At 46.3% G+C, this 72,089-nt stretch overlaps 2 long non-coding RNA genes and 1 pseudogene across 2 annotated transcripts; all 3 read right to left on the reverse strand.

Annotated features, from left to right (window-relative positions):
• Window positions 1-14,145: 14,145 nt before the first annotated feature.
• Window positions 14,146-24,613, reverse strand: LOC121837549. The gene is made up of 3 exons (XR_006078187.1): window positions 24,498-24,613; window positions 17,876-18,019; window positions 14,146-14,311 (listed from the first exon to the last, which is right to left on the reverse strand). It is a non-coding gene; the product is annotated as an uncharacterized LOC121837549 (long non-coding RNA).
• Window positions 24,614-58,046: 33,433 nt separating this feature from the next.
• On the reverse strand, window positions 58,047-58,259 carry LOC120837185. Its single transcript, XR_005714820.1, has 2 exons — window positions 58,219-58,259; window positions 58,047-58,122 (listed from the first exon to the last, which is right to left on the reverse strand). It is a non-coding gene; the product is annotated as an uncharacterized LOC120837185 (long non-coding RNA).
• A 1,919-nt stretch (window positions 58,260-60,178) lies between these two features.
• Window positions 60,179-72,089, reverse strand: part of LOC120837184 — an 18,520-nt pseudogene continuing 6,609 nt past the window's right edge.

Raw genomic sequence — 72,089 nt, forward strand, 5'->3', positions numbered from 1 at the left:
CAGCAAAAGAATATGAATTTCTTGATAGAGGTCTACTTTGGTTGTAATCATGATTGACATTTCTCACAGCAATGTAACAGATTGTTTTTTTTTTTCAATGATGTTAGTTGCGAGTGCGCCAGTGGCAACTTCTTGACCCTGTCTATTTTTTGGCGCTTGTCAATGATCATGAACCACCTGACCTGAATTGCCACATGAACGAATTTCATGAGTGCTGCCGTGTTTTGAGGTCAGTTATCTGTAAACTCTTCTGGTGCTGAAAAACTATTGCGCGGGAGGAATATACAGAAATAGAAGCACGCACACTCCACGACGCGAAGTCGCATTCCATTTGGATCGCATTCAGTTATGGCTGGCCCTAGGGGGTCGCTGGCACACCACAGCTCAGAATATGTGTAGCGAGGATTGCGCTGCAGAACCCAGGGGTCCTGATTTCCGTCCCCACCCCTGCTCAGACACACCAGTGAGCTTGCTAGCCAACCGGCATACGGAAACAACTAGGAGTCCCGGTTCCCACCGTCCCATTTGTCATACATGTTGCACACCACTTGCTTGGTTTGTTTTAAGATTTCTTGGTTGCCAAACTTCATAAAAATCTTACATGTCAAACAAAGGGGCGAGCTCACAGAGTGTGCCTGCAATAAACCGCACTGATGATGCCCAAAGATGCGCATGATAAAGATGCCATCTTAATTTTGCAGGGAGCTAGAAAACCTAGGGTGAATTTAAACCAAGAAAACACAAAATGGCTAAAAAGGAAATGCTCTAGGTTTGGCACATCCTGGCCAATGTTATGCTAACATTCTAAAGTCAAAGCTAAACAGAACAATTTTACATATATTTTAATTGGTTACGTTCCACCCAGCAAATTATTATGGTTGAACTATATTCAGCTATGCAGTGAAATGGTGTCCTTTGGCTCTCTAGCTTTAGCTTCATTGCCACGGAACATTGTCCCCAAGTATATCACTTTCTAGCTCTTTTTGACTGCACCCCTCCTATTCCTCTCCTGCTTTGCTGTTCTACTTGTTCTATCCCCATTCTGCCTGCCAGTCGTGGAGATAAACGCCCATGGCGACAGGGTGCCTGATGTCTCTTTCATATATTTTTTTAACTTGCTTAAAATAGAGGAATAGGCATTAATATGTCTTTAGATGAGTTGATATGTTTCAAAAGTAGGGGTTGAGCGCTTACTCTGCCGCGGGTGCATGCTCGGTGTTTTTTGGTAGTTTTATGGCGTTGTGCGTTACTAGAATAAGTTGGGCTTTAGTATAGTTACCGCATATGTGTACAGTAATTCACGCAGTTGTTAATGGCCGTTAGTACCTGACTCAAACCTGTGCAGGGTTTCTATGAGCTGAAAATTGGTATTGTTGAGAAATTTGGCAATTGGAAAAGTCTCAAGATTTCCAGCCTAATCAGTATCGATCAGGGAATTTCAGCCTTCCTTTCTCTGAATGTAAGCAAAAGACACGTGTGGTGTGACACATGCACCTTCCTCCTACTCAGCAACTCGGCCGGCCTGCCAACGTAAATCTTTGCTGGAAACTAGAGTCTTGGTAGAATCCAGAGATGCAACTTCATCTCGAAATGTATTTACAAGGCAAACTTCTATACTTTCAACGAACTGCTGCTGCTTATGGCAGATTTGTGGAATGGCTTCATAGTGCGAGAGTTTGTCTCTATAGCTACCCTAGTTGCTCCTGAATAAACTTCTAGGGGATCGTTTCCGGGCTGTGAACATCATGACAGTTGAGGTAGTTTCTGCTGGAAAAGGGAGGGGGGCAGAGAGGGTATCCCTCAGCTTGACAGTCCATAGAAGCTTTGTCAGCCAGGATTTTGAATGTTGCGAGGACAATGACAGCTGTGTTAGCTCATATATTTTTTGCCAGAAGTTGTACGACTAACTGCCAGGATTGCAACATCCAACAGCATGACATGCCAGCTCCTGTGGTGTCATTTAATTTTGTCGCTTAGAGACCACTTTTGGTACATGGGTTATATAGAACACTAAACGAACCAGTTGGAGGCGCATTCCAGGCACCATAACGTAGCCTCTGCTGCTGAGATGTTCTTATTGCAGGTATAATTTCCGATTCTGCTTTTTTTTTTTGTTTTTCAGTGGGAGCTCATGGAGGTGGCACGGTGCATGGAAGGACAGAGTGGCTGACAGTGAGCTGCCCAAGCAAGCTGCTGGCTCTTGTGACCGTCTCTGAAAGCCTCTGGATGGGCTAAATTGCAGACGTGCCTGGACATTTATAAATGGTAAACACAATCTAGACTACCTTTGAATTATGCCTTGGTCTAACGGATGTAGCTTGGATGTCGTGTTTGGCTGCTAGAATGGAACTGGATAGTGTTAAGCGGCACATGTCACCAAGTAAGCACACGCTGGGACGCTTATCCACAAACTCGGCTTCCCAGTCCACGAGCCACCAAAGACCCAGCCAAAGAGATCCCGAGTCATCCATGATTTCATGTTTCATACATATATGATGGTTTTACTGCAACAGCTCATAATATTTGGCATTCTAAACTTTCCCATCACTAAGAATACATTTTTGTGGTGCCATCCGTGTTGGTTTTCAAAAGCTCTGATATCTGGGCCTTGTTCTGTTAGTTTCCATGCGAACTGTGAATCGCTTGCCAGGGATGCTTTTGCCACTGCAGGCCAATTTCCTTGGCAAGGCATTTAACTATTTCTGGTTTCATACTTGGCTTCAATTGATTGTTGAGCCATTGACTTTCTCTTTCGACGCTGGCACTGCCACCACAATAGTCCCATCACATACACTGGCACTACTGCTCGTTACAAAAGGTACAGCCGTTTGCATCTATCTATCCATCCCTTAGATGGTCTTTTCTCCTATGCCATGGTGGCCCTTAAGTTAATGTAGCTATCCACTTGCAATGAAGTTCTTCACATCAAGGTAAAAGGAATCTTTCACATTCTTTTAGAAGATTCTTCACTTCAAGAGTAAAAGGAGTTTTTCACATGCCTTAAGAAGATTGGTCCCAATATAGGAATGTTGCTTGCCCCGACGTCTCTAAACCACCTCTGTAGTGGTTTCTCGATGTCTTAACATGCCGTGCGTCAGAATGTGTTTTGTCGCGCTTTTATGTCACACCGTTTCTTGAGTAGTTTACAAAGATCTTGTGGGCTCCAGTGACACAAAACTTTTTGTCTCCTTCTCCACATGCCTTATTATTTCAAGTTTTGTTGCAAATGTCAACTTTGCCCTCTAGACATTCACAGTCATAACAACTCTCACAGAATTCAGTGGTTATTGTACTCTTTTTACTGGTTTCCTTTTTGAGCAAAATGTGCGAGTGCCAAAAGCACAAGCTCGGAGGAAGGGATCAAGAAGAAAGAAGATGGAACCCGCGCACGGTGTGGTTGTGGTGGAACGCGAAGCAAGGCATGGGCGCTATGGCCGGTGGAACGGCAAGCAAGGCTTCGTGGGTTTGGGTGGTCAAACCTTGAGCAAGGCTTCGTCAAGACTGTTGGTGGGCCCCGAGCAAGTCTTAGACAATGTGCCTGTGCTTGTGAGTGAGCACTGTGTGGTGCTGTAAGCACCCAAGCCACCACCGACATCTTGGGACCATGATTGGACTCTCCTCCTCTTCCAAATGTATGGCATCATTGATTTGGCTTCTGTTCCTTTTGTTATGCTTTCAAAGCTTTTGTGTTTTTCCTTCTGCGGTTATGAAGAGTGGAATGCTTGCAAGATATGTTCTATTCCTTTATTTATTCCTTTTTTTTTACGACTGTGTGTGCGTCCTGTGCACCTTTTCTTTACTTTTGAATTTCTTTACTATTAAATAGTGTTCCGTAACGCCAGGCTCGACTCACTCTCAATTCCTACCGCCTCTCAGGAAGTCCATCGCCTAGGTGTGGCCTTAGCACCTGGACAGTGGTCCAATTCAAATTACAAGTTTGTTTTTATGGGATCTTTTCCAACCGAACCTGTGACTAACTTGTGACAGGTTCAAGTCCTGTAGTGGATGCCAGTTTGTCACAGGTTCGGTTGGAAAAGATGCCATAAACAAACCAACTTGTAATCTGAATTGGACCGCTGTCCAGGTACTAGGGCCACACCTAGGTGATGGACTTCCTTAGAGGCGGTAGGAATTGAGAGTGACTTGTACCTGGCATTTCGAAACACTATATATGAGTAATGAAATTCAAAATTAAAGAAAAGGTGCACAGGACGTACAAACGGTCGTAAAAAAATGAAAATAATAAAGGAAAAGAACATATCTTGCAAGCCTTCTGCTCTTCGTAACAGGGGCAAGAAAATCACAAAAGCTTCGAAAGCGTAACAAGGAGGGAACAGAAGCCAAATCAAAGACGCTATACATTTCGTATGAGGAAAGTCGAATCATGGTCCCAAGATGTCGGTGGTGGTCCCAGTCCCTTGCGGCACCAGTCGGAGTCGAGAACTTGTGGTGGCTTGGGTGCTTATAGTGCCGAACAGCGCTCGCTCACAAGCACATGCACATCGTCGAAGTTTGCTCAGGGCCCACCAACCATCTTGACAAAGCCTTGTTCGGGGTTCGACCTCCCACACCACTGAAGCCTTGCTTGTTGTTCCAACCACTGAAGCCTAGCTCTATGCAGCTTCCGCCTTCCTTCTTTTTTTCTTTTTCTTCTCTTCCGAGCTCGTGTTTTCGGCACTTGTGCATCTTACTCAAAACGGAATCACACGAAGAAAAAAATCGTTCAATTCTGTGACAGCAACATGTAGACCTATTTGTTGGTTGATTCTAATGTCAAATATCCATGATTGTCCACATTGGATATCATTTGCCTGCGGTGTGTTCTGCAGCCACAAACATCTGCCATGCCACCGCTACGCATTAGTGTTCAGTGGAGAAACCTGCTACGTGGCTTCAGAGCGTGCAGTCATTAATTTCAACACTAGGGAATATGACAGTGCTGTCTCATGCAAATGGACACCTCCGTTCCTACCCAAAAGCATCCATAATGTGAGCTGTGCATAATAACAGGACAAAATGCAGGTATTTACCCGGTTGGTCCCCGAAAACGGTTTTTATATAGCAGAGTATCCATATTATTGAGACATGACTGTTTCCCCACCCTGCCCAAGTCCTACTAGAGCGACAAAGAGAAACACCTGACACTGATATGCCTCAAGACTGGATAATACGCCAAAAAACACAGACGAAATGAAGGAAGATCTGGGCAGGACACGTCTTAACTTTTAACTGAATAGTTTACTTTGGTAAAAAAAATATATCTACTGATAGGGAGTAACACATGCTGTGTGAACACTGTAAACCTGATTCGCATGGTGTGACTTTACTTGGGAGTTTGCTGTTGTGACGTCACTCATGCAGCGAAATATAGGCATGGGGGAAGCTGCAGTGCCTGACATCACAGGTGTAAATTTGCAAGCGAAATTGCGCCATGTGAAGTGGGCTGATGCGTCGTCCGAACGCACTCCCCCAGAAACGAGCGTCATTGGCTCTGCAGACCGTGGAATTCTTTGTCATGTATTAGTAATGAGGGTGGGCTCACATGAGTTGTTATTCTAGGATTTCATCAAGAAGGCATTGTGAATTTTCCTCTTTGCTTTTGTCTTGTAGCAGCCCATGACACTAGTCTTTTTCTAAGTTGGATTTGCACTCACAAGGGACACAGTGAATTGCTAGGTGACCTTCTGGATAAAATACCAGGGTAACAACTCTTGTCTGAGGTGCACCCCTAGTGTCATTGTCTGACAGAATTTCACTCTCTGTGGAACTAGTGGCACTGGTTTCTGAGGAAGTGCATTTTGACCTTACAGTGTTTTGCCAGCAGGTGTCAGTTTTTATCTGTATAGATGCTTTTAGGGAGTCAGTTACTCGAGCTGCCACCAGTCGGCGCGCTTAACGGGCTGCCATAGCTGACCTTCATTTTGTCGCCGTTGCTTCGCATTGTGTACTGCACCGGTCACCACCAGAGCTTTGTTTTCGTGTTCTTTTACGTTCCGCGTTGAAGTCGAGTGTTTTCTTTAGGTCTTTTTGATATTTCAGGCTTTCATTTATTCATTTGATACCTAAGTTTCAATATAGATGTATTTTCTTATTTATAGAATGGAATCGGACAGTGAATGGATCACGATACAAGATCATGGCCTAGGCTTCAGAGAACATGTAAGTTCATCACATTCTTTTGTTTTTGTCGCTAATAAAGGGCAGTCAACACCATTGCGACATATGAAAATATCAACTGACGCAGTGAGGCTATCTCCAGATGCCCGTCGTTGGTTTGGCACGCAAAACCCCCAAATTTTTGGCAGTGAGGCTATCGCAGTCGTGCTTCTCGGTGCATGTGCGCGCTTTTAGACATTGTTTCCGTAGATAAAAGCCGGACCGCATGTAAGCGCTTTAGCAAGCAAGACGAGAGACAACGACGAGTCAGCAACGAAAGTTTCTCACTGCCACCCGTCGCGGCGCTCGGCTTTTTGATTTCTAGAAAACCGCATGAAAGCGATTTGGGGAGCAGCGAGACAAGCGACTCGCTTCGCTTTCGCTCGATCAGTCGCGCGACGAGGCAAACCGCACGCAAGTGACCAAAACGACGAGCGACGTTTTCTAGAAATCCAAAAACCGAGCGATGCAACGGGCGACAGCGAGAAATCTTCGTCGCTGACTCTCATCGTTGTCGCCGTTGCTCGTCTCGCCGCTCGCTTGAGCACTTACATGCGGTTCGGCTTTTACTTACAGAAACAATGTCTAAAGTTCGCACATGCAGCAAGAAGCACGACTGCGATAGCCTTACAGCGTCAGTTGAAATTTTTATGTGTCGCAATGGTGTTGACTGCCCTTATTAACGATAAAAACAAAATGTGATGAACTTAATGGTCTCTGGCCACAAGCCTAGGCCATAATCTTGTATCGTCGATCCATTCGCTGTCCGATTCTATTCCATAAATAAGAAAATACAAGAGCGATGTTCAAATGTCGGTATCAAATGATTAAATGAAAGCCCGAAATATCGAAAGGACCTAAAGCAAACACACGATTTCAACGCAGAACGTAAAAGAACTCGAGAACAAAGCTCCGGTGGTGGCCGGTGCAGCACACAACGCGGAGAACTGCGAGAAACTGAAGGTCGGCTGTGGCGGCAGGGTCACGTGACGTCAAGGTGGCGGCGGCGCACCCATGAAATGTTGCCTGAAAGGGTCTATATGTATTTCTGTTTTTTTATACGAACCATTCAGTTGAAGGTTATGCAGTGTTCTGTCCAGATCTTCCTTTGTTGTGTCTGTGTTTTTTTGGCATATTATTCAGTGATGAATAGCCAACTTGCCATCTTAAGCCCCAAGACCATGCAGCATGCATACCAAGATATCTTTTGGCAGGCTTGCAATAACTTGTGCTTTTTTCATGAGCCTCGAAAAATGGGAAGCCTGCCAAAGGTATCTTCGTGTGCATGCTGAATGTATTTAAGTCGTGTCGGGGTCGGTTGTTGTTCCTCTTGGTTGCTTTAGTGGGACTCTCATCCCATTTTACATTGAAAGTTTATAATACAATTTCACAAAAATATTGCTCACATTCATTGTATTTATTGATTCAATATAATCAAGTCAGACTGAATGTTTTTCTGATCTGATTTTCTTTTGTGTCGTTTTAATTTCTAGGGAATTTGGTTTTTTGTGGGTTTATAGCTTCAGGGCTGTCAGTGGAAGTTGAGACCACTTTATATTGCAACCTTAGAGGTAGCAAGGTGTAAAGTTGGGCGAGTTGATTGGTGGTCATATTGAATGGGTTAAAACAGCGCAAAAAAGATTGACGAGTAAAAGGAAAGACAGCGCTGTGTTTGTGATTAAACATGAGGAAGATGCAAAAAAAGGGGGGACGGACAACGAAGTTGTCCGTCTGTCCCCCCCTTTCTCTGTGTCTTCCTCATGTTTAGTTACTGTTACCAACATGCTCGTTTTGTACGTAACTGTGTCTGTGTTTCCTTTTACTGGTCCTTCGTCTTTTTAGAGGTAGGTAACATAAATACCAAAAAGTACTTCTATGCATTTAAAGAAAAGCAGATAGAAAACATTGTCTTTACAGTGAAGTTGTACTTATGGCTTGGTTTTACTATCAAGAGAATCAAGAATTCCCTTGCGGCAATTCAAAGTCTGCTTTCAAACGATCTGAGCAACCTTCCACAGTACTGTATGTTATATGTGGTGTTCACATTGAGGTGCTCTAACTGGCTTTTATTTTGCATTTACTGACAGTAGTATTCTACAAATGGAGGGAAATCATGTTTGTCACTGTCAAGTTCTGTAGTTCCTGCGTTATGTATTCTCCTGCAGTATGAAAGACCCAGTGGGAGCGCCTGGCCGAGGCAGTGACTGGTGTGCTCTGGGAGATCCCAACCTACCCAAGGGGGAACTCACTTAGTGTTCAGCTAAAGTGCAATGCACACTTATCAGTTTTTGGGTTCACGGTGGAGAGCAGTTCATTCACATTATGTCACAGCCACTAATTCTGAAATGGCTGTCCGAGAGAAACTGGCCCGAGTCAAGGCAATTATTTTCACTTCTAAAGTGCATGGTCCATGCCATCCTTCTGATTAATAAATCCGCTCATCAAGACATTTTATTTTTCAAATATGAGACTCGGGTGCAACATTAATATTTGTGCCTGTTTTCAAATTTTACACCAGAAACAACTGATAACAAAAACAATAATGAGCATGCTTACTTCGAGCCTCCATGATCATATCTGTGGGCGCAATGCCGATAAAGCACGCTCTTAGTCTAAACCTAAATCAAAAACTGTCCGCAAGTTCAGGACCAGTTCAGCCCCGAGTGAGCGTCCTTTCCTCGAGGCAGAACAGAATCTCGTGGAGCGCACATAGCGCCCCCGACCACGGTCATCTCGGCCACGCGCTTTTAGTACGTCTTTTATATTGAAGGAGACTGAAGATACCACCAAGACCTTTTGGGTGGCCTTTCTGCTGTTATAATTTAATTAGGAGCATGATTTATAGTTCATGTGAAACATATTTACTAAACATGCATCACTGGTTATCTTGTTCCTTCTCCAGGTGCTGCTATCCAGCTCTACGTCACAGCCATGAAGTGGCCATGGGGTGAACTGTGTACAACTGCTGTCATTAGTACTCGAATCGGCAGAGCCACCTACTAGCTCTGAAGCGCAGTTGCCAGGCACCAGATACTCGACCAGCAACCAACCTTTGTCGCTCTAGTGGGACACGAGAGCGACAAACAGAAACAAACGACAGCTACAAGCCTCCAACCCATTCAGCATGCCCGTGGTGGTACTTTTGGCAGGCGGCGTTTATTCGTTCGGTGCTCGTGAAATAAGCATGAGGGATTCTAAGCCTGCCAAAGATACCCTCGCGTGCATGATGCTTGTGTTTAAGCATAGCCTCCTTTATTCTACAAAGCCTGTCAAATCGGGAAAGACTCGGGTTTGATACTTGTCGTCATTTGTTTCTGCTTGTCGCTGTAGTGGAACTCTGGCATAAGCTAGCACCATGTACTGAACATGAAATAAAAAACCACTGTATCAAACTTGACTTGATTTTGCAGCTTCATTTGCATGCCAACTGCACAATAAATACAGCAGCTCGCGCATGTTTGCAACTTTCATTTTATTGTTTAAGTATTCTGAGAAAATTACTTTAGCAGCTCCATTAATCGTGGGTCACTAAATCCGGAACAAGGTAGCAACCAGTTTTTTTCTGCACACAGCACCAAAAACTGGAGATGTTTGACTATGTCATATACCACAAAAAACATCCTTTGAATGACAACATAGACTTCCTTGGGAGAAGTCTGTAAATTCCCCGTATAGCCAAGATTGAATGACCAGAGAACTCCCACCCTGGCCCACACTGCATTTACACCGTTTTGCCAAGCTTGACTGACCACTGAACTGCCAGTGTGGCCCAGGATGCATTTAGACCGTTTTGCCAAGCTTGGCTGACCACTGAACTGCCAGCCTGGCCCACGCTCGTTTTACACCGTTTAGCCAAGCTTGGCTGTACAAGGAACCCCCACTGAACTGCCGGGCCGGCTAGCCAGGCTGGGGCTAGCTTGCCCCTTGGAGCAAAACGGTGCTTGGGCCAGGGAAACTTTCCCCGGCTGCCCAAGCAGGCTCAAGCTTGAGCCGGTGAATTGTGCTGCTTGGGGAGTGTCCTCTCTTCTGCACTAAATTATTTACACCAGTGGCCTACACACAACTCTCGCATAGGAAAATCACTATTTGAAGCCCCGCGAAAGCGGCCATTCGTCCAACACTGCACAAAGCGCCGCTTGAAACTTCGAGAATGCAGGCATGATCGAGCAAAATCAGGAAAAGGAAATGGGAGCAATGGATATCCTAAAATGCAAACTGAAAGGCACAGGGTGTGCAGTTCACGTAAGATGTCTGTTTTTGTTACATTTACCACCACAAAACGAATTTGAAAGAGAATGAAAGGACTAGGTGAACGAAGCTTAATTTACTCACTAAAACAGGAAGAAAAGAATATTCCCCATTTCTAATTAATTAAATTTCAAGGAAGACTACAACGTAAAGGGCCCTACTGTGGTGCATAGGCCGTGTATGCAGCTGTTTTTTTTTTTTTTTTGTTTTTTTTTTTCTTTTTGCATAGGAACGGGCATAGGGACTTTCGGTGCTGATGTAGAGACGTGTAGGGTTTTTCAGGGACGTTTGTAGGGACTTCCGCAAAAAATAGTTGGGAACACTGTTCACAACGTTTTCCCATTCTGTTAGGGTTACCGTACCCATGTGCCCGTGTTGCCCGTGTTTTGTGAGCTGCTGCTACGTGCTTTCGCGACTGAACTCAAGCAAATGGCGACGCAACGAGCTCAGTACAACGCCCTCTTCAAAAGAAGTGCAATTATGATGGCCGTGGAAATCGGAAACTCTGCCGCGGCTCGACGGCTAGATGTGACAGAATCGACTATCCGTGGGTGGAGGCTCCAGCGTGAAGCGCTCTTCAAGTGTGAACCCGGCCGAAAAGGCTTCCGAGGACCACGTTGTGGTCGTCACACAGAACTCAAAAAAAAAGTGGCAAAGTTAGTAATTGAGCAGCGAAACCGCCTCTTGGGGGTCAGCGTCGAGCTGACACAATGGAAAGCCCGAGACATAGCTCGAGAGATGGGGATACCTCGGGAGAATTTCAAGGTTTCGTGTGGATGGGTGCAAAAGTTCATGCGAAGGAATGGATTCTTCCTCCGGCGAACAACATCAATAAGGCAGAAGCTACCATCGGATTACAAAGCGAAGCTACTAGAGTTTCAGCGCTACGTGATCGACCTACGCCGCTCGTCGCAAATGCCGTTGGGGTACATTGGCAATGCGGACCAGACTTCCGTTTTCTTGGACATGCCTATGTCAAGGACTGTTAGTGAAACAGGTGCCCCCCAAATTCGCATAAGGACTACAGGAAACGGGAAGACGCGGCTAACCGTGATGCTGGCCTGCTTGGCGGATGGGCACAAGTTGCCGCCATACATCATTTTCCGGCACAAAACTATTCCGAAGGAGCTGTTTCCCAGAAATGTGATTGTCCGCTGCCAAGAAAAAGGTTGGACGGACACTCGGCTTATGCTTGACTGGGTCAAGACAGTGTAGTGCCGACGGCCAGGTGCGCTCCTCCACCCCGCCTCCATCCTGGTTCTAGACTCATTTCGCGGTCACCTGACTCCCGAAGTGAAGAAGATGATGGGGGAAACTCGAACGCAGTTATTCCCGGAGGTATGACGTCCGTGTTGCAGCCGTTAGACGTCTGTCTGAATAAGCCTTTTAAGGAGAGGATGTGGCAGCTGTACGGAGACTGGATGCGTGAAGATCGGGCTTGGACGCCTTTGGGTAGGATAAAGCGACCGAGCGCCGCGAAGATTGCCGAGTGGGTGTTCGCCGCATGGTACAACCTCTCGCACGACATGGTGGTTCGCGCGTTTAAGAAGTGTTCTATATTGAATGACCTGGATGGCACGGAGGACGACTTCATCTGGGAGGAAGAAAGCAGCAAAGAGGGCTCGACCATGACGACGGCGATGAAAGCGACGGGGACACTTGATCACCGATGGCGAAAGCGACGATGAGTGAGCAAACTCATTTTATTTTTAAAAACTGGCAGGTGTTGGCCACTATACGTGCAACAAATAAAGGTACTTTTTTTCCCCTCCCTTTACTCGCGTTACATTCGTGTTCCCTTTTTTTTTCGCGCTGTGAAAAGTTACTTTTCGCGTTACAATCGTGGTCGCGTTACATTCGAGTAAATACGGTAGCTCGAACCAAGGAGCTTTCCTCGAAGATGCGCCTGGTGTCATTTGCTCACTAACTAGAGGGGGGGCCATCTGGAACGTGGCAACCGTTCCTATGAATTATGACCGGGGCACGGGGATGGCCTCGCCTTACCACAGTGACCCTTCCGTGGCTCCCCGGACCCCACGTGCAAGGAAACGGGACCTTGGTAGCATATTCTTGGAAAACACATTTGCCACTTGCTTTGGTTTTGCTGTCGCTTGCCTCACTTTCAGTAGTTTGCTTTGGTTTTTGTTGTCGCATGCTTCGCTTTGAGAGGTTCGCTAGGGTCTTTGCCCGCAGAATGAGCGCCTGGAACTGGGAACGGAGAAAGACGGACTTCTCAGCAACACCCTCCTAACTTACACTTCAGCAACCAGTGCGCCAATATCTGGCACCATACTATTTCTGAAACCTTTCTTGATTGATAGTCCTGAATTTTTTATTAAATTACTTTTCATCTTTACGAACATCTGAGCGGTTTGGTGGTCTGCCAGCAAAGTCACAGGTGTGAGCGAAATTGCTGGACGTCCGGAAGCTTTTCAACAAGCGACGTCCGGCAGCGATGAAACATCCATCGTCGACAGAACAATGAAGCAAAGAACATATACTTTTTGTGTCAGGCAGCCGCTTGCGCCACCTAGCCGCGCATGCTCAACTACGGTACTCAGCTCAGTTTCGGTTTCAAAAGGCCACTGAAATTGGTCCTTTGGCACAGGCTTGGCACAGATTACCCATATGTTGGCAAAATGTAGCAGGATATAACATGGTTAGCCCCTTGGCACAGTTTGGTGCAGCAATCACTTTACTGGCATTGTACATGCACATAAGACTGTTAACAAAGAGCTTATCAAAAACCAAATTTATTCTGTCGTTTGTAATATGCACAGACTTCCCAAAATCCCATAGTGTTTTTCTCGAATCAGCCGCATTTTTGGCGAGAAGTCCTCCTAAATTTAAACTCGGGGGCTGTCAGTTGACCTTAGCTTAGATGCCCCATAAAGTATTTTTTGCTTGCTTTTCAAGTTGAGAAATTCGACAATAATTGGCTTGTGAAAAACTTCTCATTTTCGCTTAATACGATGTGCTCGTTCTACATCACCAACTTTTATTTGCAAACAGTTTGAAAAAAAAAGCATTGCGCGATATGCCCTGCTGCAGACCTCTGACTCATTTCCTTCCTCAGGAATTCCTTTGATAAGTAGGTTGCTTCTTCTCATTCGATTTTTGAGAGCATCTACGGCACTGTACAAGCTATCTAATCTTTGCTGTTTTAAAGGTACTGCTTAAATTTTTTCCTTTATTTTTGAAACCACATCATTTGTGTGCTTGATTTGATTTTAAATTTCTGTCATTTTGCCTACCACACCTTCTAGTCTTGAAACCCGGTTTGTTAAGTGTCCGATCCTCAACGTCAGTTGGTTTAATTATCCGAGGTGTTTTTATTTTTATGCCTTGCATTGTCAGGGATAACAGTGTTTAGCTTCTGAAGTACTATTTGGTCAAGTTTGATATCATCAGGCCGAGGGTTGGCCTCAATGTCACCACAACCTGTAAGCAACTGTGCGATGCAAAGTATTACTGGCCAAATGTGAGATCTTGGGAGTACCTTGCACAAAAATGAGGCACTACTTTCCAACTTCCAGGGCTGCTTCCTTTTCCGCACCGCATTTTTCAGGCAGGATATAGCAACCCGCGCTCTATACATAGAAAAATCCACACCCATTGTTCACACAGTACACAAAGATAGCAATAAAAAGCTATAAAACAGTTGCAATGTAGAATTTGCAGTCGAAGAAAAAAAAATTAACAGCAACGAAGCTATGGATCACAACTCACCTAAACCGGAATGATGTTCAGAGGTAGAGTTCAACACTTGACCACAAATCCCGCTTGACTGGACGTGGGCAGGCCTCTTGGAAGGATCGATGATCCGGTGTCGCTAGTGTACCCGATGGTTTCCAATAGTGAAGCAGCACGTGGTAGTCTGCCTTGGTATCCAGGCGATGACACGGTCCTACAACAGAATGGCGTTCAGAGTTGGCGAGTTTGGCGCTCGACTGCAAATCTCCTTGGGTATTCCGCAAATTACATGTTAAGCGCTTGATTTAATTGGACAACAGCCCATATCTAGATAAACCCAATTTTCAGTGAAAGCGGGGTGGGGGCCCCCTCGGTACCTTACGGTAGTGTGTTGTACTGAAGATAGTTCCATTCTTCAATGCTCATATCGACCTTCAAATTCGAAAAAACTATATGTGCAACCTTACACGGGTTTATGTGAAGTGGATACAGTGAAGTGCCATCCAGTAGTTTTGCCTCAAGCGTGACAGCAAACGAGAAATTGCCGGCAAATGCAACACCATGGTCACACCGTGCAAGAGGCAAAAGCATCTTTTTCTTTGACAAAACATGTACAGTGATGTGATTGGCCTAAGCCGTTTTGGAGCATCTTTTGGAGCAGTCAAAACAGTGTTTTGGAGCAGCAAAAGCGGCTTTTGGAGCAGCTAAAACCGTATTTTGGAACACCAAAAGTGGCTTTTGGAGCAGATATTCTTAGAAAAATAAAAATATTTGTTTTAAGTGCTGGACAAACGAAGGGCACTTTGCTCGCCGAAATAAATGAATTATGGTTAAGTTCGACCACCTAGGAGTCTTTCAAGATGTAACTGAAATGTCAATGACATGACACATTTTGCAATGCTTCAGTTAAATGATACATATATATGCACCCACTATAGATAAATAAGAACCAAACTTCAAATATTCAAATTTATATGAAAACCAAACTTCACATATTAAGATTTATCTGAAAATGACCAGCTTAGCAGTAAATATCACAGCATTAGGTTGACTAGTAATATAATAAATGGAAGCAGTCCCCGACTGATGAAACACATAGCTATACTGCAGTGCAATGTGAAATTGCACACAAGAAAAAGGTGCATTACAACTAGCGGGTACTTGTTGCTTTTCAAAACTTTCTGCAAAGCTGCTGCAAGCTTCGCTTTGGCTTATGCTATAAATGAATGTCCACTTTCAATATCTCCAAAGAGACATTGAGACATCCCACAAGTGTACAGTGCTGTAGGCGTTGCCGAGCAATTCTGAAAAACCGCTTGCCACCATTTTACTCATTCCCGACGTGCCAGATTTTCGTCAAAAGTAAACGTAAAAAAGTGGATTGCAAGCGTCCTGGCTGGTGCCTCTGTCGTGCAATCATGGTCGCATGCATGTCAGGGTAACTTCTGCAGGCTTGCAGCTGCACGTGCTTCTTCGCACGAGCGGAGACGGCTGTTCGATTGAAACCGAAACCATGCCACCCCACTCCGTCGCCAACTGGTCTCCAAAAATGTATGTAAAATGTAACTGCCCAGCATGCAACAAAAAACAGTTCAGCGGCGCGTGCTTGCGAGGCCGGCAGGCGAGGTACAAGCTAAACATACAGAAAAAAAGAACTGAGCGCATCGATGCAGGACATCGCGAGTCGGAATCGAAACGTTCTTGGGGCGCTTTGTGCAACGACTGAGCTTGAGATAAACAAGCGCGCTGTGCGGGTTCAGCGTGCAGACATTGCCTTCTTTTCTTTAGCTCACTTCTCTTCACCAACTTTCTTGCGCGACAGATTTTTCATGTGCCGAGGTCCCTCTCGAAAGAAAGCCAACCAAGAGAAACCTAGGTAATCAATACTTCTGCAGAGCAGTCTTCGAGTTAAAAAGAGATTTTTGTAGCAGCATATGTTTTAAACAAAAACAGGAATGTTGATGAATATGCGGCGGTCCTTATGTTTCAGTTTAGGAAGCTCCATATTTGTAGCGACGTGCGGACTGGCACGCAGGACCAAATATAGTTTTCCCACGGCCGTTGCTTTTAAAAGCGAGTGCAGTTTAAAAGCAGCTCAAAAAGTAACTCCCGCCGCGCAAAAATGTAATTTCGTTTCACAGTGTGACGGCATGGCTGGTACCCAGCACGTTAGCGTCACAGCATCCGCACACGCCCGCATCTATCGTTTAAAAAATAATGCGAGACGAGATTCACGAGACGGAGGGAAAAACAATGCGAGACCGGATGGACAATTGATGTAACTAAAGCAAAGGTGCAGGCGAGCTGGTTCAATACTGACATTGGAGCTTTGTGCCTGTCCTACGTCCCTTCTTTTCCTTGGCTCCAGGGTTACAATGTCACGATTGATGCAGGGTACTTTGTGTCGGGTGGCTGCTTGCACCACCTAGCTCACGCATACTCAATTACGGTACTCAGTTTAGTTTCGGTTTTGAAACGCGACCAAAACTGGTCCTGTGGCGCAGGCTTGGCGCAGATTACCCATATATTGGCAAAATGTAGCAGGATGTAGCAGGGTTAGCCCCTTGGTGCAGTTTGGCGCAATTGGCGCAGCAATCGCATCACTGATGTATTATCCCTCAAAGTAGCAAGGTGAAAAAAGAAAGCAGATGTTGCATCTTTTGGAATCTCAGCTATTTAAAATACATTCAAAACAAAACAAAACAGATTCAAAACACCAAAGATAACATCAATCGGTCAGCTGCGACATTTCCAAGTGCCTACGTGTCAGGTTTATGATGTGTCATACGGTGTGCGTTAAGTAATATGTCATCAGCAACAAATGCAAAGAAACAATAATCATTTTAAAAGACGACGACCGCACCGGGCACTATGAGAGACGACGACAAGGCCTTGAAACGCCAAAATCTCTATTATTATTAGAAAGAGCATTGCTTTTTGCATTTAAATCTCAGCTAGTTCGTTGCCCACAATCTTAAAATTGAAAGAGCGCATTGTGATAGCACTCGCTAAAAGGACATCCGCGCAACACAAGAGGTCGAAAAAGCCAGGGCACGAAGACCTCAACGGCCGTGTACATGTGGTACCTAAAGCATGGACTAAAAAGATGCCAGGGCACTGAACTATGCCTGCTCGCCATGCATTAATAACTTCAAAACTAGCTTGGTTGGAGGCAGCGATGGATTTGAATCACCTTCTGCAGAGATTGTTGTAGCTGAGGGGAGCCCTTCAGAAAGTTGAAATTATGCCAGATGGCATCTAGGCCCCCAACAATGATGCTGACAAAGATGTGACCGTTCATATAAGATGACTGATTAACATATCATTCAAATTATTAATAATGGCTATTCTTCGAAGGACCAGGATAACGGACCTGAGCTTTCTCCTACTACAGCAGTCACGTCCCGGGCAACAGACGCTTTACAAATTATCAGAACTTTTGCCGGTTTCCATGACGACGACGTCAAGATACAGTTGCCATCTGACTGCGAGGATCACCTCATGCCACTTCTTTCAGAAAGTGTGAGCAGTGCACATTGACTGATTTCTGGAATTCAAGCTCGTTCATGCACCGCCACAAGTAATCTTTCATGGCTGTTTGGCAATTTCATGACAAAAAGTCTCTACAGTGACTAACATTTTCGGATGTCCCATAAATATTGCTGCAGCAGAATTAAAGTTTCGGCCTATATTTTCATGCTGTAGTAGGTGTATTTCTATTATCTCCACAAAGGGGGACAGGAACTGGCAACGGCCACAGCCCTTAAACGTTGCTTACCTTGTCGGATGAGCTGCATCCGCCATGCATTTCCCTCTGCCAGATTCTCCTCGGCATATCAAACACCCAACGCTTTCAGGCAGAAGTCCTTGACACTGGACAGTCCCCGTTGACCATTCCAAGTGCAGAGCCTTTCACAGTGTCCTGAAGTTAAGTAGAAAGTGGTTGGTGAAAAAACAGTGCAGAGCGAGAAATATCGCCAGCAAAAAAATAAAAATACTGTGAATCAAGCATGCTGACAAAACAAATGGTTCTCTCGCAAATACGAGATGGAGGTTTGAAAGCAGTGGTGGTTTGAAAGCAGTGCATTTTGGGATTGAAGCAAATTCATGTGAATAGTGGTTTTGGCCGAATAGTTTTGAATTGAATATTAAATAGTTGCTGCGCTTTTATTCATGCCTTTCACTACTGTTACACCATGCTTAAACAAAAATTCAGCTGAACTCGCAAAGGTTGTTCTTAAGCTTCTGATCACCCACTTATGAGCTCTGTTAAATTTGATCTAGCTATATTCATAGACTGTGGCCTCAGAGTCCAATGCCTACATTGGGATGGCAAGTAAATGACAGATTTGACATAAAGTTAAACATATAAAGAAGCCACACCATACCTAATTGAGGGGAATTATAACTCTTCTTGCTATATAAAAATATTTTATTCAATTCTGAATTAAAACAAGCACAAGTAATGAACACAGGCTGTTAAAACATTGCTGCATAACACACACTCTTGCATAAAAGCCACAGTTAAATTTTGAAGATTTTACTGTGATATAAATATCACCAATCATGTTTTCTTCTTTTTTTTTTTTATTACACCAGGTGTGCGTGTGCGTTATTCGACTCTGAAGGTTTGTTTTTCACCTAAGTGCGTGGCTGCGCTGCGACGAAGTGAGTCGCAAGATCGGGGTATCAGCTCCGAGGGTATTACTTCTCCACAGTGCATTGGTGCTTGAGGAAAAGCGCACTTAGAGGTCTAATCCGTCCCAATCAACACTTCGAAAAGCATGAATACTGCAGTTAATTTTGAAGCAAATATCATATAATTCGAAACTAGTATTTGATAATTTGAATATTCGCACAGCCCTACTCTTCATACATAGTAATTAGGCATCAAAAAAAAAAAACTACTTTCTTAATTTTCAGTGGCATTGTCAAGAATACCATGTGCCAGACACTTTCAGTTTCCTTTTTGAGAACAGCTCCCTTTTTGGCGCAGAGATGGTGCAAATTGTGTATAAATACAGCCTTCGGAGCAGCATGTAGCAGGGTTTTCTTTCTGGTGCAGTTCGGCACAAAGGGCACAGCAGTTCCACCACTGAAGCAGAGGAAGGTTTTTCTTTTTTTTTTTTTCAGTAGTGTATGTCGTTAGGCTAGTTGGGCTAGTGCTTGTCCTGTATACTTCTTGTCCTTGTCTTGTTTGTGCTATTTTATGTCTGACGAAGGTTTTTTTGTTTTCCTTGTATCTTCTGTTCTTTTTGCTTTTCATCCAGCCAATCACAAAGTCGCCTGTCACAATACTTTTGTTACTGAGGGACACCAGGTTTTTGTCAAAACCTCTTGCAGAGGATTTTAAAATTTATTTAGCTTTTGTGCGGAATGTTGTGGAGTCAAGTGTTGGAATTCTAGCACATCTACAGTCCCCTTTAGATTCAGTTTCGCCTTTTCTCTAGAGCATAGCTCATTTATTCAATAAAAAAAGTATTTTGTATATGCTCCTTTGCTTTGCATAAGAGTATATACACAAAAATATGTGAAGTCATCAGAAAAAGTTGTTCTTGTTCCTTATAGCCCACTCAGCTTATTAAGTGATGCTGGGCTATCAATGACCTTCTTGCAATGACCTCCATTGCTGTTATCGAGCTGCACAGTGCAGCCAAATGTAACAATAAAAAAAAAAGTGTACTACTCTGGGTTCAAAAGAAAACGTAACCAGCAAGGTGCTCTTGCGAGATTAGCTTGATATAGAAACATCAAATATGAAAAAAAAAACTCGGCTATGAGTATGTGAAGATGTCTTCATGTCTGTGAAGACGGCAGACATGTAGTGCACTGTACCGTCCTCCGCATGGGAAGTAATGAGGACAAAAATATGTGTGGGAATAAACAAAGGCGATTGAAAAAGTTACCCGAAATCTGGCAATCTCTTCTTTCCCTCAGTTTCTACCCAAGACCCCTGTTGCCAAGGCAACTTGAGTTGACACAACTGCTCGCGTCGCATCGTCGTATTTCAACAGATCTGAAATGTCACTCAAGGCCAATAAATTTTTTCTTTCTTTTTTTTTATCAAGTTACAGCATTTTGTTTGGGAAATAAAAATGGTATTCATTGCCTAGTCTCCCGGTAGCCGGCAGAATAATTTCTCCAAATTCTACCGGCAGTTGCCTCCCATTGTTGAACACTCACTCTTATTCTCCCAAAATTTCGTGGAAACACGTTTCATGGACAGCTTTATGTGGATGCACGTTTCGTGGCCACAAGTCTTGTGGACACACAATTGGTCAACACTAACATTTGATTGAAACTCGTCATCCGAATTTCATCGCGTGTGTATTAATGGGAAGCATGTGAACCAACTTATGTTTACAAACAAGCTGTAGTGCTCCTAGTGGATGCCACCGGCGCCATGGTACACATGCACGATGAAATGTGGGCAAAGGGCTCGCCGTCACACATAAACAAACCATTGAAATGCGATGTTGTCGGCGTCGCTGTGAGTCCCTGTGCTCTTTTCCGCATTGGAATAGTTGATTTTACGATTTTATTTTTTCTAACAGCCTCAGCGAAATTAGGGAGGCTCGTTACACCGCAAAACTTTGTGTGAATAATGTGACATGCAGCATGGACGCCGCAAAATGGACGCTAAAGCCCGATTCGCATGATGAGGTTCTGCTCGCTATTTTCAGTCACGACATAGCTTGGGCTGCAAAAGCGTGAACCGCAGCAGCTGAGGTGGTCGACGACGATACTGAAAATCGCGAGCAAAATCAGACCAAGTAAATCAGGCATAACAAGTCGGTGATGGCCACTGGTAAAAATTAACAACGTATGTTTGTATCTACTTTTTACACTGAGCCTATTTATTCTAACCAACCTTCAAACTTAAAAGACTTTTAAAACAAGTAGAAACGTTTGAGAGCAGACGACAGTTCGAACAATCAGGCGGCCGTTTGAACTTGAAGACGCACTGAACGTAGTCCGCAGATGGTCCATACAATTATGCGGTTTCCCCGCGTTCATGTTGGAATAAAACAAATAAATCTGACGACTAAAAGCACCCGTGAATTCAACCCAAACTGGTTCCCGCACAAGCAATCGTGGACCAACGTTGTCTGGTTTTCCTTTTTCATGGTGTCTATCACTGTTCTTGGACGAACCAAGCAGGCATAAAACACATGAAAACAAACCTTCAAACCTTTCCCGATTCTTTTGGCACAGTCCTAGTCGCGGCGTTTTGACGAGAAGGGGGGTTTTTGTCTGGTTTCTTCAAAAACAATGCAGGAATGCACGTCCTACAAGGTGACTTCCGCCCACAGCCCCAGACCGGAAGCGAGCCAAACGCGCCACCACCGCGTCGTTACGTAACAGACCTCGGTTTCTGTATAGCTACTCTAGTTCACACCACTCCGCGGCGACAGTCTGTGGCAGCTCATTACAAAAATTATAACCCAGCTGGCCCACCCCAAACACACCACCTCGCAACAAGTCTGGGGTGGCTCATAGCAGAAAAAAAAGCTAATCTGATCAATACTTCAGCTTGGGCGAGTTGGTTAAACATGCTAATACTTCGCAGCGCACAACAGACAACACACCATCAAAACAGATACACACAAAGAAACAACACTCACGCAGCGCTGACTGTCAACTCTCGGATATATTAATCTTCGTTCTTATCTTTCACCCTTACGCACTAAAAAAGAAATAAATGTTAACCAAGGAAGAACAGCGAAAGAAAAATAAAAATAAAAAGAAAGGGGAAAGATTAATATAGGAAAGAAAGATGGAAAGAAATGGAAGAAAATAAGATCTAGTCCTACTACAGTAAAATTACTGAGGAGGTTTTCCTAAATAATATAACTCTTTTCTTGATAAGCTAATCGACGGGGTACTAACACATACTCCGTCTAGCAGGTCTATGCTCGCGGCTTCGATGATTTCTCGAGTTAGTTTGTTGTTGCTTCGTCCCAGTACTGTGCAGTTGCCCAGAAGGGGGGAACATCCACAATCTCTACAATGAATGCCCAGATGGCCTGAGTTAGCGTTAATGGCGTTGCAGTTATGTTCCCGGAGCCTGTCATTGAGACAGCGCCCCGTCTGCCCAACGTAACGCTTCCCGCACGTAAGAGGGAGTGCAGAGGGAGTGATATATTCGTTCCCTCTTACGTGCGGGAAGCGTTACGTTGGGCAGACGGGGCGCTGTCTCAATGACAGGCTCCGGGAACATAACTGCAACGCCATTAACGCTAACTCAGGCCATCTGGGCATTCATTGTAGAGATTGTGGATGTTCCCCCCTTCTGGGCAACTGCACAGTACTGGGACGAAGCAACAACAAACTAACTCGAGAAATCATCGAAGCCGCGAGCATAGACCTGCTAGACGGAGTATGTGTTAGTACCCCGTCGATTAGCTTATCAAGAAAAGAGTTATATTATTTAGGAAAACCTCCTCAGTAATTTTACTGTAGTAGGACTAGATCTTATTTTCTTCCATTTCTTTCCATCTTTCTTTCCTATATTAATCTTTCCCCTTTCTTTTTATTTTTATTTTTCTTTCGCTGTTCTTCCTTGGTTAACATTTATTTCTTTTTTAGTGCGTAAGGGTGAAAGATAAGAACGAAGATTAATATATCCGAGAGTTGACAGTCAGCGCTGCGTGAGTGTTGTTTCTTTGTGTGTATCTGTTTTGATGGTGTGTTGTCTGCTGTGCGCTGCGAAGTATTAGCTAATCTGAGCTGGTGATGACAGTTTGTCAATGATACATCACGAGTCCATGAGCTGACCCGTTGAAACGTTCGATGAACTGATTGCCGCCGCCAATGGGAGGCAACGGTCGGTAGAATTTCGGGGGAATTATTCTCCTGGCTACCGGGAGAATAGACACTACCAATAACATTTTTACTGTATATTGGTGCCGTTGCAAGTGCAAATGGTTCAGCTTTTCGTCGTGGCAGAGGAATGTTATTCCAAAACTCTCTTGCATAGCGTGCGCCAACGCAATTGCTCAATTTAGCAATGACGTGCGCTAAAACTGCGCACGTTGTTCTATACACAAACTCATCTCTCTTACGTCACGGCGCGGTGGTGGCGCGTCGGGCGCACTTCCGGTCTGGGTCTGTGGGCGGAAGCTGCCATGGGGTGCGTGCATTACTGTGTTACTTGGGAAAAAAACGGACAAAAAACTGCCTTCTTGTCAAAACGCCGCAACTGGGGCTTTATCAGGAAAGGTTTGAAGGTCAGTTTTCACGCGTTTTCTGCCTGCTCGGTTCGTCCGAGAACGTGAACAGGGGTCGTGAAAAAGGAAAAACAGACGCCGTCCAACCACGATTGCTTGGGCGGAAAGCACTCTGGATTGAATTCATGGATACTTGTGGTCGTCAGATTTGTGTTTTGTTCCAACATGAACGCGGGAAAACCGCCAAGTTACACGGACCACCTGCAGACTACGTTCAGTGTGTCATCACGTTCAAATGGTCGCCTGATCGCTGCCATCTGCTCTCTAAAACGTTTCTGCTTGTCGTCTGCTCGTTCAAACGACAGCGGCCCGTAGACCAAACATAGACCTGGTAATTGTGATAAGAAGTGCAGACCTCAGAAGACGATTAAGTTTAAAGGTTGCTTCGGGTAAGTAGGCTCGGTGTAAACAGTAGATATAAGGAGATGTTGATAATTGTTACCAGTGGCCATCACCGACTTGTTCTGCCTGATCCACTCGGTCCGATTCTGCTTGCGATTTTCAGTATCGACATCGACATCTCAGCTACAGTTCAGGCCTTGGAGCCCAAGCGACGGCATGACTGAAAATCGCGAGCAGAACCTCACACCATGTGAATCAGGCTTTAGTGTCCATTCTGCGGCGTTCACACGGAATGAATCGCCACATGTTACATCATTCACGCCGAGTTTTGTGCAAAGAGCCTCGTTAATTTCGTTGAGGCCGCTCAAGTAGTCAGACACTGCAAGGAAGACGTAGAATCAACAATTCCAACAAAGAAGTTTGAGCCACGAGAAGGCAGGAAGGGTGTTTTAATTGAGGACGACAGAACGGGGCGCATCGCAGTCGCAGTGGCAGCTGCGTGTGAAGAGAAGACTCTACGACGAAGGAGATTGTAAATGAAAAGTCCAGACGCGTGCGCAACTTGCGTGCAATCAAGGTGAAATTTTAAAAACGAGTACCTATTCTATATTTGCACTTAGGATAACACTAGAGGTCACGATCGCCAATCGGTCTCTTCTCAATAAAGCTGCGCATTCAAACCGCTCATTGCTCACACAGCGGAGACTCCATCCAAAGCTACGAGCTTCGTTTTGCAACACCCGTCATTTAACATTCGTCCACAAGCCCAACGGTAATGTTGGGCAGTGCCAAAACTGCGGCCCAAAACAAACACGTGCAATCTCGTACCTGGAGCCTCCTGTTTACCGCCGGTGCACCATGTCTTGACCTAACCCGATTTCGTTGGTATCAAGACGATCAGGATAACGCTCCGCCACACCAGAAGCACGTCTCTCGAAAACGAGGACCCACAACTCTATGCCAGTGCTCTATGCTACGAACCTACCGCCCAAAACACAGCCACTTTGTGTTTACCTTGGGTATGGTGCCTGGAACGCGTCTCCGACTGGTGTGTTTACCGCGGCCGAAAAAGTGGTCCCTCGATTTCCGCCTGATGACGTCATAAAAGTGTCATGCTGTCGCCGGTTGCGACCCTGGCGGCGTCTCAACAGTTGTGGTAAAAATAGCAGACGCCTGTTCTGCTGCAGGTCGCTTTCCATTGTGACAGTTCACGGAAGCCAGGGGAGCCGGAAGTTGGGACGCCTAAAGCGACGCCGTGACGACAGCGACACTCGCGTTCGCTCGTGCTTTTCGCCAGCATTTCTACGTCCAGTGGAAGGAGTCACTGGGCGCGTTAAGTTAGTGAGCTCCGGACTCCGGACATCTGCGCTCGAGCGCGCGGGTTCGGAGCGTAGGTTAACGGCGCACTTTAGTACCGAGGCGCCATCTGACGCCTATTTTTTTAACTTTTCCGGTTCCGGCTTTCTGGCGCGCGTAAACATGGCTCCCGTCTCGTCGAAACTGCAGTATATCGAAACGTCGAAAAAGTGTTTCTTCGACGACGAGTTCGATGAAATAAGTGCGCGGAGACGGCGGCAACAGCAAGAGCTTGTATTTTTGCTGCACGCTGTTGGTGCGGCGATTAAAGGTACGCCGAACGCCTTCTGAATTCCCAAAAGCCTTAAAGAATGACGGCTGAATGGCCGAATTCATTGACTCGCCTGAAGGTACATGAAGAACTTCGACAAGCATTTGAAGGATGTAGGCATACCTTTCTACACCAGCACCATGCTTTTTTTTATTTTTGTATATTCCACGATGACGGAACGATTGCACGAGCTGCCAAGCGATCGCCGTCGAAGTATCCATGCATCCAAGCAGGCGCGACTTGCGCGTCCGAGGGAGTCCCTAAAGGCTTCGGCGAAAGCACGAACGACGCCGAGAGCTTCGAGCACTGCATGGTAGCGCAGAACGAGCAGCTCCTACCCACGACCGGGCCTACCTCGGTGCCGTTCCTGGCTAGGCCGGAGCCTTTCGGCCGCGGGGTTCGGTTGGTGCGGTCGCGGTCGGCGAGGTTTGGCGAGGCGAGCACAGTGGCATCCTCGGAGCGTTCGGAAGCAAACTCGTTCGCCGGGGATTGCGCACACCCGACGCCTCTGGTCCAGAGTGCCCCGGCGGCCCGGTTCGGAGCCCAAAACGCTTGGGGTTTTGATGTTTCTTCCGTCCCGTGCGAGACCACCGCGTGAAACTTGGTGAAACCACCTCGAGTAACCGCGAGACTGGCCGCGAGAGCGGAAACGTCGTCATTACACCGGAAACCAACCTGTTCGAGCTCTCGCGCACCATCTCCGACGACGGAGCTCGCGGAGCGCGCTCCGCCACCGTGCACCGGAAGTGAGACGATGTCGTTTAGTTTAGCTCGAGTGCACTCTGACCGCTGGAGCGCGCTCGAGCGCGTTAACTTAACGCGCCCATTGACTCCTTCCACTGGACGGCCAAAAGTCACTTCCGGTGCACGTAACTCCGGGGCTTCGGAGTCAAGCTCCGAAGCACCGAGTCCGGAGACGGTGCACGTAGAGTCAAAGGAGCTAAAATGACGTCATTTCCTGACTGGTGACGATTTCCGGCGCTAAAAGAGAAAAAAACAAACAAAATGGCGGGATAAGCTGCTTCGGTTCTGCCGCGGGTGTGCGGTTTGCTCGCTTTTGTTAATGAAAAGTGCTCAAGGTAAGACGAATAACGCGTCCGAATTTCTTTTTGAGGTAAGGCTCTTTTCGGAAAATGCATTAGACCGTATTTTGCTTGGTTTGAATATGCTAATAAACAACGTAAACGTTCATTTGACGCCGTGTCTTGATCGCCGTTGTACGGAAACTCGGTAATATTGACGATAGTCCTGTCCGCGCTCAACAGAGCAAGGCAGGGTATGACCGCGACTTTGGAAGCCGGTTGGACACTCACGCAGAGCATGATACCGATCAATGTTTTGTTTGCGTAGCTAAATCGGGGTGCACGTTGGCTGAGGCTCGCTTCGGCCGACAAAACCTTGAACGCCGAGCGCGGCCGAACTTCCCGTGTGCATACGAGTTCGTTACGAAGGGCAGAACAAACGTATGGCCGTATAAAAGTATCGCAACCGGCGGCGTAGATTCGCCGAGCTCTATATTTTACGTGTGCTGACGACGTTTTTTGTCGGCTTTTATAACAGTAGCTGCCTTTGCACCGCCAAGCGAAGGGCTCGATCGCGTTGCATCGCTTCGAACAGCAGCGCTGATGTGTACAATCACACGTTTTTTCTGCAACGACCTTGTAAAGACTTCAATACTGGCGTCAAATAAAAGCGATCGTGCTCGCCATCGTCTGCTTCCAGTTCGGAGACCGTCTGGCACAGGGGAGGAAGCGGAAATTGCGTAGAAGCAGGTTTGGAGCAGCGGGTTTTTTTGCCGTTCAGTAGGCGCTCCGATGACTCCGACTCGAATCACTCCGTTCGGAGGCAAGGGAGGCGCTACTGAACGCGCCCATTGGGACCACTTCTGATGTATGGGCGGGATAGGGCGCTAAACACACCAGTCAAAGACGCGATCGAGGCACCATACCTTGGGTGCCATGTTTGTTAAGCGCGAACAAATGGAGTAAAAAACGCTTATAAACCGATCTTTCAAATTGGGCGGTAGCAAGCGCTCTCTATGAAGTGTATTCATTGAAGCTTTCTTTTCCTGCATCACACACACTCTGATAACGATGTTTCGAGCTACCATTCGGTGATCTCCCCAAGGAACGAAATAAAAATCTATGTAATAAATTAGCTACTTCCATAAAGCCCTGCATGCAACACGGCACGCGTTGCACTCTAGGAACTAGTTGGCCAGGGAGGAGAGTGGCACGGTTTCGTTTCGTTATTACATGTTTTCTGGTCCCGAGAGCGTCATTTGTGGCCTCTAAACTAACCTAAACGGTCAGATCTCGAAGCTTTAGCGCAAGCCCGAGACGTATTCGCGACTCCAGCAAAACGGACGCCGCCAAGCGGGAAAACCGGGAACCAGCCGGTCCAGGTCGCTCCGCGCCCCTCCGCTATGGTGTACTAGAACCATAGAGTTATTATAATGTACGCTAGAGGTTCAACTGGCGCTAGTGTCTATGCAACTTCCGTGGCGCAAATTGAAGCAGACAGCAACCAGTCTACTTTTGCGGTGCTCCTGTGCATTCGCACAGGAGCACCGCAAAAAAACGCGCATGCATTTTTCCTCTTCGCCGGAAAATAACACGGAACACTTTGGTTATTTGGGTCGTACCGAATAGTATGTACCTTGATTAACACTGTGAAAGTGTAATTGCTTCAGTTAGCGCATTTTTCTTCATCTGTGAACGACGTTGTACTTCGCTACATTTCAGTCCCAAACGTGTGTTCCGCAGCAGGTGTGTAAAAACAAGCGACGATTCAAAGCAAAATTACAATCGAAAGGAATATAGAGTGTGTTCAATGCTCGCCAGCATTCCGGTGACGCTTATACATTGATAATATGCAAGTCCTGTCACTATATGAAAATGACCCCGTCGTGCATGAGCAGATAAACACATTCAAAACGTAGAGAATAAAGTCCGTGGGCTATGAAAGGTGTCTCTTCGTATTGTTTTCTCTGCCGGGCAGCTTTTATCGCGCACTTGTTCTCAAAGATATCGAGCGCGCAGGTGATATTTTGAACGTAGAACAAGCAGCTTCGCTCAGGGCAGAAAGAATAAAGCGGTACTTACTTATTTAAAATCGGAATTGATTACGTGGCCTTCAATTTATTTTGATCGTACATGCACTGCGAATTACTGATCCAGTGTTACTGCGTAGTTTTTGCCGCCGCTCTTGATTTTCCAGATGTCCTCCGTTCGTTTGGCATGTAATATCCCCCATGCTGGAAATCGCCGACGCCGCGTTCGCGCTAACAGTGTCCGACAGTGCACATAAATACACGTACGAAGCCGTGAAAGCACCGTTTTTAATGCGATGAATTCGAAAGAAAAACGCCGTAACTGACCAATTCTTTCGTCGGCCTGACTGAGAAATGTTCCAAACTACCTAGTACGTACGAATTATTTGGGATATTTGCTCTTATGATCAAGCGCAGGGAGAAAATGCACTCACTTTTTCCCATAGAAATGCATTACCGGAAGTCACTTTTGGACTGGTTGCTGTCTGCTTCAATTTGCGTCAGCACACTAGCGCCACTTGAACCTCTAGCGTATATTATAATAACTCTATGACTAGAACTGGGCAGTGTGTCGTCCGCGCCGAGAAGCAACGGAGGGAGGAGGTCGGCGCAGCGATGACGGCGCGCAAGGACGCCAGGGGGCGCTGCGGGTAACAGGCGTGCTCCTCCCCGCTCGGATTGCCGTGTGGTCGTACTGCTTGTGATCGCGTGGTTCGCGTCGTCGCCTAGTTTTGCTGCAGTTTTTTTTTTTTTTTTTTTTTTTTTTATGGTTGAGTGAAATGGACTGTGATCGGTGCCGTTCAGCGGGATGTAGACAACGCGTGCAATGACGGAAAAACGGCGGGACGAGAGAGACGGGACGTGTTTTGTGTCGGGACAGTGATTTCCCTGCACCCCTCTACGGGGGTGTACTCCCCCTTGTTTTTCGGAAAGCACCCCTTTAATTCGCAACGACTCTTATATTCTCAATGCCCCCCGAACCCCCCCCCCCCCCCCCCCCCCTCCCTCCCTAACATCAATTCCTGGGGCCCGTGCCGGGTTGCAACAGTGGCTACCGGTCCTGCAAAAAAGCCCGTTCCCTTTTTCGTGCCCCTCTCGCGTTCGATCGGCGTGAGTCGTGATCCCGCAACATTAAAAGGAGTGACAGGGAGACTCTGCTTCATGTAATGCAGGCAGTCATGACAGTCGTCCTCTACATTTTTTTTTTCAGACTTTTTTCACTATAGTCTAAAGTATCTGATAAATCGGTTTTATAGACACTGGTTTGGACACACCGAAGGGTCCTGTGCACGCTGACTGCATTAGAAAGGCTTGGAGAAGTGACTCTGAAAATGTGACGTTAAAGATTATGGCCTCACATCAGCTAATTATTTTTTTTCCCTAACGGCTTTAAAAAGATGTGGGTTGGCACAGCACTCCGTCTCTTCAATGAAGAGGTGCTAAGATGCCTCTTTTTTTACCGCAAAAAAATTGAAGGGTCTTATGGCCCAGCGGAAGATACTGAGTCATTTATCCTGAAGATGTCGAAGCTCATCAAGATCATGACCTCACGTTGGAGAATGTAGAGGTACAAAACGCCATAGGCGCCGACTACGGGGGAGCTCGGGAGCCTCCCTCTCCCGAGCTTTTGGGGAAAAACAAGTACCATCGCCTCCGGAATCCTTGGGTCTGTGCGCTGGCGCCCAGTGTATAATTAAAAAATTATCTGTCTGTCCTGGTGCCCGCACATATCAATATAGCTGGTGCTCAGTGGATAAATAAGAATTTATCTACTGTGGTTACTACCAGAGCTGGTGAGTGGATACATTTTTCTAACTATTCGCACAGTCCCGTTCGAAGACCCTACGTAGTAACAGCAAACACGATAAAGGCTAGTGCTGGAAATTCCTTCGATAGCCCGTGGAAGTAGTTGCGAGAGTCGACAGTGACACCTCCATGCAGCCTACGGAAGTAGAAGATATAATCCGTTTTGTAAGCCCCATTTTGTTTTCCCAAACGTTAAAACAATTCATTAGGGTAGTGCGCTTCAACCACGGAATTCATTGATCACAACTACAGTGACAGCGAAATTATAGGGTCACAAAAGCACACATTTGTTTAGGTATCACGCCATCAGCATGCTTATCCTACGTTATCCAGGGGATTACACACGTTTGGGACGTCTCTTTCAAGAGACTTCCCGAACTTTTTTCTGGGGGATGGATTTCCCGCCTATTCAGAACGCAACATTGTTAGCGCGAACATGCGATCGCCGGTTTTTCTATGAGAAACCAAAGGATCTCAGCAAAGTTCTAATTTTAATTGCTGGGGAAAAAGTTCATTCGGGTCTATAATGCGGGTGATAAAAGTTCGTCCTCACTAATACTCTTTCGAAGTAAATGCGAGAAAGCGCCAATGTCTTTTTCGCGCTAGCAGTGTCGCGATGTGTACTGTGGCGTCCTGCCCGAATATGCACGTCTCAAGCAAAGCATTTGACAACGAATTAGTGCGATAAATAATATGTGAAACAGCAGAAATAAAGAATACCGTAAAGAGTTAGCCAAACAATACGAAACAACCGAACCCGTGCGGAACGCCAAGCCAGCCAAGCGCTACCGCTGCCTGCGCTCCGCACTCCGGCAGCACGCCTACTACACGTTGCGCCCTCTCGCGGCCACCGATCCGGTCATCGCTGAAAGAGCCCCCCCTCCGCCGGCGCTCGCTACACTGCCCAGTCTTCTAGTACACCATACCTCCGCGTCTCTGGTGGCTTTCGCGGAGACGTGTTGTCGGCGCGGTGGCGAACGATGTAATTTGACGAAGGTCCGAATATTGCTTAAGTTTGCCTGAGTGTTCATTAGTGTGGTGAAGCCTCAGTAGATTGTTTTCTTCTATTACGTGTTTGAAAGCCCGTTTACTCCACAGCACACGGTCGCGTGCTTTCGATTTCTTGGATGGGGAGGAATCACGGAAAAACTTTTTGATTTCTTGTCTGTCTCGAATCGCATTCAAAGTGAGGACTGCTTGGTAACTGATACTGGGGGGAACATCAATTTTGCAGTCAAGTGAATGGGAAGGTTTGATAGCCGCTTTTCTTGAGTTTGGTTGTGTTCGGTTAGCTTCAAGTTTGAGCCACCCACGCCGGTCGGTGCGTTGGCTATTCACCTTGGCTGCTTTTCGCCGAAAAAGCCTCTGGACCACACTGAAGGAGTTGGGCTGATTTCGCAATTACTTGATTCAGGAAAACTTGCTCGCTGCAAATGATGAATGAGGGAAATTATCTGTTTTCAAAAGGTGGGAGGCAAGTCTCGCAACATTAGATGCTGTCACGGCATTTTGACCTATCACGCCTCCAATATTTATATTACGAGGACGTCGAAGCCAGCAGCAATATACGTCTGCATTGGTCAGGTTGACCGGCCACAAAAAAAATACTAATTTTCTCCGTTCAGAATTCGAAGCAAAGTTCAATGCAGAGAGGTTCTGCGTGGATCTTCAATGAAGACTCTCTTCAGTTTGTCTCCGTGCTGCCGGCTATAGAACCATTTGGCTAAGTTTAAGTAGTATGTCTCCGACTGTCAAATATACTTTTATTCAGCAGCTCACCTAATAGCTGGTCAACTAAGCTCATATTTCAATCCGAAGGATATACTAACATCGCGTAAGTGGGACCCCGCCATAGTACGTAATATAATACATAACCCGCTCGTCAAAATGACTTCTCAATTGCTACTAAAACCTGAATTGAAATACGAGTATCAGCTGCTTAGTGGGGCGCCGGCGGGTTAACATGGTCCTTGGCTCAAGAAACTGTTGCTTAATTTTCGTGATTCTCCTGCAGCCTGTGTTGTTGGCCGAGCAGACGACTGGAGCTGTTTCGTAAACGCGGATACGCACAAAAGCTCGATTTCGCGGACAGATCAGTCGCATTGTCGAGGCATGCGAGTAAGCTGAAAAGTTACTCTCTGTGGAACAATTCTATAGTCATCGCCGCTTTCCTTAGATGATCAAAACTGATTAGTATATTACCGTCTCTCCCGAGCCCATAGTTTCGGTTTTGAATGAAATCGCCAAAAACGAAAGTTTGACACGAAAAGAACAAAAAGACACCGGCAAAACAAATCTATGCTTTGCAAGTTTATCTGCACCGGCTACACTTAACCGTCTCAGTTCAAATACCTATAAAATTGGGCATTAAACGAAAGAAAATCTGTTAAATTGAACGCGCCACCTGTTCAGGCGGCCCGGCCGAGCCGCCGCGACCTGGACTCAGCCGCCATGTTTGTTTGGTGGTAGCGCCCCCTATAGGTCGCTGGAGTCGCGATATAGCTTGTCTTAAAATATTCTTGTTGTATGTTTGCACTTGAACCTTTCTGTTCGCGGTTCGAGGTATGTGGACGAGCCAGTGCTGGGAATCTCGACGCTGCGAAGCTCGGGAATCATGCTTGTGTACGAATCAACGAGCTGTAGCAACCAATAAGTATCCATACATCGAGCTCGCGGCTTTACATTAGTGTTGTTGATCAAGAAGTTTGTTTCGTGCGTCCATAGACGAAATATAACTTTTTGCAATTACTGTTTTTTTTTAATACGCCTGAGTACGCGAGGTAAAACTCGGAGGCGCCTTTGAAAAGTTCAATTTTAACACATTTCTTATCTCTTACCTGTACTGGCCCGCAGCACTGCACGAAGCGAAGTCCCCACCCGCTTGCATTCCTCTAATATATTCAACATCGCGTATCCGCATACAGTTATCCTCAGGGAGGGCGCCAGGCTTTTCATAGTGAGGGGGCAGTGGGGAGGCGCACGGCATTTTTTGGGAGGCATGGGCCTTCGATCCGACTAAAAGAACAAATATTCAGGGACGATGACTTGGCGCTTCGGGAATTTTTAATAAAAATCAGCTCAGTTTATTTCATTATTTTACAACCTATCTACAACCCTGGTTAATGTTGTCAGCGTCAAGCGCCTTCCGCGCGGAGAGCCACCTTGCCTGCCAGACAGAGACCCAGACAGTCGTCCAAAAATTTCGTCCAGCCCGGGCTTTCCCATTGCACCTCCGTGGAGCCCCAGAATCGGGCCCCCCGGTTTACGTGACCCGGGCGGGATTCCGAGGCGAGAGGAGCAAGGCGTCGGGTTACGTCTCACCGAGGAGAAGCCCCTTCGCAACAGAGACGACTCCGGGACGCCGTACGATACGGACGGGACGACCGCTCTTCCCTCCGACATAATTTGTAACCTTGTGTATCCGATTGTAATCCCAGTTAATAAACGTCTTGTTAATTTTAAATCAACCCCAGTCTACGCCTTAAACTTACGATCATCTACGAACTCCCAAAACCCCAACGGATAACCTGACAATGTAGAATTTCACGTGCAAAATATTCAGGCATGTTTACATTCCGCAATACTAAATAAGCACGCTCACGCTCGTCGTGACTCATCATCTGCTCTTTAGGCAGTCCCTGCGGAAAACCAGACCACGTCAGCGATCATTCTCCCTTCTCTGCTGAATACGCCTGGCAGAGGTACACCGCGAGTGATTTAGCCGCGCCACAGTTCTTCATCTGCTTGAAGGAAGCCGATGATGTTTGGGACACCTTGCGTGCCGCACTGTTGGAGTAGCGTCGTAGTCCGCCTTCCTTTTGAGGAACTTTCTTCTAGTTTCGACAGCCCTCTGTCAAAATACAGCACTTCCACTGTTTTACTCCCCCCCCCCCCCCCCCCCTTAAAATGCACAAACACTTTCAGCTTTCCTCCAACCTCCTGAGATAGTCCCTCGATCGCCTCCGTGGAGAGTGGCAGTTCTCGAACCGCCAGGCTCCGACCTATACCCTTTCCCGAGCACACACAGTCGCCATCACCAAGGTTGCTTCAAGGGCCCCATAGAGACTTGAAATAAGCAGGATGACCTAGACACATCAAAGCCGCCCCTCGGGAACTCGCCAGTCGACCCAAGCGTCTCAGGAATTTGGGAGATTTCCTCGATCAGAACATGAACAGTGCCCCTGTGTTCCTTTGTCTGGCAGGTACGAAGCGACGGCGCAGTACAGATGGGATTCCAAGTCTCTCCGAGTAATCACTTGGGTGAAGCTACTCTCAGGAAGTCTATTATGGTTGGCCACAGAGGAATTGAGTGGTAGACGACGCTCCTTAGCTTCGGCAAGCCATACCGATATTCATGCATCGTTCTTCACGGGTATATACAATAAAGCGGACGGCACGAAAAAGTTGAAAACGTCCTGTATGAGGCCTTTTTAGGCTGGCTATCTTCCAAGCCAATGCATTTTCCGTGGGACGAGGAAATTAGGAAAATGACGAGCCATGTAGCGATGCGGGTCTGCGCGCGAAAATTAGGGTGAGGGGGGGGGGGGGGGGTTGTAAAGGCTGGCATATTTTTGGGGTGGCAGGACAAATTTTAGGGGAGGCGCCCGCCACCCCTCGCCTCCCATTGGCGCCGTCCCTAGTTATCCTGCCAATCGTATAGGCACATTCGCACATACAAACCGTTTTAAGAAAGCAAAAGTCGAGCACTTGTGTGAAAAATGTCGCACCGTTCGACGGAAGTGCGCCGGGCGGGCATGACCCTTAGGCGGTGCGCCAAACGAACGAAATTATTCAAAGCGTGTTTGACGGTTGCTAATGGTCATAATATTTGTTATGTGTTTGCTTTCTTCCTGACTGAGTATGCCGAGATAATTTCAGACGCACCATTCAGGCACAGATCTTGGGCGTCAGTAAAAGCTCGTCCAACAAGGCTTAGCGAGGAGTAGGGGACGCTTGCTACCCTCTGTCGTAGCTAGCCGATCTCAGTGTTTGAGAAATCTTAACCTTCTATCAGCATAAAATTTGAGTGGGAGATATATGATGACACGAGGAAGACATCATAGTAACTTTTGTGCAGTAGTGAGGTCGAATTTATTGCGTTTCCTGAAGAGTTCATGCGTCAACGCTGAGCTCAACTTTGATACTCCTGTGAGGATGCGGCTGGCTTTTCGCCCAATGAAGTAACAAGAAGCGGACGTTTGGCAAACAAAATACGCGCAAGGCTCAAGGTGACCAATTTTCAGTTGTAGTTCGCTGGTCTCGTGGGGTGAGGTGATTAAGGGGTGTTCACACGAGGGAGAAATCCCGGGGATTTCTCCCCGGCACGCGCATCCCACGACGAAAACGTCAGGCTTTGCCATGTGCAAAAGCCTCGCGTTTTCATCTCGTGATGAGCGCGTGCCGGGGAGAAATCCCCGGGATTTCTCCCTCGTGTGAATACCCCCGTCGGAACCTTGACAGCTAGTGACGGTGAGTGTCTCGACTCCGGCCATGACGAGAGAAGAGGGGAAGGAGGAACTCCTCTTCCCGAGAACGCCTTTTTTGTGTCGCAGAAGTCGCTATTGTCCCCCTACAAGATTATAGAAGATTAACCCGTCACTCAAAATTCGTACAAAAGCAGCCGCTTCGGTGGCTGGAACGACTGGGCTACAGTGACCTAGGGTGCTATGTTGCGCTTTTTGCACACCCAGGAGACTTGGAAGAGGGAAGTGACGTCAACGACTAGAGCAAATGCAGATTGGATGTTGACAGAAGAAAACAAAATCAACATCCAATCTGCATTTGCTGCGTTGTTGACGTCACTTCCCTCTCCCTAGTCTCCTGGGAGTGCAAAAAGCGCAACATAGCCCCCCTAGAGAGTAACTATAGGCCATCCTCTCGACGTCAGCCTCGCCGCAGCTTTGCTCGTCTCGAGACAACCTACGTCACGATTGCGTTGGATGTCACGTGGTCTCCGCTGGGCCTTCTCTGAGCGCTTGCCAGAGTGGGCCGTTTATAACGAAAAATACAGCCACCAGGCTCAAAATACAAACTTGCGATTGTCATTTACGGATATTGTGGATCATATTCAACCTATTTTTGGACAGGACGGGAATATTTCAAATTTCGTTGAACTATCCCTTTAACTTATGTTGTACCGGAGCGAAGGCTAGAAGCGCGAGCTCTTAGCGTTGGCAGCTGCCCTTGTTGCACGAGAGCTTGTGCCGCCGAGATGTGCCCTAGAGCAAGGAGCTCGCGCTTGTAGCCTTTCCTGCGGTACAACATAAGGTGAAACAGAGTATATAAGGAAACATTAACTGATCATCTTTCGGCGGCGTGCGAGTCAACGAGTTATCAGAGCTCTGCGAGTTTTGAGTTATCCCACAGTCTATGTGGGGGGATCGGTGGCCGCGGGAGAAAGAAGAAGACGCCGTTTCGAACGGCCACGTTTTCCATGTTCTCCGGGGAAAATTTATCGGCCGCTGGCCGAGGAAACGTTATGACGTCTGATAACGTTACAGAAGACTACCGGATAATCCTGCCACGTCTGACATCAGGTAACCTGAGCCTGAATTCCGTTTTCTTGCATGGGGACCTCTCGGCGCGCCCGCATCGAGCTCCTGATTTTCGAGACGCCCTACGTGGCATCGTCGAATTGAAGGACGTTGTGAGCCTCGGACAGTTCCAGATGTCTCACGTCTGGATGCTGACGTGTGTCAACGCCGTTACCAAGGCAAAGCTCGTCGCTCAACGAGAGCTTCGCGTGAAAGGCCGAAAGTGCCTCATCATCGACCCGGACAAGCAAGAAGTAAACCTAAAGCTTATTTGGCTTCCACAGCATCTAGAGGATCGACGAGTCATCGAAGCTCTCGCCCCGTTTGGCAAAGTGCAATCGATCAAGAGAGAAAAATGGAGGTGCAGCGAGCTTGAGCACATGGAGACTCTAAATCGAGAGGTTACTGGTATTAGGGGATGGTGTCAATGCCAGTCAGATACCACATCTCCTTCAAGTCTACGGATGCCAGAGCCTCGTCCTTATTCCTGGCCGACCTCCACTGTGCTTGCGCTGCAACAAAGTGGGACATATTCGACGCTACTGTAGAACACCGAGGTGCTCCAACTGCCGGCGCCACTTATGCTGACATGTTACGACAACGTCAAACACACGAAGATCCGGAGCTCCTAATGGACGTCACTGAGGTAGCTGACGTCACCGGGGAATTGCCACCCGTCGAATCGGCCCATCCTTCAAAAGACGCACGGCCCGGGGACAGTACAGACACCCAGCCATCACATAACATCGACAAGAATGAAGAATTTCCAGTGTTGGAACCTGCAGCGTCCCCAAACACCAGCACCACGCAGAATGCGCACGAGGAACCTGATGCGACTCCCGCACCTACTGTCTCCAAGGCTCCGACTACACCTCAGCACGCAGTTAGCGAGGACGGCCCTCCCCCAAGCAGCAGCCAACCACTCAAGCGACCGGCACCGGTTGACACAGAGGCACCTTCGTGTTCAAGCAGGTCCTCAACACTGCTCAACCGTGTTGGCGACGGAGACGTCGCCAAAAAGAAGACATCGGGGTCCCGTGCCAAGCCGAACGTGAAGCCAGGAGCTACCTAAAGTGTGGCGAGTGACGTTCAACGCTGAAATGCGGCCTCTATGAGGACGGATAGAAGCTAAGAATATTCCCCTAAATTTCACAACACTAAACGTCCGAGGTCTAAGATCTCGTGCGAGGCAGGTGCAACTTTGTCGGCTCCTGCAACGTGAGCGACTGAACATTGTTGCGATTCAGGAGACAAAGATAGAGTCGGAGGAGGCCACAACAAGTGCGCTCCAGCCTTTTCTACACAGGTATGAAGTTTGTGTGAGTCACGCTGTGGGGCTATCGGCTGGTTGTTTCTTGTTTCTCCGCAAAGACTTGAACTACACCTCGCTCTCGTACACGGTTGACACTGAAGGTCGTTTTATCTGTTGTGACATTTACTTAGAGGGAATTCACTGGCGGCTGATTTGCGTTTATGCCTATAATGACTCTTCTAGTCGACTTTCATTTTTCCAAAATTTAGATGCTTTTCTTGACACCGACAAATGTATTGTTCTGTTTGGCGACTTTAACTGTGTATGCGAAGCCCACGACTGCTCGACGATCAGTCTGAGACGCGACAACAGCAGTATCGCTCTCGAGAATCTTGTGCGCCAACACTGCCTAAGTGACGTCGGTGCTTCTCGAACGTCCATCAATCGCTTCAAGCACCTGCAAAGTTCTGGCGTGTCTAGTTGTCTTTTAGAACACACGTTTGAATATTTGGTAACGCCGGTATCCTTCTCTGACCATTGTGTTGTAACTGTCAGGCTAGGCGAGAAACGCAAACAAATGTCTAGACCAAGATGGGCGCTGTGGAAGTTAAACAGCAATATTCTTAAAAACAATGACTTTAATGAGAGACTAATTACCTGTTTTATGGCTATTCGTAGTAATACCGATCTTTCCATTTTTGCACAGTGGGATAGTTTTAAGCAAGAAGCTAAAAACATTGCAATTGAGTGTGCGTGTATTCAGGCATATCATGAGAAAGCTGACAGGCGTGCACTTACACATAGCCTTCACGAACTATATGAGCTGGAATGCGAAAAACCAGGTAGTTTTCATGAGGAAATTTGCTTTCTCAAATCTGAGCTCCAACGCCACGAGCTTCAGCGTTACCGAGGAGCGGCCGCGCGATCGAGATGTCAACGCCTTGTATCGGCCGAACAACCTACTAAAAAGACTTTAGATGACGAGCGCAGACACGCCTTAGCTAAAGAAATTCCGGAGTTGCTATGTAACGGCGCATACTCAAGAAATACCGACAACATTATGACCACATTCACACAACACTATCAAAACTTACTTGGTCAGGTCTCCCCCTCATCAAATGAAGAGCATACGCCTCTCGTTTCACTGCTGCCCAGCTTGAGTGACGAGGACTCCGAACTATTTACTCGACCGTTTTTTCTCAAAGAGATATGCCAAGCCGTGGGGTCTCTTCCTAGCTCGAAGGCACCTGGACCAGATGGCCTCTCAGCATAATTTTATAAGCAACACATAGACATGATATGCCCATTCCTCCTTGAACTTTTCACAGCTTCACTTCAGTATGGCAGGTTACCTCCATCGTTTTATCAAAGTCACACCGTGTTAATACCAAAAAGCTCCGACTCTGACAAGTTAAGGACTGTTGAAGGGTATAGCCCAATAGCGCTCTGCAATGTCGATTACAAAATATTTGCCAAGATTCTTACTAAACGCTTACAATGTGCCATTTGAAAAGTGGTTGGAGCTCATCAAACATGCGGGATTAAAGGCCGCACAATCCAGACAAACATTCACGTAGCGCGATCAGTTCTTCATTGCTGCGACAGTTTACAAGATCAAGTAGCCATGCTTCAAATTGACCTAGCGAAAGCTTTCGATCGCGTAAGCTATTTATTTTTGTTTGCTCTTTTAGAACACATAAACGTAGGAAAGGTCCTCCTTAACGGTATAAAAATATGTTATTCCAAAGCAATAACTCGATTAATAGTAAACGGGGCTCTTTCCAAACCAATTAACCTTCATTCATCTGTAAAGCAAGGATGTCCCTTGTCTCCCCTTCTGTTTGCATTATATTTGGAGCCTCTGTGTTTAAGTATACTGAAAAGTACAGACGTAAAAGGTTATAAATTGTTATCTCATGAAGTGAAAGTTCTGGCTTATGCCGATGATGTAGCTTTTTTCTGTGTTGATAAGCAAAGTATCGACGCTGCATTACAATTAACCCAGCAATTTTGTAAGGCAGCTGGAGCGCTGGTTAACACCTCCAAGTGCTGTGGACTTTGGATGGGACTTGGGGGACAACGCCCTCGGATTATGCAGGAATGGCGTGGTCTGGCGTGCCAACTACTTACCTTGGCGCGTCACTAGAATGTGTTCGAAATAGCTCACGCTACACACTAAACATTTTCACGCCCTTATTGGTGTAAATGGCATGGGTCACAACTCACCCCCTTATTGGTGTACAAAAACGCCCTAGAAAAATGGTGTTATTTCTCACACCCTCAAAAACCGGTGTAATCCCTTACACCCTACACAGAAAGGAGTGATTCTGCTCTACACCTATTTATTAGGGTGTGATGGCAGCAGTACACCCTACCAAAAACGTGTACTGCAGCTAGAAGAGCATGGTGGGTAAACCCCGAGACTAGTGACAAAAAAAATTGGGAAAACACAATACTGCCTCAAAATGTCTTGAGACGTGTTGTGTTGTCCCGATTTTTTGTCCTAGTCTTGGGTTTTTTTCACCATGATCCTTCACCAGCTCGCCTGCGCAGTAACTCTCACTTCATTCAGCTACAAGAAGTTATACTAAATGTGTAACACAGCACTTCATCAAAAAGTATTTACGGAGAAATGATTGCTAACAAATTGAAACATGTGGAACACTTTATTTTTTGAATCCAGAAAAAACGTGCATGGACCTCATCTTCTTCTTTCACGAATTCGCGAGAAACCCATGTCAAACCTCAAATGCTGGCATTTGTGACCTAGTGTTAAGTTTTTGTGACAAAGCTACAAAATTCTTAGAGGCTTAAAATAAATGCACTCAAACTTTAAATAAGGCTTTCCTTCGCCTAAACCTACTTTAAAGCTTTCTAGCTCTGCTGACGTAGGCAAAACTCGACAGGCTGGCAGAGACGGAACGACCGGGAGTTGATTGAGGCGTAAGCAGCAGTTCATGCTTGTAAACAGTAAGATGGTCTATTGAGACGGAAGCAGGACTACTACCAGAAGCATGCTTGCAGAGTACTTACAAATAAAACACCGATCTCATGTAATCCGTGATAGTTGCATAATCCGGTTCGGGCACCACAGAAAAATTCGCAAACACAACGTCCAGGATGAAGGCGGTTGCTCACATTCAACGGAACTCTCGCCGTCGCCGATGAGCAGCTCTCTGTCGTGATAGATGCACAATCCGACTAGGGCAGCACAAAACTACGCAAACACAATGTCGAGGATGAAGGCGGTCGATCACAATCAGCGGAAGTCTCACGAGCGCCGACGAGCAGTTAGTTCTTTGTCGAAACGCGTCCAACAAACACAGCACAATAATTCTATGGACTCCGACGAAATTCACAAATATTACCAAAAAATTAGTATGAACGTATTCCGGCCGTTCAAGACGAAAAACCACGGCTGCGACTGCAACGCACGAAAAACAGAAGAACACTGACGCCTGACGGAAGCTTTTTAGAAACCGGACCTACGTGGCCCCTACACTCACCGTAATTTGGAATACGGCAAAGACTTCGGCCCCAGTGAGCCCATCAGCGCGTCGGAGCGAGTCACGTGACATATTATAGTCCAAGCGTCCCTGTCCCACGGAGAACGGTCACGTGTTACACACCACCCCTCTGATTTGCTAGAAGCGGCCTTCGCACTCGCTCACAGCCACACGAAGACACAAAAGAAGGTGTGGACGCTTATCAGAAGACGAGGTCAAAGAGGGGTGGACAAAGCAGCTAATCTCCCTCTGCGGCTTTGTATAAGCCACCTGGGCTGCCCAAGGAGGGTCGCAAAATGGGACACGTCAGGACTTGCTTCACGCAGTGGCGTGCGTGCTCTGATGCCGACCGCGAAATCACGAAATAAATAACACAAAACAAATTCGAACGCTTGAAACAAGAGATGCAATTTCACCCGTACGAAAAAAGAAAAAAAAAGAAAAAAAAAAGCGTCGGGAGGCTAGATATTTTGGTGTCAATTAAGGATCGCGTACTATAGCCGGGGTGTCATAAATTCGGCAATTTCGATTGTCTTGCGGAATTGTTTCGTTAGAACTACACACAAAAATAAAATCTCAGTGAAGGTGCTATAAGTAGTGCGAGGGCCAGTCAGGTGAGTTTGTAATACACGAAATGATGGCGCCACGGCCCATAGTTTGTTCAGTGGTTCAGCGCAGGAGGTCTTTCTCTGGTTAAAAGTAAGCAGATTCCGTTTTGCTTCATCTTATTTTTCTTTTCTTCTTTAACGTCGGATTTTAGGCGGTTCAGAAATAGACATACCTCGCCGGCATAGGCCATTCATGCGGGAATCTTGACGCTCAACCAAAAACGGCATCGCCTACGGTATGTCAGGATGGCGTCGCCGCGACCCATCCTTTTTTTTCACGGATATTGGCTGGACCAAAATGCTAACGGCGCAATTTTTCATATTTGATCCTATATCGGCGCAATGCTGTGTGCTGTTTGGGTTGTATATTGACACGTCTTCGTTAATCTTTTGCGAGTGGAGATGTTTTGTTTTTAAATCGAAGTTGAACTGATGAAACTGACGCACACGCGACACGTAATTTTCACCTCGTGTCGGACGGTGAGTTCGATCGGAGTTGCAAAAACTATACTCCATCATTTCCTAACCATACGCGACTTCGTGTAGCGATTAATTATACTGGATGTTTATACCGCCGTACATCAGCAACAGTTTCAGCAAAGAAATAAGCATTAACGGATATGAAATCATGGGTGTATTAGACTGGCATCACCATAACGCCCCTTTCACACCGTGTTAATACCGGGCGTATAATTCGCCCATACACCCTTTTTACACGACTTCAGACGCCATCGCAATAAGCGAGGTCGTAAAAAGGGTGTGGAAGGGATGAAAAACATCAGCACACCCTTTTTACACCCATCTATATTCAAATATCGTGTAAATGAAGTGTAAGAAGGGTGTTTTTCCTAATTTACACCCTTTTTACACGATTATGGGTGTTATAATGTTTAGTGTGTACTGGACAGAAAGTGTCAAAAAACTTAAGCGCAGAGCGGACATGCTGAAGCCTAATCATCTTTCGGTGTTTGGCCGTGCTACTGCATGTAACATTTTCCTAGTCGCAAAACTGTGGTACGTGCTTCAGGTTATTCACTGTGCCCGAGGACACCTTCAGCGTTTCCATAGGATATTTGCGACCTTAATATGGGACTCTTCATGGGAGCCAATGAGGCGCGACAATCTGTTTCGGTCTATCGAAGCGGGAGGACTAGGCTTAACCCACTTATTTGTACGGAAAATTGTTTCACGTTTCATGTTCCTCAGAACGTCTTCCCACCCGTTCATTAGGACCTTTCTCCAAACTCACTTGATGGATCTCCTCCCTGACCTCGTTGTTTCATCCGACCATGTGGCAATGCCGCGACCTTTTGGCTTTCTCAAAGAAGTCGTCGAAGCTTTTGAGTTTTTAAAAGTGCGTTTTTCTTTGGATTATTTATTCACCGTTTCCAGAAAAGAGCTCTACCATAACCTAATAGATTCGCTATTTCCAGACCCTTTATATCGCAGCCACTATCCAAATAGTACATATCAAGATGTTTTAAAACGAGTTCGCAGGATGCGCGTTCTCCCGACTGCAAAAACATTTTTCTTTAAGCTTCATACTAAAGGCGCGTTCACACTCTTGCAACCGAGTACGACTGAGAAAGACTTCTTGGGACCGGATGCGCTGAGCGGAGCTGGTCCTAAGAGATCGCAAGAGGCTTAAAAACCGGTCTGGTCTCTCTCGGTCGTACTCGGTCGTACTCGGTTGCAAGAGTGTGAACGGGCCTTAACACACTACCCGTAAAACCATGGCTACGTGACAAAGGAATTTTTGTACCGTGGTCGGTCAACTGTCGTTTATGCAACACGCCAGAGACTATTGAGCATTGCTTTATTTTTTGCACAGGTGCATACCTTTTCTGGGATGTGCTTCAAAGGACTATAAAAAAGGACTTGTATATCAACGCATACTCTATTCGTTTTCTTCCTGTGGAAGATCCAGACACATTTCCTTCAGATTTTTTTATTTTGCTTGGTATGCATAGTCTCTGGAAGACTCGCATGATAGACAGAAACGCTGAACCACCAAGGACTACCAAATCAAATTTTATCGTAACATGCAATCACGTAATAAGTGTCCTTGATGAACTCGGGGAAAAGCCAAGATGGTACTGGCGACTTGAAAAGTGCCTTTTGCTTCCTGATTTCTGATACAGCCGAGTCGGTCCTGCGCACCCGAAGAGCTATGCAAATTTGTCGGAATTGTAAAAGTGTTGGTGAAAATGTATCTGAATAAGCTTGTGTAATCTCAGCGCATTCTCGTTTCAAAACTGCAACTATGACCCATGTGCCCACCGTCTGTGCTTCCATGCAATAAAAAAAAAAAAAAAAGGTGGCCGAGTGGTCTAGCGCACACCAGCTCGGAGCACGTGGAGCGAAAGCTCGCGCTGCAGAACCCAGGGATTCTGGGTTCGAGCCCCACCCCTGCCCGCTTCGATCTGCATGAGCATCGTACCGGCGTGCGGTCGTGTATCACTACTGCGTGATGCACGTTAAAGACCCCAGGCTAGCGGCTGTACCGCACTGGCTAAATTTCTCATCTACAGCTGGGAGACTCGTCGCCCCTGTGAGGCAGACCAAGCTCTAGGCTGTATTAACACACACACAACCCAATTTTTTATGCCTGCACCCTTTTCCCCCTCGACCTCCGTGTTCCCCTTGCTGCTCAGCTCCGCCAAGCCACGTACTTGGCTAAGGGCAAGCAAGTGGCTCTCTGTTGTTACGACTGGTTGCCTACCGACAACCCTCGCCCACAAAATTCAAGAAAAAAAAAATTACGAAGTAAAGCGAAGTGTCAGTAAACCGCGGACGACGCGACAGCTTCAAAAATGGGAAAGAGAAAAAAAAGAAAGAGCCGTCGCCTGGGGCTTGCATAGCACAGTGAGGGAGTCTACGGTGCCTTCATCTGCGCACATGAAGGCTCCCTACCCTACTCCACACGCGGGTTGGCCATGAGGGGGAACGCGCAGCGCACTGTTTTTGTCCACACAGCCAGCCGGCTTCTTCGTGTTGCTTCTTGTAGTAATTAAAAGAAAATCCTCGTCGCCAAAAATGTAGTAATTAAAAGAAAATGCGGACACCCAAGAAAATAAAGAAAAGCAGTGCTTGCTTGGGGCCTGCGGAAAAACGAGGAGTCTCACATGCCGAAGAGGTGACCGGCGGGCTGGGCGCGGGAGCCCCGGACGGAGAGAGAGACGTCCGCCGCGGTCGGTGGTTGAATCGTAACTGTTTATTTAACGGTCAACAACGTGGGGTTGACATAGAGTAATATAGTAAACGTAAAGAGAGGACACAGGAGCCGATTCGCGGCCCAGATAGTGCGTTTAATACCCTCCGCTACGTGGCGCTTTTCTGCAATTTGGTTAAAATTAATTAAAACTCTTTGTGTGAAAAGTATTTTTTAAATGGCAATGCTTTAAAATTATTTAAAGTACTTAAAACGACTAAATAGTTTAAATCAAATACGTCACAAAAACCACGTGATGAATGGCGCCTGCCATGTCCTGCCTGCCTGCACGCCGTCGCCTCTGTATCATTCTGCTTGGCCTCTGCTCGTCCCTGCGTCGTTCGTCTGTGCCGTGCGTGCCGTCCATCTGTGCTTTCTGCTGCATCATGTTCGGTCGACTTTGCATCAATCAAGGTGACGCATGACCGCTCGCGTGCTCGCATGCTCGGCGTGAATTTGTGGAGCCGATCGGTTCGAGCTTCTCGCGCTGTTGCTTCTGCCGGGCTGTCTGGCTGCACTTGAACGTGTGTGCATGTTGATTTTCGATGAGATTGTTTTAAAAAAAGAATAAAACTTACGACCCAGCACACGACATTGTCCATGGGCTCACAGATGACGGTGTTGAACGAGCCTCAAACATTGCGGATAGAGCCTTGGTTGTTATGCTGTCTGAAATTTCCAGGAGGTGCGTTTAGCCCCTTGCATACACTGTTGTGCACACTCCAACAAGGTCTTCTGTTTAACGCACTCTCCTCATTTCTCTCATTCGGCAGCTTAAGACTGTTGGCTTCACAGTAAAGGCTGTGGTCTGTGGTTAGGGGGCTTCAAACGTAAGCTTGGTGTGTGTCTTGATAAGCCATTTTTTGAAGTTGACAACGAACACGTTTACTTTGTCTTTGATGTTCGGCACCTTCCCACAACAACCAAGAGCAATCTCCAAGCCCACAAACTTTGCACTGGAAATGAGGTCATTGAGTGGTTTTCTATTGTTGAACTTTCTTGTTCTATCCATGAGATGAGCTTGCAATTGGCTCTGAAACTTAATGAGAGAGAGATTTTTTCAAGAACCTTTCTGTAACATGGAAGAAAATTGTGCCCCACAGGTACTGAGTGCCTCACTCTTTCTTGCAATCATATCCCTTGTTTATGCCAAGGAACTTCCTGAGGCAGCCATGGCTACAGCCTATTTCTGTAATAGGATGTGCATACTTTTTAATTGTCTAAGTAGCCAAAAAATTCAAGAAGACAGGGGAGAAGTTGCGTCATGCCATTCTGAAGGGAGAATCTAAAATACTTGATTTTCTCCACCAGTAACTCGGATCGATTTCAGCATGGCAGTTCCAAAGTAGGAGGCAGCCATAAGCCATCATTGGGTGGCAAGTTACTATAAAAAGTGTCCTCATGCTCTGGGATGAGCTTTCAAGCAGCCATGACTTTAAGTTCTTACTTACATGATGCCTGCAGCAAGACACACTTGTGAACGTTTTTGGAGCTATATACGACAAATGATGGGCTGCAACACAAACCCAGATGTGCATCAGTTCACCTTAGGACTAAAACACCTCTCGATAAAGAAACTGTTCAAACTGTCGGACAATGAAAACGTAGAGGATGACAAGGCTGGCCTCCTAAAGGAGTTGCAAATATCTTCGCACCATGAAAGTTTAATTTCAAACATTGTGGAATGTCTTCCAATTCATAACTTCCCGCCACTAGAGGATATTTCTGAGCTGGCGTCAGACATCAGGTCTAACACAATTGATGACCCGTCCACTTTTTTATTACGTTTGGGGCTATTTGATCAAGCTTTTGCTTGAACAGACAACTTACAGCTGTGGCTGTGCTCAGCTGCTATCGGATGAGTCTAATAACTTGACAAGGCCTCTCCAGTACTGTCTTCTTCCTAAAGCATACCACGTGCCTGGAAAATTCTTCGGGAACTTAATAGCACCATCACAGGCTGCCTTTCATTTCATTCAGCAACTAGAAAATCACTTTTTTCCCATAATAGAGAGTGTGACACATGTTCGAGGAGTGTGTGCCGCCTTGGTATAGCACACATTGAGGTCTGGGTGGTTTTAGCCTTTACCCAGAGGAGTACCACAAAGGGTTTTTAAAATTGTTTTGCAGAATACGCTTTTGTTGACACGTTTGATTTCTTAACCGGAATTTGGACAAAGTTCGGTTGCACTCTTCAGTGGCTAGTAAGCAACGAGACAGGTTTAACTGTTAAGAGTGTATTAACAGAGGCGGTTGCAAACCAAAAACAAAAAGTGCTTATTAAGTGGGCGGTGCAGCTTGCTCTCCAAATATTTGTTTCCCCTTTTTCCAGCGAATGTTTATCACGGCTCCCTAACAAAAATATTTGTCCACTTTCTACAAAATTTGATAGAAAATTTTGTATAGAGGCTAAAAATATTTGAAAGAAAATGTATCCACTTTTGTATCCACTGTCCATAGTTTTTTAGTCGCTTTTTTCTGAAGCCATATTTCTTTTCTGAACAATTTCGGGGAATGTTTAGGGACGTTGAATCTTGTCAGATATCGAATAGAGTTCTCATTGTTTGGTAATGGCTCGCCCGCAGTGAGTTTGAGCCTTTGAAAATTTGTGTGTTTTTTATCTTTGCCGGAAATCGGGAATTTGTACTATCCGGCGTGTGCTTCGCACTGTTATTATACTCTTCTGACTGGTAATGATAGCGATGTCTTATTTATTTTTGCACTTCCTTCCCGTACCCGAGTCGGCGTGAAAGTGAATGTATCATACAGCATGTTCTCCGTGGAAACGTTTTGTTAACTTGGTTCCGCTAAGAATCTATTACGAAGTGTACGATATGCCGAAGTCCTTCATATTCATTTATTTTTGTGAGTATCGATCTCTTTCGTATAAAACATACAGAGCTTCTGAAGTAAATCATGTATACATGAATGTGGTCCAATAAAATGTGTTCGAACCACTTACTGTTGTTGACCCCAAAATGCTCCACCAGCCAGGAGTCAATGCGGCGATTGTGTAACTTCAATGCTTTACAATAGAAAAAGAAGAAATATATATACTTCTGGCTTTGTGAAGTAAGTTTAACTATTGTTTGACACATTTTGCACGGACTTTATCCTAAAGAATAAAGCAAAAGTGCGTCAATATTAAAAAAAAAAAAAAAAAAAAAAAAACAGCGCTTTTGGGAGTCCCGTGAGCCGAGCGAGGCGGGGAGGAAAGAGAGAGAGAGGGGTACCGGAGAACCAGAGCAAAAACGCCCAAACCGAAACCGAAACTAAATTGACCGGAAACGGAATCAGATTATGCTTAATACCGCCCGCTAGGAGCGCTACCTTTCACTGGTCTATCTGGGCCGCTGGGGCCTATGGCAGTGTCCGCTCTTTACCTTGTGTATACGTATTACTCTATGGGGTTGAGCGCCACGGGAACGCCACCCTGATAACACGGGCGCAATGGTGGAACAGTGGCGCCATCTAGGTAGTGTGGCGAGTGACTTAAAGGGACACTGACAGGGTATTTATGCTCGCCGAGGTTTTTAGTTGTACGTGACATATGAGAGCTCAACTACCCAGAACAGAATTTGCGGCTCGAAATTCGGTTTCTTTCCGCCCGAAAACCGCCGATCAAGAACTGGCCGGTTCGAGTCTCGCTCACTCTCTTTTCCGCGGTCACGGGCCGTTTTCTAAGGTATCGATGCGACCACCAAATTTAATCAAAGTCGTGGGTCACTGAAGGCACACGCTCAATATTAAAAATAGAAAAAAATATGAAACCCATTTTTTTGTGGCTTCTAAAAAGCTGCAAATACGTTGATTGAAAAAAAAGTTCCACAGACAACCGGAAGCATTCTGTGCGTGCGTCGTTTTGCGTATCGTGGGACTCGCAGAGACGGCGATGGCAGCGGACGACGGGCCTGGGACCTCTATTTCAGAACTGTCGTTCGCGGTACCGGCGAATTTTGACTGCCTTTAAAAAAGAAATTTGGGACTGGTCAAAAGAATTGGTATTCATCCCGTACGACACGCCCGACTACCAAGCCGATTTGCACGAAGACATCGCCGAGCCGTCGCTCCCTGCTTGTGGCTGAAGACATCGCTCGCGCAAACGTCAAGCACGACGTGTCTACTTCCAGTTGAATATGCACGCGTACGATTTCTTTACTAGGTGAGAATGTCGCTAATGCGTGGTGCATCCCGACTTCGACCCGGGAGTGCTTTTGCTAGAGGAAAGTCGGCAGCAAACTTTCCAACTTACAGTTTATCGGCTGAATTGTTACTAAGGAAAGAGATCCGTCAGTTTCGATGCGTCCCAGTAGCTCAGTGAGGAGAAGAAGAAGTTGGTCACGCAAGACGTACCAAATACGAGCTCCGAAGGAGTGTCCACAACGGCCCTTGCAGGCCGTGGATTTTCTGTTTCTGCACCCACTGATGAGTACCAGGTTGTATTGCCATCACTGCCGCGCGGAGCGCTTGCTCTGAACACCGTCATTCTTCACTGCGATAGCAAGAACCGCCCGTACAGGATCGAAGATTTCAAACAAGAGCTGGAACGCCTGAACGTCCTGAAGGAAGTGGCTTCGATAGGAGCGTACCAGATGAACCACGTCTGGATCGTAACCCTTCGGTCATCAGCGGCCACGTACAGGTTAGTCTCGGCCAAAGAGCTCACGGTCAAGGGCAGACGGTGTCTTGTCATTGACCCGAGCAACGCAGAGGTCAGACTCAAGATACACTGGATCCCTTTCCACGTCTCGAATGATGCGGTACGCAAGGCTATGGAACCTTACGGCAAAGTCACAGAAGTCGCACGAGAAACCTGGAAAGCGGAAGGTTTTGAAGGCATTGAGTCAGCGACAAGACTTGTGCGGATCAACCTCAAAGAGGGAACTATTGACGGTATACCACACCAGTTACGGCTGTTTGGAGCGAACTCCTTGATTGTGGTTCCCGGGCGCGCGCCTTTGTGCTTGCGATGCAAGCACACGGGACATATACGTCGTGACTGTCGTGTACCGCTGTGCTCGGAGTGTCACCGCTTCGGTCATGAGTCAGACGATTGTATGAAGACATACGCCACTGCCGTTGGACGCCAAGAAATCGACCCGGTGCATGAACTGTTAATGGATGCTGACGAGGCAGAGAGTACGGCAGCCAGTACTGCCCCTGCAGCTCTCATCACTCCAGGTACAGGTGGGAATGCATGTCCCGCCAAAGAAAAAGAAGTGGCGGCTGGTCAAGAGAAAACCGTTGCTGTACAGAATCTGCCTCTGGCAACTGAAGTGAAAAGTATTCCAGATCCACGGGCATCTGAAACTGAGGAAAAATTCGACCTTGAAGACCAACAAACAAAAGAAGAATCACCAGAAATCGTTGAAGAAATGCCTGACGCAAGTCAGGTAAACAAGAGACCCCTTGAAAACGTAAAAAGCCTGGAGACCGAAGACAAAGACCTTGAAGAGGAGGCCAAGTGGAATTTTGTTACCACCAAGAAAGGACGCTACAATGCAAAGCACCGTAACCGACAGAACTCTCAGTAGCTAACAGTGACGGAAGCCTGGTACGCCTACGAAGGAAACCCGACGACAGACAATTCGAACTTACGAAAGCATGGTCATAAGGCAAGTAATTCGGAAACGAAAGGAAAATAACCTCTACGGGTAGCTCGCATACATAGTATCCATAACTTTAAGGCATGTGCGAAATGCAAGAACCTTGTTGTTTTGCATCTCTAAATGTTAGGGGACTGAATTCTAGCCGTAAACAGTACCAGTTGCAACGGTTGCTAGCTCAAGAAGAACTAGATATTTTAGCAATTCAAGAAACCAAAATGTCTGAAGATGAGCAAGTTGAACGAGCCTTACAACCCTTTCTTTTGAAATACGAAGTGTGTGTCAGTCATGCCGTAGGTACGTCAGCAGGATGCTTCCTCTTCCTAAAAAAATCCTTAAAGCTTACTAATTTGTCGGTAATTTCTCATGACCAAGGTCGTTTCATTGTATGTGATTTCACTATGTCAGATCTGTCCTGGCGAGTTATCTGTATTTATGCTCCAAATAGGACAAGAGAAAGAGAGGTTTGCTTTAACTATCTCCGTCAGTACTTGGAATGTGACCGCATCGTTGTATTTCTTGGAGATTTCAATTGTGTATGCAACGTTACAGATAGGACGGTGCGTAGAGATACCAATGACAACAGCGCGAACCTTTTAAGCAATATGATCGATGAATGCAACATGGTCGACGTAACGGAAATGAGTGGACGGAAGGGACAGCTTCAGTTCACGCATTTCCAAGCATCCATGCATGCTCGGCTCGATAGGATCTACGTGTCATGCGACCTGATAAGTAATTTTCAAGAGTATAACGTGAAGTCCCTCTTTTTTACTGATCACTGCTTAGTAACGGCGACATTTGGAAAGAGAGCACGGTCGACGAACAAGTTCAAATGGGAACTCTGGAAGCTAAATGCAAAACTTCTCAAAGATGAAATTTTTGTTACTCACGTAAACGACTTATTCGAAAAGTAGGCAAAAACAAATAGACAGTGCCTACTGGAAAGGTGGGAGCACTTTAAAGAGGACCTCAAGCAAGTCGCAATTGAACGGTCAACTACTATAAAGTTAAAAGCGAGAGCCAAAGAACGGCAACTGAATAGGGACTTGCACGTGCTTCACAAGGCAGAATGTGAAAATCCTGGTACTGGGCTAAAGGACATACAATTCCTGAAGTCAGAGATTGAGCTCTTACATCGGGAGCGTTACGAAGGTGCAGTTGTGCGTTCTCGAACGAACAAATTTCTTTTTGGAGAGCAGCCTACAAAACGAGCGTTGGCTTCTGAGAAACAATACGCACTAGCAAAAGATATCTACGAAATCGAGTTTAATAATCAGATTACAACTGACATTAGCAGTATTGAAAAAGCCTTCGTTCTATACTACACCGAGCTCTTTGGGAGTAAAGTATTACGACCTAACTCAACAGGCTTATGCGGTTTGATAGCGAACGTTCCTCAGTTGCAAGATGACATAACGGAATGGCTCGAAGGACCAATCACGCTCGGCGAAATTGAGAAAGCGGTAGAAGAACTGCCCAATCACAAAGCGCCAGGGCCAGATGGAATTTCATCGGAATTCTACAAAAAGTTTAAAAATCGTAGTTGCACAGCGCTCCTGGGTGTGCTACGAGAAGCGTACGCGGTGGGAATGCTGCCGCCATCCTTCCTGAAGACTCACACCATTTTAATTCCCAAATCGGATGACCCCGTAAAACTGCGAAACTTTACTAACTATCGACCGATCACGTTGTGCAATACTGACTATAAGATATTCACAAAAATACTGACACGACGGCTTCAAAGTGTTATTAGCCAACTAGTTGGTAGCCACCAAACCTGCGGCATTAAAGGAAGAAGTATACAAACAAATATTCATATCGCAAGAAGCGTGTTGGAATGTTGCTCAGACGAAACAAAACAGGTTGCCATGCTCCAAATAGACTTGCAAAAAGCATTTGACCGCGTCAGCCATGAAGTTCTTTCGCAGGTGCTGACACATGTCAAAATAGGTAAAGTTATCTTTGATGGAGTAAAAATGGCTTATAAGGGATGCACAACGAAACTCATTATAAACCATAATCTTACTACAAGCATCCCAGTTCTGTCTTCGGTCCGACAAGGGTGCCCCCTATCACCACTATTGTTTGCCTTATACCTAGAACCCTTCTGCTTGAGCATCGCTAAAAGCGAGAACGTTCGCGGTTATAGCCTAAAGGAGGTTGAGGTAAAAGTCTTAGCTTACGCTGATGATATTGCCATTTTTTGCGCTGACAAAAAAAAGTATTACCGAGGCGCTTTCTCTAACCAAGGTGTTTTGCAATGAAACTGGTGCAGCAGTGAACTGGGAGAAATGCTCTGGGTTTCGGCATGGCTCATGGGCAACGCGGCCAACCGAATACGAAGGCGTCCGGTGGAGTGATACGCCTTGTAAATATCTCGGTGTTCCACTCCACCAATATCGTAATAGCACATCGTACTGGTCCGAAGTCACTAATGATTTGAAACGGAGAGTGTCAAAATGGCCGAATCGAGATTTGTCCATTTTTGCACGAGCGACTGCATGCAATATTTTTCTTATTGCTAGGATTATGTATGTATTGCAAGTTCTGCATTGTGCCAGGAAGAACGTGCAAAAAATTCATAGAATCTGTGCTTTATTTGTTTGGAAGTCCGGATCTGAACTGATGAGGCGAGACAACCTCTTCCGGCGTATTTCCGTTGGTGGGATTGGCTTACCACATTTTTATGTTCGACAACTTGTGTCGAGGTTTTTCTTCCTCCGAGATCAGGAACAGCCATTTCTTCGTACAATGATTCAGACAAAATTGGCTTGTCACTTCCCATCCTTTTTGGTTTCATCCGAGAATTTAAAACCTATGGTTGCCGTAGGTTTTCTAAAAGAGGTCGTCGACTCTTTTAATTTTTTATCTGCACGATTTTCACGGGAGTACCTTTCCACTGCCAACAGAAAAGACCTTACACGGGCACTCTTGGACATACTTTTTCCAGTACCTATCTATCGCGCCTTGTTCGCAGTTGGCCCAGGGCAGGATGTACTATGTCGAGTCAAAAAGATGTATGCAGTAAAAACTTTCTTTTTTAAACTACACACCGGAACACTACCTGTGAAAGTATGGATGAATCAAAGAGGAATGTTTGTTCCATGGTCGGTTGACTGTTTATTGTGTAAACAACCAGAAAGTGTTGAGCATGTATTCATTGATTGTTGGGACGCCGTACTTTTTTGGGACATCTTAAAGAGGACATTGAAAAAAGATCTGATTATCACACCCTATTACACTCGTTTTCTTCCAGTTGACAAACATGAGTTGATCCCTTACGACTTATTTGTGCTTCTGGGGCTTTTCAGTATTTGGGAATCCCGCATGGCTGTTAGACACGCGGACATAAACGCCCACACCGTGGATGTATATTTCATTGAACTTGTCACGCAGATTAAGAGTATTTATGCCCCCGCCGAGGGGACCCCCGAGTGGGCACCTTTACTAGACACTCTCATTCAAATGAAGCAGCTGTAATAACATTGTAATGAAACCTTTCTGAAAGTAATTCTTCCATCGGTCACATATGTGCTATTAGCCCCGAGAGCGAACACAAGCGTCGCTGCGGTCGCCGCGCCCTGATTGGGTGAGGTGTACCGTGACGTCAGCGCGAGTACCCCGCTCCGCGATCTCGCATCGGGTTGCTTCCCAGCACCGGTTTCCTGGTTTGGCGTTGTGTGCCGCAAGCTCTTCGACGAGCCGGACTTCGTTTACCCGGTGTACAAGACGTTGAGTTAGGCCGATATTAACGTGCTTCCGTACATTTTATAAGCCTTCTTGTCCCTTTTACCTTTAAAATTGGGTTACAAATCCCGAAAACTATCGGCGGAGATGAACCTCCCCGTCCGTCCACACGATGCAAGGCAATCTTGAGAGGGGTCGGTGAAGCGGTTACGCAAGTGTTTCAGACGCTGGAATTCTGTTCCTTGCATGTTCATGATTTAGAACGATATTACATCCCGCTTTCAAGGCATCTGAAGCGGCCTTTATATCATGGGCCTTTCGGTGGTCGGCAAATTAGCTCGCGACCCCGACTCTGCGCTGCCACTCTGCATGCGCTGGTTTGCAGATGTTTTAAAGGCCCTGCGTCTGATGATCTTTGAAGTGCTCATGGAACAGGGTTGTTTTACATAAATGTAGCTTCTTCCTGAATCAATTATATAGTTTATACGCGTATGCAGGCATATTTCTTAGAGGATTCGCAATTGCTGGAAATTAGTTTGTATGGTAGCAGCAAAAACGGCCGAATTTCCCCCAGTTGCCTTTATGATATGTAGTAAACTGCCCAAAATATGCACAGCAATAGTGCCGTACTTTGGAATGTTTATGCTTTTTCCTGACATTCTTTATTGCAGCCTTTGGTATTCGGAAAATACACCGTTTAGTCTGAATTGTCATTTCCATTTAAGAGTCACTGCCGCAGGTCCCCAAAAGCTTCCTCAGCCTCCAAACTCCCTGCAACTGGACTCTCTGACAACAGAGGAAAACAGGAGTAAAAGCAAGCATTCGAACGTCTGTCTAGTGGTAGATGCAGCACTGGTAGCAGAAAATCTGGAACCTGTTAAGGGCGACAGTCTGCGTGAGAAAAGCTTCTGGTAGTTTAGCTTCAGGACAATTCGATTTAAGTAAAATCTCAATTTTAGGGCTTAATGGACTTATAATGAGCTAGACACCATAACTTATATTTGTTATATATTGCTTGAGGATTGATATAAACAAGTCCACAGATACCACCCGTGTAGTCCATTGAAATACTATCCGAATCCAGCAAAGGTAAAGTGCGAGCAATGTATATAATAAATGTTCCTTGTTTGTTTTTTTACTTTGCCCCTGCACTTGGGCTGTCTTACTTGTGATTCTCTCCCCATGGTCGAGACTGTATTTAGCACGTAGCTCGAGCAGCATGCAGCTTTTCTGCTTCGGCGATATTGTTTAAACACAGAGATAGAAAAAAAAATAGTGTACATAATTTGCCAATTCATTCGGACCATCAGCAGCGTTTATTGTGCGAGATGTAAATCTGTAGTGATGCCCCTGCAATTGTGGCCATATCTCTTTATTTTCACATACCAGCTGTGGTTCATGCGTTGCCTGGCCTGTCAGCCATGCTTAAAATGTTGCTTGAAGTTCCGCCTGTAGCTACAGGCCATACCTCAATAAAGGCACATGTAAAAATTTACACTTCCTACGAAAAACACGCAAAAAAAAAAATTAAATAGAAACGAGCGCGCCGACAGCTAGCGTCGTCACAGCCTCCACAGGGCGAGCGGGGCGAGTCGGGGAAAAATTCTCTCCTCGCCGTGACGTCACCCCGGTTCGCCGTAAGGGGGCGCCAGGCGAACTTCTCGGGTAGAGTGCCTCAATGTTGTTGGCTGCCGCCGTCCCAGAGTGGAGACAACTCTGTCGTCTGCTAGCGGAGCCGCCATATTGCCGCCTTCTTCGCCAGTCGAGTCTATGTGAAACGGGGCTTATGCAGCCGTTTATGAGCTCTCTACGCAGTTAGTGAGCATTCTCACCTGTGAAATAGAGCGTGACCACTTCAAGACACGTAACGTCATGTGTTTAGTCAAGTATGCGTTTGATTTCCTATTTAAAATTACGATTTAGTCCGCATACAACGCAAATGTGCTCGCGAAAGCTCCGTCGGCTGCCGCTGGTATTCTGGTTCAGTTCTTAGAGATGGTCGTTCTATGCAAGTACATTTGATACCGGCTATGTTCGTTATCATCTGCTGCAATTCCTACCCGTGTTTGGCCTTGCATTGAATGAAAAAAATGAAAGCGATCAACGAGCGAGGCGCAGATATGAGCATATACGTTCTGCTTTCTATCGCCTCTTATTCGCCGAGATTATTATCTTGATTAGTTCTGGATTAGCATTAAGAGCTTCTGAAATAAGAACTCCATAATAAGAGACATTCCATCAGGACCTGTTGAGGTTTTTTGTTTGTTTTTTCATCGGAAGGGACTGAAATGCAGAAACCGAAACTATGCCAATATCGCTGGAATTCTGAGTATACTTGGACGCGCTGTCCTTCCAAGAGCTATGAAACTGAAATGGGTCATTTGATGCAAGAAAAACCACTGAACAGGCGGCCGCCGTGCAGAGTTTAGAGGTAATTTGACAAGCAAACATTTCCGTTTTTTCCATGGCTCATTTAGAATTTAAAAGTTCCTCACCTGTTGGTGCAGCTGTTCTAAAAAAAAACCTTACAACTTACCTTTTAAAAAAAAAGTTGCTTGCCTATTTTGTGTGCGCTGGTGCCCTGTAGGCAGCAGCACACACACAGAAGTACACGCACAAATCAAGACAGATTCAAGTTTTCTTTCTATATTCCCCTAAACGGCCGCAGTAGGTATCTATAAATTTTGTTTGCTGGCCTGTTTTCTCAAAATACCTTCCGCAGACAGAAATCAGAATATTTTATTTGTTACTATTACAATATTTTTTCTCACCTGTTTCCTTTAAATGCACTGATGCCGAAAGAAATCAATAGATGTACGTTTAGTTTACAAATATCTTTAGGTAGTAACATGTCATATTAGATACGTTTAAAGTACTGAGCACTCCCGTCTTCGTATGGAAGGTAATTCTCAACAGAGTATCAGCAACGTGCACAAGTCTTACGAGGCAAGTTTAAAGTGGAGAGAATGGAGATCGTTATGTGGTGCACTCAGTACAGGATTCATTACTTACAACACTTGTTTACTTGACATTTTGAAAGCAAAGATAAGGGCCGTAATTAAAATTTAGAGTATTGTTTAAACATGGGTAAGATTTGATGATGAAGACCCGAGACTAAGGAAATGGAAATAAAAAAGGCAGAGAACGAAGAGATCTCAAACACTAGGATTTATTTGACACAGCAGCTAGATATATACAAAAAACAGGACTCGCAGATGCCTGTAGAGGAAAACCCAGAAATAAAACACACACTAAATTCAAAAAGAATCAATCACACACAACCAAACACAGATTCCAGAAAGAAAGTGATAACACACCTAAACGAACCAACTTACCAAAATAAGTAATAGAAAAAATATATAAAAAAATTTCTGGGACTGTACAACAATACCATACAAAAAACGGGACACATAGATGCCTGGATAGGATCCACAGATATAAAATCCACATAAAATTTAAAAAAAAATATATAATCACACGCTTTCCATGCCGCTCCTCGACCATGACCAGCAGAAGTTATTTGCGGCGCTTCATTGCAGTACCAAGTCGAAGAAGCCTTAATCTGAAATAATTGATCACGACCTGAAATAACACCTTCTAGCAATCAACTGCGCGGCAAAGGACCCGGCGATTGCAAGGAAACAAAGTTGGTACTCACGCCGCACGCAGACGACAAACGGCTCGGCTCCCAGTCGTCGCGGTTTAATTGTACGAGCGCCAGAAGCCTCCGTTTGGCGTTTGTTGGGACGCCGTACACCTTCCACCCATTCTTCGAGTGATTCGAACACTGCGGCACGCAGCAACCCGGCATTTGCAAAAGAACAAGCCAGTTCAGCGATCCCACGCGTGCATCGGCAGCCGATCGGGGAGGCAAAATGGCGGCGGCGGCCGGGAGCGAGAGGGGGAAAACAAGAAAAGGCGGCACTTGCCCTCCCAAAGGATGTCCCCACTCTAGCAAGGCGCAGCCGGCAAGCAACATTGAGGCACTCTATTCTCGGGGCTAATAGTTGTTAAAGATCACTGTTTGGGACTCTTTTGAAATGACTTTTTGTAAGTGTCAGTGACATGTTCGTTCTGAACTTTACAAGCCAACGACGCTGATGTGCATTCTTTATGTACTGATTGGAATGAGTGAAAACTGCGTGTATGTCTACCATGTATCATACCTCACGTGTGTTTCATACTTCACCATTCATGTTAGGATGTTGTAAATAGTGTGGCGAATGCTCTTTGTACTTGAACATTTTCAAATATTTCTGCAAACTAAAAATAAACTGCTTAAAGAAAAAAAAAAAAGTCCCAGTAGCTCAGTGGGAAAGACGTCCGCTTTACACGCGGTAGGACCGGGTTCGATCCCGCGTGAAACCCTTTTTTGTTTTTTTTTTTCAAATATTTTTTGATGTCTACATTTCTTTTTTTTACAATTATTACTGAAGAAACAAAGAAAAAATAAAAATAATAAGAAACAAATGTTGTGGACGACACGTCGCTGAATTAAATGGTATGGGATTTCTTTTTTGACACCCGCGAACTCAATGTAATCCGGAGACACGGAAAAATAAAAAAAAACGGACAAAACAACAAGTCTCAAATTATTGAGACTTGTTGTTTTGTCCGTTTCTTCATTTTTCCGTGTCTCCGGTTTACGATGGAAGTTCTTCACCAGCTCGCCTGTGCTTTTTACCCTTTCTTCAGTGTAATCACTTTCCACAAAATGCAAGCAGCATATAAATCAGGTAGCGTCCGCTTTCCGAGGTGCCCGTATATGTTCTACAGGAATTGCAGCCAGCCATTGGTCCCGATCCCGTTGATCTATCGGAAACTCTGTCGCACAATGCCACTTCTGTTTCGGACGCAGGACATGTGAGCCAGCTCTTCACGCAACATCTTGGGTGTATTCTTCTCGGAGCCGAACATGGAAATTCACCACGGGCACTCACTACTCATCTCCAACTCCTCAATGTACAAAACGACTCATTTTGGAGTACAGAACAACGAGCGGAACATACATAACTGCAAAAGAATCCCACGGCGAACAGTTCCCGTACGCCGTATGTCGTCTGCTACGGGAAGAAGGAAAAAAAAAAAAAAAAACACGGTCGGGTGTAGCCACGTCACTTCCGCCACTCACTCTCTTCTCTCCACTTCTCCGACCTCCGTCGGGTTTCGGTTTCGGTTTCGAGCAGTTGCGTCTTTTGGCTTTATTAAAAAAATACGCTACTCTGTTGCAAAATATTAATTGGGTAGTCCTCCGACACCATAATGAAGCGCCTGGCAAAAAATTAAAAAAAAAAAAATTTGGGGGGTGTCAGTGAAATACTACTTTCCTTTCCTTAAAAAAAAATAAATAAATACCTATCCTTCCCTCTTAGGAAAAAAGATTGAATGGTCTCTTTCCCGAAAAACAAACTGACGCCAAACTGTAGGGCAGTTGGGAAGTATGGAAATGCATTGAAATGAAATGACATCTGACAACTCTATGTCAAGACACTGGAAAATGTGAAATTAAGAAAAGGAAAAGCACGTCGAAAAATTTAAGATTTGGGGAAAGCACTTCACTGAAAAAAAAAAGGCTGCGCTGGGGCAGTAAGCTGGATAAAGAAAAATTCACTGAATGTTCACAGATATCTTGAACCCAGTCCAAAAGAGTTAATGAAATAGTCCTTCAGGACGTCTGGCAGCCGCCGACGACACTCTTGCGCGGAGGCGTCTGGACCCTGGGGCTCTGGTGGCTCCGGTCTGGGGAACGGCTTGGGCTGCGTTGTGATGGGTACCGAACACACACTCACAGGTGGCTGCGTCAGCACTGTTGGACTGCCACAGGTGCTGGAGGTTGCACCCTCAGTAGGAGCTAGGGATGCCGCGAACTTTTTTCGAATCGAAGTTTCGATGATCGATTCAAGCGGTTCGAAAAATTCGAAAGATTTCGATTTTTCGAAATTTCTATATCGTAAAATTTGACGGAGGTCGAATTTTCGAACTTGTTAAGCTAAGAAGTTCAACGCTTTTCGAACCGTCGAACTTATTACGCTAAAAAATTCAATCTTTTTCGAACTTATTACGCTGCAAGGTTCGATGCCTGTCGAACTTTCGAACTTGACTGACCAAAAAATCGATGAATTTCGAACTTTCGACCTTATTTATCAAGAAAATTCGAAAAGTTTCGAACTTTCGATTTCTGAAAAGTCAGAAGTTCGACGAACTTCGAACTTTTAGGGTAAAAGTTCGACGTTCGTCGAACTTCGAAAGACCGGCGGACGGTTTCATTTGATTTCAAGTAGTGGTGTACATTCGTAATTTTTTTTTCTCGAACTTTTACACGCGGTGCTGCGTTCCTTACGAAAGGCAATGTCGTTTATTTCAATGTTCTGGCATGTTTAGGTTTAAAGAAATAAATCCCCGAAGGGGCGAGGAAGGACGACGGGTTTTTGACGATTATCGTTTGTGCCAGATTTGAAGCACGCTGCAGCCGGAGCTATCTATGGTAGATATGTTTTTTTAGAATGATATTTTTTAGAGATATTTTTTTAAGAATGATCTATGTATAGCCTAGGTAAGTGCCGTCTTAAGATGTGATTATTGTTATTCAACGTGAGTTTCGAAGAAATGTCCAAACATGTATCTGCATGCAATTATGACCTAAACTTGATATTTATTTTCGTCTAAGTTGTTTGAGGTACCGCATTTAAATTAACACCACAGACAGTACATATCATTGCCACCTGCAGAATACAAAATAATATATTCATTGTTTTTTCACGTTAAGAAATAAATTAACTCATGGGAGAAGATTTCTAATAGTGTTCAAGTTCAGCACGTCACTAAAAGAAAACTTTTTTTTTTTCGCTTCACGTTCCTGGGACGTGTTTCTTTTAGCCTGTACACATTTTGGTAAAAGAAACTTGTTTCGAAGTTCTGAACCTCTGAATATGCAAGAATAGAACACTTCCGACAAATTCTTGATAGTTTTTTTATTTTCTTCTTTTTTTTTCCTGCTTTTTATCCCGCATTTATTCTTTTTTTTTTTTTTTTTGTTACTATCGGCACAGGTGTTTAGGTCGAAAAGACAGCTTTGAACTTCCGAACCACTAAGCATGTGACGAGCAGTGCCTTCTGACAACGAGTTTCTAACAATGAACATATACGCAACCTTTTATGCGGTGAAGAGCGACAGTAGCTATACATATGCATAAATAATTTCAGATTAAAATAAGCTCGACCACGCCCTCTTTCCCCGTATTGTTTTCTTTAACAGTCCGAAATACCTGCAAGGGGAAGAAGGAGGCTGAAGCACCCCCCCCCCCCCCCCTCCCCCCCCCCTCCCCCTTCGCTACCCTCTTTCCCCCGTTTTTCCTCTTTCGACGCCACTTGTATGGTAGAACGCTCCTCGACCTCGAGTTGTGTCGGCTTTTGTGCTTTTTGCGAGGCGATTCCTCCGTCCCAGAAAATAAACCTCCAGGACAATTATAAACTTCACCGGATCGGATTACTACCAGCATGCAAGGGGTGGCGAGCTAGTTTGCCAGGTCGCTTCAAGGTTTTTCTGAGCCTCAACCTCCTGCTCGCCCCTGGCCGTTTCGAACTGGATGAGTCTCGTAAAACAGTGTGTTCGTATGATCACTACTGCGTGATCCAGGTTAAAGACCCCCCCCCCCCCGGGGGCTGGCGGTCACAATCCTGCACTGGCAAATATTCCAGCACGTCCGGGACACTCGTCGTCTCATTTAATTGCCTGACCAACTTTGCAGAATGTAGATATCACACCCTAACTTTACTAAACTTGATTTTGTGAAAACCAGTGAGTCGTGAAAACGTTATTTGAAACTGAAACTGTGGAAAAACTTGAAAATCGGACTTCGAACTTTGAAAACTTGGATTAGAGAGAAATTCAAAATCTTCAAAGTTTTTTTTTTTTTTTTTTTGAATTTAACGTTAAAAGAGAATCGAAACCTTCGAACTTTTCGAACTTTATGCAAAAAGAAATTCGAAATCTTCGATTTGTTCGAACTTCATGTCTATAAAAATTCGAAGCGTTCGAAGTTTTCTAATCTTTTTTACAAAGAATTTCGAAATCTTCGAATTTATCGAACCAGAAGTAAAAACATATTCGAAATATTCGAATTCGAAATTTTAGAAACCGTGAAAGCTTCGAAATTTTCGAATTCGAAACACCGCTGTGGTCAAAAGTTGCGAATTTTTCGAATCGAACCTCGGTCGGTACGAAAATATCGAAATTTTTCGAAATCGAACCTCGGTTCGCTTCGCAAATATCGAAACCTTTCGAAATCGAAGCTAGGGTGGTTCGCGACATCCCTAGTAGGAGATGCAGGCAGGGCTGCGGCGGAAGTGGCTGCGGCTGACGGGGCAGCGGCAGGAACTGCAGGCAGGGCTGCAGCAGAAGGGGCTTCGGCTGACGGGGCAGCGGCAGGAACTGGAGACGGGGCTGCAGGCAGGGCTGCAGCAAGAAGAACTGCAGGCGGGGCTGCAGCAGGAACTGGAGGCTCCGGGGGCAAGTTACCTCCCCGGGGCCGGGACTGTGGCGCTCGGGGCGCCAAAGGGTGACGCATCTTTCGACGCCTCCGGTGGCCGGACTCGAACACGGTGGGAGGGTTGCTACGTCCCCCACGGTCGAGTCGTAGCCACGGGGGTCGACTCTCGCAGACGCGGTGTATAGATGTCCTTGCTTCTGGCAGGAGAAGCAGCGACGGTGGGCAGCCGGACAAAACTTCCTCGGGTGGCAGGGGCCACCACAGAAACGGCACCGCTCCGGAAAATCATCGGGCGGGGCGACGGTGTAGATTGTTGCTGGGAGCTCGTAGTCCGGGAAGGTGACGCCTTGAATGGGGGTCCTTGTCGGACCAGGCCTCGCTTGCCGATGCTGGTAGGAGTCGTGGACGGAGGAACGCCGTCCAACAGGCCAGCTGGTGCTGATAACGGTTGCTTCTTGGGCGACTCCGGCAGACGTTGGCGAAGTGGCCCGCACGACCACACGAGAAGCACGTAGCCCCGGATGCCGGACAATCTTGCCGCGCGTGGCTCTTGCGGCCACAGAAGAAACAAAAATCGCACGACGAGCGCGTGCGAGCTCCTCGATGGGGGTAAAACCGTAAAACTAGAGCTTCGGAGCAGAGTACCGCAATCTAGAACGCCGTCTCTCGGCGACTAGCGGCGAACACCCGGGGGTTCCAACTCCGGCCACAAATGCATGGGGAACGGGAGTAAATCGCTGCTCCCTGATTATTTTGGCGATCTATGGAACGACAATAGTTTTTAAAATAATAAGGTAATAGTTTACAATAATTTGCGCTAAGTTGTGCGCCATGAAATAGACGCTTTACATGCGCGCCAAATTACAGCCGCCATTGCTCACCTTCTCTTTTCTTACCGAGATGCCGAGCAACTGAAACGGTAGTTGCCGATCCTCTACAAAGGCCGATGCTTTAGAAATTGCTTTGTGGTCTGACAACACTGAGAACGTCGCCATTTTAATGTTGGCAAGCGTCGTCGGTACCGAAGCACGGTGCAGGCATCGGAGACAGCCGTACGGGCAATGTGCGATGGCGCAGGAACTGTTTTCCGCCTTCTGACCATATTATGTGGACGAACAGTTTAAACAACCTACTGCAACTGTCTGATAAAACTCTGGGAGGCCTGTGCACGCTGGGGAAAACCTCGTCAAAGCAGCGGACCAAGTCCTACGCCTTCGCTGTGGAAGCTTGTTGTCGCCAGCGTGTGCACAGGCCTCCGAAAGTACTAGGCCGTCATGCCTTTCATCTTTGAGAACACTTTTAATTTTTTTTCGATGCGAATACGCTTGAAGCCGTACTTTTTAGCGGTATACTGTCCGCAACGTAAGTTTTTGCCGCCGTCGACATCGAAGTTTTAGCCATTGCGATGAAACTAACCATACCACTGTTAACCAAACGCATCTTCATTTCTGGTTGATGGTGTAGAATATTAAAACTGCCATATTTTTGCCTCGCTTAACAGCCTTGGTCTTGTCTGCATGCATTGAGCTGCGAGCGCATCAAGAACAAAGCAGGCCGACTAGGGTGCCTTCATAGGCCGACACTACGACGCACATAGAAGAAAAAAGGTGATAAACAAATTCGGTACAACTTCGTGAAAATATTAAGGCCCAGTTCAGTAGTTGTAAATGGCTTCACACCGCGCGATAACGTCCGCATGTTTCTTCGCGTTGTCACCGATTGTTTTTGTCAAAAGCTGCCTCTCAAGTAACAAATAAAAATAAGGAAAAAAAGGTGAACCCTGTTCATGTTTGCGTTCACTTCACGCACAAATCAAAGGTTTATCGCTGCATCCACAGCGGAACGCAGCAACGCGTTGGCATTGCATCTCTCGCGCAAAGCGCGGTCGCTTTTTTTACATGGGGTCTTTGCCGGTCGGGTCACTGGTTTCGTTTTCTCGCCACTAACAAGATGGCGGACGTAGTTCTCGGCGCGCTATTAGATGGCGCTCTAAATTTCGCATATGGCCTATTGAATATAGTGTGGCAATAACCTGACCTGCTATGGTAATCATGAAGTGCAATAAACGAAATAAGAGGAAACAAAAACTGAAGGTCAGTTATGGCGGCGCCCATGCACAGCTGCTGCAAAGCGTCTATAACTTTTAATTTTTTTTAATTGCCTAAGCAGCATCATGCAGCAGACGACGCGGCGACGTCACACCGTTCACGTGACCCGCTCCGGCCAATCCATAAAGTCCATCTCCGCTGCGTAAAACAATCGTCTGCTTCAAACGCCATTGCTTTGAAAATTGCCTTCGCAAAATTTTCACACGCATCCAATATTATTAAAACTTTGATAAAGTGTTTATTGTTTTACCAACTTCACGACAGACTAGTTTCGAAAAGTGTGAACTTGGCGTTTATTTTTTAATCAGCCGTTTTGAGTCAATCTCCATGTATTCTCCCATAGGCTATGATTCTCCCATAGGGCGGGCCGCCTCCTGGAACCCTGAGTACCACGTGACTCGCGCCGAGCTGCTCTGTCGGCCATGTTGTCGGCGAAACACGCGGATCAAAGGATTGCGTTACTCTGCTCCGTAGGAGCTATATTCGCGTCTCCAGCTCGACGCTCGCCCTCCCGCTGCGGAAACGGGAAGCACTCTAGTGAGGGTCCCCCGATTCTCCTCCTCAGCGGGCATGGCGGAACTGCTCGCGATCATGGCTCGCGATATGTCGTTTCCGAATGCAAACAACACTCTTCACTGTCCCAAAGTATAGTGCTGCAGCCGGTATGGGATTGTACCTCACTGGAGAGTTTCAGTATAGCGCATAGAAGCAAACGCAAGCGGTGTGCGTTTGCGTTCGAGTTGCGTGCCCCACGTTTTGCGTGCGCCTCATCGCCATGCGCCATCCAAGACCGCAATTTCGGGCTCCGCGCACGCGCAGTGTGGAACACGCAAAGCTAACGCAAACACACAGGGCTTGAGTTCGCTCGTATACGCAATACTAAAACTCACTACTGTTTCACCGGCTTCCAACGCCAACGAAGCGTGCTGCAGTGAGCAGACGTGCAAGCAGGTATAGCGTTCCTTCGAACTGGAAAGGCTGAGATTGGCAAAACGACGGCGAGCAAATACAAGAGTAAATAAATGTTATGAAAAAACTAGTAATTAAAAAAAAAAAAACTTTTTCTTTTTTACTTTTGGGCATTTGGTTTGGAGGTATATTGGCGGCGACTTTGGACGTTTCGCCGATTGTCAAAAGTCACGACTTTGATAGCACAATATACTTTACCCAAAATTAATGTAATTTTACATGGATTTCCCACATTAGCTAGAATGTTTTAATTCATTTTAGACTATTTTTGTTTTATTGGTAATTAAAATGCAACAATTGGAACCAGTGATGATAATGAGCACAGTTTTCATTGTCATATTTCTTCGCGCGTTTAAAATTAGATCATAAGCAACAAATTATATTAGAGCTTGAAGAATTACTTGCTCAAATATGTCAATTTAATATTATTAATACAAACCGCGACAATGTATGCCTCTAATTAACGCCAAGATCACGAGAATACTCTATTTAACCATGATAGTCTTTCCAGAAAGGTATAATTCTGTTTTCTTTTTAGCATATGAAAAACTCTGACGTAGTTATCAAGATAGACAAACAGTCAAACACTGGATGTAATATGAAGTCCTACGAGTCCCGCGGTGCTTATAAAAACACACACACACACACTTCAGCTGTCTGACTCGGATTCCGTCTTTGGGTTGTTGCAGTGAGAGCATTGTTTATTAGTTTATGCGTTTGGTGGACACATTGTAAAAATTAAAATTATTCGAGTTCATGTGCTGGGATAATTGTCATTATTTTCCATGACAATAGTCTGAGCGAGAAAAAGGCAGCGAGAACGCACAGATATCAGCACTGATTTTTTCAACAACTACTAATATCAGCCTGAATCGAACAGTATGTCACAAATTAAAGTTTCCGCGAACAACTTTTCTAAGTAAATAATTACGATGTGAGACACATCTTGAGTCATGAAAGAATCCGAAATTACGACCTATATTGAGAAATTAAATCCAAAATAGAGGTAAGTTTCGGTTTCGCTCCAGAATTAAAACGCGCATCCTTCCGTAAATAATACGCTAAACACCGTTCTTGTTTTCAGGTTAAAGAGGTGACTTGCGCTCATAAAACATTAGCTTCCTCGTATTACCAGAAATAATTTATGTCGCTCAGTGAAGCCAGCACACTAGACAGGCTCAACAGCGGCACGCATCTCTGACCCTCACTAAACCCGCCATCTTGGAAAATCAGTGGCGCCACCTATAGTTAGTTGGAGTCGCGAATAGTGCTCTAGGTAAAACGTGCGGCGCGAAGGGCGCGAACGCCGGCGGATGAATGGGGGAGATCTAGTGTTGCCAACCCCTGATGTCGATTTATCCCTAGGTTGATGCCGAAAAAATCCCCAGATTGGACGATATATCTTGTCTTTTATTGTTTATAGGCGATGAAAAGACCGTCGTAAAGTCACACAACACAGCTTTCTTTTTTTTTTTTTTTACATATTCTTGTTTAACGTTGCAACAAGCCATTTAACCATCATGATGGAACTTCTTTACAGTTCTGCAAAAATAAAAAAAAACCATAGATGATAGAACACAAATAATATTCATTGCTTATCTCTCTACATTGCAAAGATTTCTTGACGGGGCAAGGGTATCATCAATATCACTATGATGTCAGAACACACATTCAACACGGGCAAGATTAAAGAAAAAAGGACAAGCATGCACGTACGCTTTGTGGGAGACACTATTTCCGTAGAAAAACACTAAAGAATATCTTATCTACTGTTTTTCAAGGCATGCGGTCCATGCGACATGCTGCTTCTACCCGTCGGTGTACATTTTTTTTTTTTTTCATTCTCTTCAAATGTGCGGGTGTGATTGCAAGCTTCGAACATGCGCTAGCCGCCAAAGCTCTCTTCGCGTGGAGCAAACCGCACAGAGCGTCCGTTGAGAGCCTGTTCCTCTGCTTCGTCTTCAGCAGATTCACCTGTGAAAACACACGCTCGACGGCAGCGCTGGAGTGTGGTAGGCACAAGAGTTTTTTCATGAAACTGGAGAGTACTGGGGAACTCTGGTGTATCGTCGCCCTTCCTCCTTTGAGACACACTGTTCCAGAACTGGCTGGCACCCAAGTTCATATGTTGGTTCATGTCCGTGTTTCGGAGTAGCCTCCATTCTCTGTCCAAGTCGTTGATTTCGCTTGCTGGTACAAGCAGTGGGAGAGACACCGCTAGTGGCGCGATGGATGAAGCTTCCTTGTCGGCAACAACTTTGGGGTCCAAGACTCGTAGATTCTTCATCAGGTCACTCTTCAGGGAGAACCTCTGATGGATCTGATGTGCTGCTTCAATAAAAAAATTCTAGACACCTCAGCCTAAAATAGTGGATCTGACTTTTATCCAAGCCGTGAAGGTTACTTGCCAGCGCTGCTGTCGGTTTGGCTCCGATGTACATGAAGTCCAAAGGCAGAAACTTGGTGGGGTCTTTGAACTGGACGTCGGGCAACGGGGTGGCCTCCAGGTATTCTGGCTTCATGTAAAACTCCAAGATGGTTTTTAGCACTCCTGAAACCTTCTCGTGGAGCAGGTGCATTCTCGTCTCTTCAGACTGCATCTCTTTGTTCAGGTTCGTGAAGAGAGGCAGCACGTATTCCAAAAACTCAAGGTACAACTTCGTTGAAGCATCTTGCAGTTTGTCGAGGATTGTCTCCGCATCGAGCAGGCGATCCTCCGTGGCCGCTTTCTTGAAAAATAAAATGAGCGCTGGTATCTGCTCGAGGAGGCGTGTCACCACGACTTGCAGGGACAGCCACCGCGTCTGACTCGGGTTTAGCAGCTTGTGCGGTTTTACGTCTGCAAGCGCCTGGAACTCCTTGTACCCGGAGGTCTGCTTTGGAGACAAAAAGTAGTTGTAGACGTCGCGGGCCAGGTCCTCAACTCCCCTCGGGAGGGTCTTGCACGCGTATGATGCACAGAGGTGGAACGAGGGGGCAGACGCATTTCATAATGAAAATGCCCGGAATGTCCGCCTTCAAGAGAGCCGCAACTGAATGAGGGGCCCCCATCATCACGTTCGCGCCGTCTGCCGCGAAGCCGATCATGTTGTTTTTGTACGGGATATCGGCAGCGCTGAACACCGTTTTTAGATGCTCGTACAGGGCACTGGCAGACGCGTCGCCGACTGGAACTAAGGCCAGAAACACGTCTATAACGTTACCGTCCTGGTTCACCACTCTGGCCACAAGTGACAGATGCTTAATTGTGCCCCGGTCCGTGGACTCGTCCAAGAGAAGCGAGAATGTTTCTTGTCGAAGTAGCTCGCAGAGCTCCCGGCTCTGCTCACCGAGAACGTTCTTGACGATGGCTGCACACTTTGTTCTCCCGCATGTGATGCTCTTTGCGATCTGAGAGTCATGACACGTTGCCTTTACTGCGTCCACTAAATGTCCCATGATATTAAACGGCAGGTTATGCTTGGCGACAAATGCTGTTAGCCTGATTTCTCCCTCTTTGGCAGACTTCTCGAGTTGAGTCTGGCCGCTCACAAATGGCATCGACGTGAGAGTGCGCGTGCTTTTAACGCTTGAAGCGTTTTTCTTGTGCTTGGCCGTTTGAAGGTGGCGGTCCATCTCCGACTTTCCTCCCTTGCAGTCGGCGTCGCCGGCCTTGCAAAAGAAGTGGTGCCCCCCTTTCTTGCTTGCAGCGAGCCATCCTTTATACTTGGGGTCTGCCTCCCATTTCGTTAAGTATTTCTGGTCATATATTTTAGCTCTTTTCTTAGTTGGCTCGTCAGCCTCGCCGCCTTCCATTGGAGAGTTGTCACTTACTTCCCTGGGGTGGACCACGTAAAAGCTGAGATGCCGGGACAGGGACAGCACGAAGCATGCGGCGATCAGCGCGAACCAAAATACGGTGAACAGTGGTAGAGAATCGTGTGGACACCAGATCCGTTTATTAAAAACAACCCACGCGCACTGACGTAAAGACGGGTCACATCGACGGGAAGCTTAAAGGGGTAGTGAAACAAAATTTTAGCGGCGATTTTGTTGCATAAATATGGGCTAGGAACAGGCACCACCTCGGAAATATAAATATTGCGCTGTAAAACACAGGAGAACTAATTTTAAACATAATTAAACGATTTCAAATTCTCATCTGGTGAATGGGGGGAAGTTTTCGTGACATCACTTGTGCCAAAATAGCAGCGCCGTTTTGCGGCAATACGGCGTGCCGTCAGAATTCGCCTAGGCCTGAACGTGTTCGCAAAGCCTTGGTGGAGAAAGCCAAAGCGTAGTTGGCCACAGTGAGCTCGTTGTCGTTGCAGCTCTTTGCACAACACGGCCCGAGCATGCTTCTGGCACGGCCGGTATTAGTTGCTGCGAGTCGCGAGCTGCAAGCCGACGTTAAAAAGGATATGTTTGAACCACGAGGGTGTCAGCAAGAGTCACGCAAATGCCAAATACCTGTTCACACTCGGAGCGGACACGCGCGTTTGATCGAAGTGCTGGATTCGCTCTGTTAGACCGCGTTTCGGTAAGCGCTTCTGGACCGATCTTTTACGATTGCAACTCGATACTGACATGACACTCGGCAAAGAAAGGTTAGACCGACATCGATCGCGTAGCTCGCACGAACTGCTATAGCTCGACACTGACGTAGCGTCGAGTCAGAATAAAAATGGCATACTAATAACAGAGTGTACATACCGAGTTGCCAAGGTAATCCGTATGGCGTTTATTTGAGCTCTATATCACACAAAACAAGGAGATAGAATCAATGAGAGTCCCTTTTCGACGACAGCGTTCGTCACCGCTGTCTCGGAAAACAAGGAGATCGAGATGACAAGGGGAAAATATTGACCTCTGAAATTTAGTTCAGGGATCAAACTACTCATCCGGTAAGGGTCCACAAGGGTCACGCGGGCATATTCCATTCAGCAGGCCAGCCGGTCATGGACAGACGGTCTTGGCCAAGGACCGCCGGAGCAACGGTGCGCCAAGTCGATGTTGCTGCTAGGCCTACTATATTCTGCCGAGCTCGCTCGGTCGGCAGAATCGTGGCTGTTGTAGCTCTTCTCGTGTGTTTGTGGATCCTGCGTTCTTGATCGTAGTCTGTTTTAAGTACTCCTTCCTTTTTTCTTGCTGGTTGAAGTCACGACGCACGAGAAGAGCACGAAGAAAAATGAATGTCCGTTGGTGGCCGATACCAAGTAACTGAGCGACGCTGTCGGCCTTGTTGATTTGATCGTAAAAAGTGCGTAAGACAGCTTCGGAGCTGTCGTAGGATTCTGTCGTAACCTGCGCAAAGGTTGTCACGATCTTTCTCGAACGTGGACGAAGGGGGCCGAAGCAACCGCCGAGGAGAGACGACACGCAGCCTGGTTGTGAGGGTGGACGATGTCTGGCCGGAGCACGTGTGCTCAACGGTGTTTATTAGCGCGGTGAACAATGTTGCCCGCCGAGCCAGGCGGCCGCAGACGGGCGGACTGGAGGGGGGCGCCACTAAACTTGTTACACTCCTCCCCCCAGTTTGTTTTTCCTAAAAACAAAATAAATGAATAAACACACACGGCCGACACCATCTCGGTGTCTGGTCATGCAAAGTCCCGGCCTGTCGACGATGAAGGTCACCCCGGCGAGTAGCGGTCAGGTGGCCTCCGCTGCCGTGCATTTCGCCTGGGCACTGGTGTCGACGGGCCAGGTGTGGCAACGCTGGGCGCTGCCTGAACCGGTCGCGCTCCACCCGGTGGAGCTGCAGGGACCGGATTTGGGAGTGGCACCGGTGCAACTGGTGCCACAGGAGTGGCGACGCTTGTCGCCTCCGGGGTGGATGGCGCTCCGCCAGCCGCTACTGGTGCTGTTGTTGGGCCCCCTGCAGGCTGGTCCTCTGAAGCGGCGGCCGAGGGTGGAAGCCAGGTCCCGAGGCGAGGCCTGACATGGTCGGCGTGCCGGTGCCAGGTGGTCCCGTCGGGCATGCG

The sequence above is a fragment of the Ixodes scapularis genome, unplaced genomic scaffold, assembly GCF_016920785.2.
Source record: "Ixodes scapularis isolate PalLabHiFi unplaced genomic scaffold, ASM1692078v2 PGA_scaffold4__175_contigs__length_147842914, whole genome shotgun sequence".
NCBI classification, from domain to species: domain Eukaryota; kingdom Metazoa; phylum Arthropoda; class Arachnida; order Ixodida; family Ixodidae; genus Ixodes; species Ixodes scapularis.